Below are 72,089 nucleotides of genomic sequence, written 5' to 3'. Positions count from 1 at the left end.
AGTGAAATGTGTGTGGATGAATACATGTGTGGACTGAGGACTATTTCGTGCATTAACCATTATCTAAATGCCTAAGCAACACTTCATCAAGCCAAATGTGTGGATACATTTTAGGTGTGCGGGTCGATTAAATGTACTCTAACAATACAGTTAATCTGCAATCAACAGCACAGCTGCTCTTACTTAAATGTCTGTTATTTCTGGTTTCAATACACTCAACCCCAAGAAGCGCAAACCAAAACACACCATGCAGTTTCTTACAGCAGATGTGTGTGTGTTTGTGTGTACTCAAAAGAAGGAATGCCATTACAGGAAAGCTCTCATAAACTCGTTATAATATAGTATTAAAGCCAGAGGATTTTTAAAAATTATTTTTATTTAACTAGGCAAGTAGGCAACTAGGCAGTTAAGAATAAATTCTTATTTTTAATGACGGCCTAAGAACAGTGGGTTAACTGCCTTGTTCAGGGGCAGAGGAACAGATTTTTACCTTGTCAGCTCAGGGATTTGATCTTGCAACCTTTCAGTTACTAGTCCAACACTCTAACCACTAGGCTACCTGCCACACCAAGGATGATGCGATTACTTTAGTCTGTGATTAGTCTGTAGTGCGATTGAAATTTAAAGGGATTTTCCAATTGAGCCGACATATGCAGTTTACCGTGAATGCAGTCTCTGCAAATGCGGGACCATGCCCTTAAAAATGTATATCACACAGCACTTCAGCGCTACGGATTGAATTGAGCACTAAATCAATGTAGGAAATATCTTTGTCTCAAATGGCACCCAATGCCCTTTATAGTGCACTACTATAGGCTCTGGTCAAAAGTAGTGCACTATATAGGGAATAGGGTGTCATTTGGGACGCATGTACAGTTTGTGAACCACCATTCTACAGGATTGTATATCAACTGAATATTTTCTACAGATGAAGACACAGCATAATAACACTGATTCAATGTACCATACAGTACAGTGCATTTGTTCACACCGAGAATAATGAATGAATCAATTCATAATCCAATCACTCCACTAGGAAATTAAACAAATCGGGCCTAAGGTGGAAGTGGCAATCTTTAGTCAAACAGCCCCCTTAAAACACACACATACTGGGCAGCTGGGCCAAGTCACAGTGCCAGGGTTGAGCGCTCTTTGCATTTCTCCCATTTCCCAATCTCAGACCTGCATTAACACAACCAGGAAGTCCATCTGTTAATAATGCACTCACCAACCACTCGACATTCAATACGCAGGAAACAGGAACAGCTGCCATTTTTGCTGAACGCTGCTTTCACCACAGAGAAATGCGGGGCTCTTCCCTCAACCATCACATGGAGTCCGCTTAGTCTCTGGCCTGTTGCCTTAGTATGGAGCCAGACACACACAGATATAGGAAAGAGGGGGAAAAACACAGGGTATTTCTTGATTTCATGATATGATTGCAATGGCATTTCTTACTGTACTGCCATCTTGCAACAGTGAAATAGACATAGACAATAGAAATTGAACTACAGTAAGCCTTAACAATAAGCCTACAATTTCTGAAACGTTGAGTATCGTAAGTGCCTTGAAAATGATAGTGTATAAAATAAGCAAGCCTTGTCCGAGCCAGAACGGCTCATAGAGCAGAATCCAGCCAGAATCTCCTGTTTCTGTAGTGTGAGGCAGCTTGTGTACAAGCACATCCCCTGGACAGAACGCTAGTCTGTCACAGGACCTAGTGTATAGTATACTCATGAAGAACCCAGAAAAGGAGTCGGCCACTCCTTATTTCCTAGCCCTACAGAAAGACACTGATAGATGTTGGTTCTGTGGCAACACATCAGCAGGCCCTGTCATCAGAGAGGATGATCAACTAATCTCTTCATCTCCCTCCGTGTTCTCTCTCTAGCCAGGCTGCCCGGGACTGGGAGAGGCATTGGATCTGGCCCAAATGGCACCCTATTCCCTATATAGTGCATTACTTTGAACAGACATCCAGCTAGCTCCAGGTATGTACCAGCAACACCACTGCAGTACTAGGGAGGGCTCGCTGGAAGGCCTGGGATTTTTGTGGTAAACCTCAGGAAGGAAACGTCCGGAGCTCAAGTTGTTGATAGAACACTTGTCTTAATCAGGTGTACTCCTCTGGAGAGCCTGTAGAGTCCTGCCATTCCCAACGCTGTTCCCACTGATCCCCGGGCTTCCGGATAAAAACACCCAGCGGATTCCGCAGAAATCAGGCGGAGATGTTTAAGTGAGGAATCTAAACAGGGGCATGGAGGACGGGATGCCGGAATCAAAATACCAATGGAAGGTCCACAGCCCTGTAGAGGAGCACACAGCCCTGTGGAGGAGCACACAGCCCTGTGGAGGAGCACACAGCCTGTGGAGGAGCACACAGCCCTGTGGAGGAGCACACAGCCCTGTGGAGGAGCACACAGCCCTGTGGAGGAGCACACAGCCCTGTGGAGGAGCACACAGCCCTGTGGAGGAGCACACAGCCCTGTGGAGGAGCACACAGCCCTGTGGAGGAGCACACAGCCCTGTGGAGGAGCACACAGCCTGTGGAGGAGCACACATGAAGGAAGGGGAAAAACCCACTGAGCGAGAACCCAGATAGACCGTCATTCATGACATGGGGCTCTCAATGGGTAGTGTCATGAGGAAAACAGACAGGGAATGGAGGAGTGGAAGTGGATGTACTCTGTTTATTACGCATGAATACATTATTCACAATGATGTATGCTGTACATTGGTCATTTCCTTGTGTGTTTAAATGGCTTGGTCAAGATGCACATGTGTGGGTATGATTTAAGAGGATTAATGTGACCCCATACTTGTGTGGCTTTTAGGAATAGGTCATATAAATGGTTAAAGTAGTCTAACGAATGTTTAATCAAAGGCTGCGTTCACACAGGCAACCCAATTCTGATCTTTCATCCAGTAATTTGTATTTTTATCAATCACATTAGATCTTTTCACATCAGATATTTTTCAGAGCTGAGCTGATTGGTCAAAAGACCAATGAATAAAGAAATATCAGAATTGGCTGCCTGTCTAAACACAGCCAAAGTGAGAAGCATGTTTCAAGAAGTCTGTCTTAGCATGATGGAGTCTCTTCTGGACTGTGACATGCAGTGTCTTGAGGCAGACATTTGTGAGCTAATGGAGTACAGACAAAACATTTCCTATGCTTGATGGCATGTGTTTGCATAACCTAGAGAGTTTAAGATTAGCGTTAAGAGCTGTTAGGGGAGCAGGACATTTTGTAAATGAATGAGAGTAGGTGCCTTAAAAGCCGCCTAAAAGCATCTAATGCAAACTATATGAAGAGTATGATTAAAGTGAAAACTGTTAACTTAACGTATACTTCAATTACATCAGATATGGCATGACTGGCATGTATGAAAAACCAAACATAGATTATTTGGGTTAACTTGAAACAATAGTGCAAGGCTAAAGAATAGAATTTCTGAAAGTGAGGCTCTACCCAGCTAGCAAATGTGGTTCCTTAGAAGTTGTGGGGATGTACAATATGTGTTTGGTTTCACACTGGCTTTGGGAATGAAGCCATACGTTTTCTGACCGGTAAAACTGAATGAGAAGAGAATACAAAATGTAGCCTGTTCTGGAAATGTTTATTTTTAAGTTGCAGGAAGGTTCTGAGAATACTTTACTCTGGTTCCTTGAAAGTTTTCCTGGGACGTTTTATTAACGCTCTGATAACGGAAATTATATGTTATTTTGAGTTTTTTTAATAACTTTCGAAAACTTTCGCTGAATGTTTCAATAAGACTGCTAGCTTATTTGGGGTAAACTTTTTTGAACTCCAAGCACTGATATAAATTAATTTCCTTAGGCATTAATCAAGCAAATATATTTATTTTGACAGAACATTAGTTAGATTTGAACTAATAATCTTCTCTTCTCTATCCATGGAATTAGTCCACCGTACCACCAGGATGGAGCTAGCATGCCATGTTTTTTTTACAAAGCTGTTCATTTGAGTATGTTTAAACAGACCCCATTTCAAAGGAACAATGCACTCATTAAGATGAGGTACGGCCAACTAGTGGGCGCGGCCAACGCCTGAACACACTTAACAAGATAGAGGATAGAGAGTTGTGTTGATGCTGAGAACAAAATGTATGTTTTTAAATTACATTCTTACAACATTCTCTGAACATTACTAAAGTTTTCTTGTGGTTTTTATGGAAAGTTTTCTTAACGTCCTCGGAACAATTTGAGAACATGACTTTAAATAGAACCATGAGGAAACCTGTAAGAAACATTATGCTGAACTACTTACATTTCCACAGAAGAACATTGTTTCTTAAAACATTCTCTGAACTATTTGAGAACATTCCCAATGTAACCATGTTTGAACTTTTAGAAAATTTTCTGTTACAGTAATGAAATACCAAGAAAATAATGTTTTTTTGTCAAGTTCCTTAACCTTTTATAAATAGGGGGCAGTATTTTCACGGCCGGTTAAAAAACGTACCCGATTTAATCTGATTATTACTCCTGCCCAGAAACTAGAATATGCATATAATTATTAGCTTTGGATAGAAAACACTCCAAAGTTTCTAAAACTGTTTGAATGGTGTCTGTGAGTATAACAGAACTCATTTGGCAGGCCAAAACCTGAGAATATTCTGTACAGGAAGTACCCTGTCTGACCATTTCTTGGCCTTCTTGATCATCTCTATCCAAAACAAGGGATCTCTGCTGTTACGTGACACTTCCTACGGCTCCCATAGGCTCTCAGAAGGTGGAAAAAAGCTGAATCGTGGCTTTGCAGGCCCTGGCTGAAAAACTTTAGCGCGTTTGGATAGTGGTCGGTCAGAGTACTATGAGACTGAGGCGCGTGCACGAGGCGACCCCATGTTTTTATTCTTTCGTCTTTGAACGTAAACAACGACTCCCGGTGGGAATATTATCGCTTTTTTACGAGAAAAATAGCATAAAAATTGATTTTAAACAGCGGTTGACATGCTTCGAAGTACGGTAATGGAATATTTAGAATTTTTTTGTCACGAAACGCGTCGGGCGCGTAACCCTTCGTCACCCTTGGATAGTGTCTTGAACGCACGAACAAAACGCTGCTATTTGGATATAACAATGGATTATTTTGAACCAAACCAACATTTGTTATTGAAGTAGAAGTCCTGGGAGTGAATTCTGACGAAGAACAGGAAAGGTAATCAAACTTTTCTAATAGTAAATCGGAGTTTGGTGTGGGTCAAACTTGGTGGGTGTCAAAATAGCTAGCCTGTGATGGCGTGCTATCTACTCAGAATATTGCAAAATGTGCTTTCACCGAAAAGCTATTTTAAAATCGGACATAGCGAGTGCATAAAGGAGTTCTGTATCTATAATTCTTAAAATAATTGTTATGTTTTTTGTGAACGTTTATCGTGAGTAATTTAGTAAATTCACCGGAAGTGTTCGGTGGGAATGCTAGTTCTGAACGTCACATGCTAATGTAAAAAGCTGGTTTTTGATATAAATATGACCTTGATTGAACAAAACATGCATGTATTGTATGACATAATGTCCTAGGCGTGTCATCTGATGAAGATCATCAAAGGTTAGTGCTGCATTTAGTTGTGGTTTTGTTTTTTGTGACATTATATGCTAGCTTGAAAAATGGGTGTCTGATTATTTCTGGCTGGGTACTCTGCTGACATAATCTAATGTTTTGTTTTCGCTGTAAAGCCTTTTTGAAATCGGACAGTGTGGTTATATAAAGGAGAGTCTTGTCTTTAAAATGGTGTAAATTAGTCATATGTTTGAAAAATTGAAGTTTTTGTATTTTTGAGGAATTTGTAATTCGCACCACGCCTATCATTGGATATTGGAGCAGGTGTTCCGCTAGCGGAACGTCTAGATGTAAGAGGTTAAATGAGATGAGAATGTTCCAAAGCCATGCAAATGTCCTGCACCATTCGCACAAAGTTGTGGGAAGGTTGTATGCAAAATAACCATAGGACAACCACACTCTCACCAACTTGGTTCTCAGAACATTATGTGCTAGCTGGGTAACCAACATTGAACTCCTACAGTGAGGGAAAATAGTATTTGATCCCATTTACATTTACATTTACGTCATTTAGCAGAGCGACTTACAAATTGGTGCATTCACCTTATGATATCCCCTGCTGATTTTGTACGTTTGCCCACTGACAAAGAAATGATCAGTCTATAATTTTAATGGTAGGTTTATTTGAACAGTGAGAGACAGAATAACAACAACAACAAATCCAGAAAAACGCATGTCAAAAATGTTATAAATTTATTTGCATTTTAATGAGGGAAATAAGTATTTGACCCCCTCTCAATCAGAAAGATTTCTGGCTCCCAGGTGTCTTTTATACAGGTAACGAGCTGAGATTAGGAGCACACTCTTAAAGCGAGTGCTCCTAATCTCAGCTTGTTACCTGTATAAAAGACACCTGTCCACAGAAGCAATCAATCAGATTCCAAACTCTCCACCATGGCCAAGACCAAAGAGCTCTCCAAGGATGTCAGGGACAAGATTGTAGACCTACACAAGGCTGGAATGGGCTACAAGACCATCGCCAAGCAGCTTGGTGAGAAGGTGACAACAGTTGGTGCGATTATTCGCAAATGGAAGAAACACAAAAGAACTGTCAATCTCCCTCGGCCTGGGGCTCCATGCAAGATCTCACCTCGTGGAGTTGCAATGATCATGAGAACGGTGAGGAATCAGCCCAGAACTACACGGGAGGATCTTGCCAATGATCTCAAGGCAGCTGGGACCATAGTCACCAACAAAACAATTGGTAACACACTACGCCGTGAAGGACTGAAATCCTGCAGTGCCCACAAGGTCCCCCTGCTCAAGAAAGCACATATACATGCCCGTCTGAAGTTTGCCAATGAACATCTGAATGATTCAGAGGACAACTGGGTGAAAGTGTTGTGGTCAGATGAGACCAAAATGGAGCTCTTTGGCATCAACTCAACTCGCCGTGTTTGGAGGAGGAGAAATACTGCCTATGACCCCAAGAACACCATCCCCACCGTCAAACATGGAGGTGGATACATTATGCTTTGGGGGTGTTTTTCTGCTAAGGGGACAGGACAACTTCACCGCATCAAAGGGACGATGGACGGGGCCATGTACCGTCAAATCTTGGGTGAGAACCTCCTTCCTTCAGCCAGGGCATTGAAAATGGGTCGTGGATGGGTATTCCAGCATGACAATGACCCAAAACACACGGCCAAGGCAACAAAGGAGTGGTTCAAGAAGAAGCACATTGAGGTCCTGGAGTGGCCTAGCCAGTCTCCAGACCTTAATCCCATAGAAAATCTGTGGAGGGAGCTGAACGTTCGAGTTGCCAATCGTCAGCCTCGAAACCTTAATGACTTGGAGAAGATCTGCAAAGAGGAGTGGGACAAAATCCCTCCTGAGATGTGTGCAAACCTGGTGGCCAACTACAAGAAACGTCTGACCTCTGTGATTACCAACAAGGGTTTTGCCAAGTACTAAGTCATGTTTTGCAGAGGGGTCAAATACTTATTTCCCTCATTAAAATGAAAATCAATTTATAACATTTTTGACATGTGTTTTTCTGGATTGTTTTGTTGTTATTCTGTCTCTCACTTTTCAAATAAACCTACCATTAAAATTATAGACTGATAATTTCTTTGTCAGTGGGCAAATGTACAAAATCAGCAGGGGATCAAATACTTTTTTCCCTCGCTGTACCTCATGGATCGGCAGGCAGCCTAGTGGTTAAGAGTGTTGGGCCAGTAACCGAAAGGTCGCTGGTTTGAATTCCTGACCTGGCAAGGTGAAAAATCTGTTATTGTGCCCTTGAGCAAGGCACTTAACCCTAATTGCTCCTGTAGATCACTCTGGATAAGAGTGTCTGCTAAATGACTAAAATGTACATTTTGTTTTTAAAATTGTTATTTGAGAAATGATCGCATTAAATATACAAAAAGTATAACTTGCTCAACTATACATTTACCCCTGCTTAATACTGGCTACAACGTGAGATAAAATAGATTTCTGCCTAAACTAAAACACTGGTCGCAATCCAATGCACGTCTTACACGCTGCTTGTAAATGTTCATTGTATCTAAAACATTTAACCAAGCATTTATGTCACAGTAGCACCATCCTCTATCTATCCTACTCAGAGGACAACAATTGCTGCTCACCCCACACCATAACAGGCCAGTCTGAGAACCCGCCTCCTGACCCTTATTGACCCCTATTTGTCAGGTCATACACCATCTGGACGTGAAGCAGTCACCGGACAGGGGGCCCTCTGCTCCATCCACTCCATCTCTGACAGCCAGCCTAGCTGCCCTCTGCTCTGCTCCTCTCTCCCCACCATGGATGCAGCATGGCCCTGCCTGCCGCTCCTCTCCCAGCCTCTCTCCTTCCTGCTGGGGGTCAGCCTGCCCTGACCTGACCTGCATCGCTCCAGAGCTGAGTGAGCTGCAGCCGCTGACCACTGAACTAACCACTGAACTGACCACTGACCATCACTAATCATCAAGTGGTTTAGCTCGGCCAGCGTGCCAAGCACGGAGTTCAAAGATCTAGGTCCCATTGAAGCCCTGTTTGATACAGTACAGTGTTAACACACAGCTAGTGTTACAGTATAGATGCTCGCTCCTCTCCAGGTCTCTCTCTATGCGACAGATGCTGGTGCCCTATAACGGGACCGGCGTTGTCAATGGTGACAGATAATTAGCTGTCTTTGTTCTGAGAGGAACCTGATGTGGTTTCTGATGGCCTGCTTCACTGTGGGAAGACTCAAGCCCCCAGCCTGGCACAGTGCTGCTGGAGACGGCATTGTCCCAGTACCACCCAGGGAGACAGGGATACAGAACCGTGGAAGCAGCCTGCCGAACGCTCCCCACACGCAGACAGGAAGAGTTCATCATAAATAAACAAAGTCTGGAATGATAAAAGATCCTTATCGATATATGGCAGGACCATACACAAGGAAGAGACAAAAGCAAACAAAAAATGCCACACAGTTTAGAGAATGCAGACAGACAGCCGCATGTCATGACCTCACTCACTGGTACCCACAAAGGAAGGGAATAGAAAAAAGAATCAGCCATGGAATCTGCAGTACATATCTCTTCTGCTCTCTCTCTCTTTGCCTGCTGAGATCAGTCAGACCACTATTTTCAATCTCTTTCAATAATCACAACCAATAAGATGTAGTCAACATAAACTGGTCACGAACAGAAAACAAATCAAGATAGGGGAGGTCCACAAGATTCAAGAAAATATTATTTGAAACTATTTGTATTTGACATTAGCTTTTTTTATGGCATTATTTTTCGTAGAAAGCAAACCGAGAAAAAGGCCAGGAAATGTTTGTTTTTTCATGGTGTAACTGTGTCCTTTCACAGTGGATGAGATAATGAGTGGCCAGTCTGTCTTTGTATAACTCTGTAATTTGTTGTAGTGGGCCTCTGGCTATGTTTAACACATAGTCTTTCAGGAGTTTAGTTTATTCCTTGAGGAAGGCTTTCTGCAGCGGTTATACTACAGGCCAGCATACAGTACACCCTGATGAGGCAGATGAACTGACTGGGCTGACAGGAAACCATGAGAGATAAACAACAGACACAAGTACACTACTGTTGGTGCTATTGTCTCTCACATCTATGTCTCATATCATGGGTTGCACATCTCCATTGAATCTTTATGAGATTACACATTGAATTATTGGATGTTTGAATGACGTGATGCCATGTTGTCATTCTCCAGACCTCTGTGAAGGGAACTGTACGTGAGAGCTGTTCTTCTCTTGAAATGAGATGCATTTAATGTAAGAGGTTTGCTTAGCAGCCTATGGGCCCTGGTAGAAAATTGGTGCACTATATAGGGAATAGGGCGCCATTTGGGACATATGCGAAGTCTCCAGCAAACATCTGAGTGGAGTGTGGAACTCTAATTACAGCTGTTAACGGGTTTCCTCCTATCTGCAAGTTCAGAATTAATCTCATAAAGAAACAATTAACAAGCTCCTCTTTGTCCGGACTAAAACAGCTGAAGACAGTAGCTGCATTGGTAAGGTTGACCAGTAGTGCCCTCTCAGCCAGTGTATTACATTAAACAGTTGTTTGGTTGGGATCACTTGCAAACACCATTAGGTGAAGTTGGCTTCCGGAGTTGAAAAATGAATATTGACATCCTGATGGATAGTAGAAGGGAATTATGTTAGAAGTAGCAATGGCAGGTGTCCTCCAGCTTTCCTCTGCTGTCCAGCTGCTGTCCTCTCAAACACATAACATACATATTATGCATGTGAAGTGAAGTAAAACCATACATTCGACTGAACATAGTGATTTTTTGATGATAGTAGTTGAAACAGGGGTTATAGCATGGGTTGTAGCCTAACAAAAGCCCCTATACTGTGGCCCTCCAGGACAGTGAAGAACACTGGTAATGAAGAACACTGGTAATTTTAAGTCCTAGTAATTTTTTCTATCAATCCAGTGACACACTCACAGAGCATTTCCTGGATAACATCATGATCTGATAACATGAAGGCCATACTGATATCAAGAACATACAAACCAGGGACTGCAGTGACACCTCTTGCTCTGAGAGGCAGTGCCTTAGACCGCTGCGCCACTCGGGAACTGTAATCAGAGTATTCTAATGCTGGGCTGAGGTAACGTCCCAAATGGCACCATTTTCCCTATAAAGTGCACAACTTTTGACCAGGGCCCATAGGGCTCTGGCCAAAAGAAGTGCACAAAACAGGGAATAGGATGGAATGCACCCTAACAAATGCTGCCTCCCACAAACTGCTTATTAAGTACAAGTACTAATAGTGAAACTACACTTCCGCCACTACAGTGTGTTTGGAGTGTGTTAGGATGTCATGGAAACATGTTGAAGAACTGTGCAACAGTAGTTTATTCTCAGTGCTCTAAGGAGGCCCTTGTAGTATACTGATATTCATTGAATTAGCGTTTTGAAACGTTAACTACTAACTGTCTTTATAGGTTGAGCCACGGACCACTTTCCCCCAGCTGTTCTTTGGGGCTAATTTGTCCATTCAGCAAACATGGCCATGGAATAGATTTACACATTATACAATTGATTCTTCCTTCTTCCAAAGGGTTACCTACGGTACCACAATCATACATTACCTTCAGAAAGTATTCACACCCCTTGACTTGTTCCACATTTTGTTGTGTTACAGCCTGCATTTTAAATAGATTAAATTGAGATTTTGTTACACTGATCTACACACAATACCCCATAATGTCAAAGTGGAATTATGTTTTTATAAATGTTTATATATTAATTACAAATTAAAAGCTGAAATGTCTTGAGTCAATAAGCATTCAACCCTTTAGTTATGGCAAGTCTAAATAAGTTCAGGTGTAAAAATGTGCTTAACAAGTCACATAAGTTGCATGGACTCAACTTGTCTGCAACAATAGTGTTCGACATGATTTTTAAATGACTACCGCATCTCTGTACCCCACACATACAATTATCTGTAAGGTCCCTCAGTCGAGTAGTGAATTTCAAGCACAGATTCAACCACAAAGACAAGGGAAGTTTTCCTATGGTTCACAAAGAAGAGCACCTATTGGTAGATGGGTAAAAAAAAGTGTCTTGAATATCCCTTAGAGCATGGTGCAGTTATTCATTTTACACTTTGGATAGTGTATCAATAGACCCAGTCACTACAAAGATACAGGCGTCCTTCCTAAATCAGTTGCCGGAGAGTAAGGAAACCGTTCAGGGAATCCGCCATGAGGCCAATGGTGGTTTTAAAACAGTTACAGAGTTTAATGGCTGTGATAGGAGATAACTGAGGATGGCTCAACAACATTGTAGTAACTCCACAATAAATGATATACTGAAAAGAAGGAACCCTGTACAGAAAAAAATATAAAAATAAAAACATGCATCCTGTTTGCAATAATGCAATAAAGTAATACTACCAAAGAATTTGCTAATAAATTAACTTTCTGTCCTGAATACAAAGTGTTATGAATACAAAACCCATCACTGAGTACCACCCTTCATATTTTCAAGAATGCTATGGATATAATTGTCATCTGCAAGGACTAGGGAGTTTTTTAAAATAAAATAAATGGAATAGAGCTAAGCACACGCAAAATCCTAGAGGATAATCTGGATCAGTCTGATTTCCAGCAGACATTGGGAGACAAATTCACCTTTCAGCAGGACAATAACCTAAAATACAAGGCCAAATATACACTGGGTTGGCTAACCAAGATTACATTGAATGTTCCTGAGAGGCTTAGTTACAATCATCTTGAAAATCTATTCAAGACTTGAAAATGGCTGTCTAGCAATGATCATCAATCAACTTGACAGTGCTTGATACATTTTTTTAAAGAATGATGGGCAATATTGTACAATCCACGTTTGCAAAGCTCTTAGAGACTTACCCAGAAAGACTCACAGCTGTAATCGCTGCCAAAGGTGATTCCAACAATTTATTGACTCAGTGGGTTGAACAGTTATCTAATCAAGATATATTTGTGTTTTATTTTCCATTAATAAAAAAATATAAACATGTTCTTCCACTTTGACATTAGAGTATTTTGTGTAGATCATTGACAAAAAAAATCACAATTAAATGAAGAGTAAATTCACAAAATGAATGTCCACTTAAATGGACAATAAAGTCATAGTATCCTATCATGTAACTCATTTTGAGCATGACTTACACAAGATTTTTTTCTCTAAAGTAACTCATCTGACCTCTGCTTCAACTGTCTTGGAGAGCCTGCTGAAACTGTACCTGGTTCGCACATCTATTTAAACATTTTTGCTGAGGAGGTTGAAAGATGGTAGTCTCCTAGGTTAGTGTGGACTCAGGCCAGACCGACCGGAGAAAACATAACACTGATTTACGTCTCTCCTTTGGCTGTAACTAGGATTTTTGTGCAAAAGTAAAAGCAATTAGGAACGACTTGTATTTGTTTTTGCAACAACATTCCAGGTTGACAAGTGCTCCCTTGCTGAAAATGTGATCGCCATGTGTGTTTCTCGGGCTTCCTCTATTTTCACAGTCCCTTGTAACATTTGTATCTTTCTACAGATATATTTCACACGTGTTTGATTTATTTTCTTCACTCAAACATATGGAATAAGGTGATACAGTTCACGGTTGTAACTCCCTAACCTGGAAACGGGTAAACTAGCGAGGTAACGTTCTAATTCAGAATCTTCAACGTGCCCTAAAATGTAACATTCTGTTAAGTCTGCATTAACAGGGCCATAACACATTGTTTGAGACACTTCCATCATAAGCTACAATAAGCGCTTAAACACACACACACACACACACACACACACACACACAGACACACACACACACACACACACACACACACACACACACACACACACACACACACACACACACACACACACACACACACACACACACACACACACACACACACACACACACACACACACACATCAGCGATTCATCAACCTAACAGCTGATTCCAGTTTAGAAATGAAACTATACATCTTACAGTGTCATTTTAGTCAGTGCAAACAGCAGAGAAAATCTGAAGTAATAGTTTGTGTGGGCCAATTAGTCGAGTCATTTGTAATGAACTTGTCAAAACCAAAAGAAAACCCAATCATTTGGATAACTGTGCTGGTTCCCCAATAACCCATTTCCACCCAAACTGAAACAAAAAAATCACATTTCAATGTAAATCTGTAGAGTTTCCCTTTGCAGTATTCCAATCAGTCTGACAGACAGCTCTCTGGCTCTGAGCCTACCCACCCTCAAATATTTATCATACAAGAACAACCCGCACCCCACATCCCACCCCCTTAAACCAACACTTTCAATCCAACAATGATGTCCATTAGCGAAGCCTTCATCAGGAGCCCAAGAGGACCTAAGTATGTCTAGCCTAAGTCCCCCTCACAGTGAGCCTCCATTTTCCTCCAAGACCCAGGTACGCCAGAGCCACTTCACATTGGATTGTTGAGGAGTTTAGAGAGGGGCTCATAGAAGAGTTTTCGCTGCCCTCTCTCGTCCTGCTCTACTGATCCTTTGTGTGGAGTGCTGTTGGTGAGAGGCAGGGAGGGGCACCTCTCAGCCACTTCACCTCAGCAGAGAGTACATTCAACAAAAGGCTTTCACTACAGCTCTCAGGCTCCTACTTAAATTATTATTTTTTAAATACTCAAATAGACAAAAAATAAGATTTAAAATACAAATACTGTACTTAAATACGCATTTATTTGAAGCAAGATCTGACATCTATTGTTTTTTATCAGAGAAAATGTTTTAACTTATAACTGTAACAGTATCATATCAAGGAGGATCATCACAAGGACAAAGAGCTAGACTACAGTATGAACAATAGTAACCAATCATACCCACCGTATCTATTCTTATCCATACAGCTGAAACAAAGACGTTCTTCAAACTGGAGTCCAATTTCCATCTGGAACAAGATTAAATGAGCAAAGCCAGGCCAGCATCCCAAATGGCACCCTATTTACTATATAGTGCACTACTTTTGACAAGAGCCCTATAGGCTAGAACACTAAATAGGGAATAAGGTTCCATTTGGAACACTACCCAGACCTTTCTCCCAGTTCTCCCATTGTTGCTCTGTTCTTAGAAGCCCTACTACTCTGATTTCCTGAAAGGCGTAGAGAAAAGGTTTCAGTTTTCACTGGAGGCCCGGCCTGCCTGCCTGTGTGGTGCAGGTGTCCCTAAGATTCTGTTTCATCCTCTCTTTGCATACTCACCATCTGCTGAGAGACTTTTATGGAAGATCCGATGATTGGAAAGCAATCTTTCTTCCTCTCAACTTTACATTTTAGACTCATGTTTCTGCTCTTTTCTTTGTTTTGTGCAGTAGGTCTACATGGGAGGAAAACAACCTTGAAAATGAACTGTCAAGTGACACGAAACGTACATTTATTTTAAGGTGGATTTTTAAAAACTTATTGCAATATCCTAATGAGCAACCAAAATGTAGACAACAACCAAACTCTGACTTGGTTTGTGTCACGGGCCAAGATATCACCTGTAGCTATGAACACGGATGTTCCTTTGGTGGCAGGTAGCCTAGTGGTTAGAGTGTTGGGCTAGTAACCGAAAGGTTGCAAGATCGAATCCCCGAGCTGACAAGGTAAAAATCTGTCGTTCTGCCCCTGAACAAGGCAGTTAACCCACTGTTCATAGGCTGTCATTGAAAATAAGAATTTGTTCTTAACTGACTTGCCTAGTTAAATAAAAGGTAGAAAAAAAAGCTGAACTCTTAAAACTGTTCTTATAGGTGAGGAATTCAATGTATCCAGTCAGATATCTGTTGAATGTCTAACAAAGAACCCCCAGAGGAGTAGCTGCCAAACAAACTTCTTCCATTGTGTGAATGTTGTACATCCCAAATAGCACCCTATTCCATTTAGGACACAACCATGGATGTTCTGTTCCCTTCAGAATACAAAGCTGCCACAGATATCACATCAATGAACACTGACATTCCTCTGTCCAGTATTATTAAATAAACAGACTGCAAAGCAAAGTAATGCATACAAAGATACTTTACACACACATGCGTATGCTCGCATATATATTATACACACACACACACACACACACACACACACACACACACACACACACACACACACACACACACACGCCATGCTGACTTGCACATGAAGTAGTGACTGCAGGTGTGGCCCTGATTTACTGAATTATAATGCATTCTGAAGGGCAGGCTGGTAACAAGGCCCCATGAGTCAACTGGCTGCATGGATTACCTTCAGCAGCAAAACAACCATTCAGTTCTGAGACATAACCTTGGGTGCATCCCAAATGGCACCCTATTCCAAATACTGTATAGTGCATCACTGCTAGAGAACGATTTGAAAACATATCAACATCACTGAAAAATACGCTTTGTGACATATTACTTGTAGTACTTATATAAAAGCGTGTCTTTATAAGCGTTCACAAAAACATGGCAAACACGCTTCACTCTCAGGAAAGTGATAATCACCAAACCCTGGTGGATCGTTCGGCTGTTGCAATTTTCCCTGTTTACTGCAATATAATGTTCACTAGCCGTGAAGTTTTGCTCTCTCCTTCCTTCCCTCTCTGTTATACTTTAATGTAGTGTAGTATCCCATGCTCTTATATTCTCACATCGAGGCCATGTTTTCAATCTTGGTTTAGCACCAAGTGGCTCATCATTGGCTTGTCTAGGACCTTATGTGTTCAGTTAAATCTATGAAAGGCCTATTCATTCCAATAGGATACCCACAGAGCCAATTCATTTTTTTGTAGTTGCCAATAATAGGGGAAAAAAATTATTTAGAGGAAAAGCCCTTTACTTGCACCACACAGCCACACTCAAACAACCTCACTGTGCAAAAAAATGTAGGTAATGTGCTCATAAAATACCATAGGCTGTTTACATTGGATGTGTAAAGTGCACAGGAATTGTGTGCTATAAATTAGCCAGGGCTGTTTTTAATGTAACAGGCTGCAACTGTTCTCGTCTGCAGTTCATTCCATGGGTCTAGTGTAGCATTGACATTTATTGGAGCAGAGGAAAAACAGACATTGAGTTTTCTCCGTACCCTTGAAACAACCTTGGGCTGTCTGACTACAGTAGGTCCAGCTAATTACTGTTGCCATGTCTTAGGCTACAACTGTCATTTGTGTTGCTGACTGCACCAACTGACTGACAACATGCCTCCAGTGCAGCCCTGTTTAGTAATGCCCTGAGGTGCTTTACTTAGTAACATTGCAGTTTGTTTTGGTGCAAGACACAATGCTTCGTTTATTATATGTAGTGGCAGTCAATGTACCTTTGGTTTACTGACCTTTTACTTTACACTAGTAAGTGCTAGTTATAGGATCTATTGAGGATTTTCTCTCCAATTACCAGATATGAGCTTGATAACTGTTCAAGCTATCAACCCAACGCTCTGAGGTTTTTTACCCCATGTTGTTTCCTCAAGTTGTGTAAGAAATATGGCTTTCCATTTCTCATTGAGCCTGTGGGAAGGATAAGGACCGGTGAATAGGACACATAGACTAGAGCCAGGCGGGTTCAAGAAGAAGGTGAAAAAAGCTCCACCATTTTGAATTGGTTATTCACACATGGGGACATCCATCCTCTTCACTGAAGCATTGCATCAATGTATACTATTATGATATAGAGCAGAACTGTGAATTATTCTATACATTTCACCTCCCCTTTCCATTTTACTGAGATTGGTGCAAAGTTCAGCTATTCCCCTGTGCTCTGTGATTGCCCTTGACAGAATGAATGAGTCCAGATGTAAATTCATGGAGACAGACAGGCCGATTCCCTGGAGACCAATAAACACTGAACCACGAGCACCATTGATCTGCAACATCAGACAGGATCTCCGAGTATGAGAACGTAGCTAGCTCACTCAATCAATATCATCAACCAGCAAATAATGCTTTAAATGCTGTAATTGAATGCAGAAAAGTTTTAGAAGTTTTAGGACACCTACTCATTCAAGGGTTTTCTTTATTTTTACTATTTTCTACATTGTAGAATATTAGTAAAGACATCAAAACTATGAAATAACACATATGGAATCATGTAGTAACCAAAAAAGAGTTAAACAAATCAAAATATATTTTATATTCTCTCAGCCAGCTTCACCTGAAATGCTTTTCCAATAGTCTTGAAGGAGTTCCCACAAATGCTGAGCACTTGTTGGCTGCTTTTCCTTCACTCTGCGGTCCGACTCATCCCAAACAATCTCAATTTGGTTGAGGCTGGGGGATTGTGGAGGCCAGGTCATCTGATGCAGCACTCCATCACTCTCCTTCTTGGTAAAACAGCCCTTACACAGCCTGGAGGTGTGTTGGGTCATTGTCCTGTTGAAAAACAAATGATAGTCCCACTAAGCGCAAACCAGATGGGAAGGCGTATTGTTGCAGAATGCTGTGGTAGCCATGCTGGTTAAGTGTGTCTACAAGCATTTTGCTACACTCGCATTAACATCTGCTAACCATGTGTATGTGACAAATAAAATTTGATTTGAAATCCTAAATAAATCACAGACAGATTCACAAGCAAAGCACCCCCACACCATAACACCTCCTCCTCCATATTTTACGGTGGGAAATACACATGCGCAAATCATCCATTCACCCACAGCGCACCTCACAAAAACATGGCGGTTGAAATCAAAAATCTCCCATTTGGACTCCAAATTTCCACCGGTCTAATGGCCATTGCTCGTGTTTCTTGGCCCAAGCAAGTCTCTTCTTATTATTGGTGTCCTTTAGTAGTGGTTTCTTTGCAGCAATTCGATCATGAAGGCCTGATTCACAAGGTCTCCTCTGAACAGTTGATGTTGAGATGTATCTGTTACTTGAACTCTGTGAAGCATCTATTTGGGCTGCAATTTCTGAGGCTGGTAACTCTAATGAACGTATCCTATGCAGCAGAGGTAACTCTGGGTCTGGATTGACTGACCTTCATGTCTTAAAGTAAGACCCAGTAACTCTGGGTCTTCCATTCCTGTGACGGTCCTCATGAGAGCCAGTTTCATCATAGTGCTTGATGGTTTTTGCAACTGCACTTGAAGAAACATTCAAAGTTCTTGAAATGTTCCGTATTGACTGACCTTCATGTCAGTAATGATGTACTGTAATTTCTCTTTGCTTATTTGAGCTGTTCTTGCCATAATATGGACTTGGTCATTTAACAAATAGGGCTATCTTCTGTTTACCCCCCTACCTTGTCACAATGCAACTGATTGGCTCAAGCGCATTAAGAAGGAAATAAATTCCACAAATTAACTTTTAAGAAGGCACACCTGTTAATTGAAATGCATTCCAGGTGACTACCTCATGAAGCTGGTTGAGAGAATGGCAAGAGTGTCACGGCGAGAGGTCGAGTCATGCGTCCTCCGAAACATGACCCGCCAAGCTGCGCTTCTTAACACCCACTCACTTAACCCGGAAACCAGCTGCACCAATGTGTCGGAGGAAACACCGTTCAACTGACCACAAAAGTCAGCCTGCAGGCGCCCAGCCCTCCACAAGGAGTCACTAGAGTGCGATGAGCCAAGTAAAGACCCCCCGGTCAAACCCTCCCCTAACCTGGGCGACACTGGGCCAATTGTGCGCCGCTCTATGGGACTCCCGGCTATGTCCTGTAATGACACAGCCTGAGATTGAACCCCAGGCTTTAGTGATGCTGCAACACTGCGATGCAGTGCCTTAGACTGCTACGTCCATCAGGAGACCTGGGAATATAATTTTTATCCTAGCAATGGGCTGTTTCCCTAATGGCACCCTATTCGCTATTTATATAGTATGTTTTGGCACTATGTGCCCTGGACAAAAGTAGTACACTAAATACTGAATAGGGTGCCATTTGGGACATAACCATAGCCCGTGTGTTGGCAATATGGCAGTCTTGTTCCATGTGCACAGAGAGTCAGCAAGAAGGGCAGAAAGTCTCCAGGCATTAGAAGCCTGCTGTCTGGTCAGTGATTGATGGTGACTAGTGATGAGAGCTCCTACCACAGGATGCTAAGTGGCCTTGGAGCGCCTCAGCCTAATACCTACACTACATTCAATTACACCACCCACTCCCTGTATACTGTGTCCCAAATAGCACTCTATTCCCTATGTAGAGCACTACTTCTGACCAGAGACATAGGGAATAGGGTGCAATTTAAGATGCAGACTTGGTCATTGCCCTGTCAATTAAACCAGGAATCATTAGAGGAATTAGGGGGACTATTTCTCAGGGCAGGATTGTTAGTGCACAGAAAAAACGGGACAAGGTGGGCTGTCAGATTTACAAAAACATATTATGTGTGATTTACTCAAACATGTTTTGTTTCTCCTCTCAACGCGATTTCATTGCTTGCAATCAATGCAACATGAAGCAAAATCAGATCTACTAGTTTGAATCATGTAGGGGGAGTGTGAACCAATAAAGTTAATTCATGATGAGTAATGAGGAACGATTCAAACCGCGCGAGAGAAGAATCTTCCAGAAAGAATGCTGGGGCATTAGCGGAGAAGACAGTACCTAGAATCTTGGTCAAGGTAAGCATGGTGATTTTATTCAACGTTTGTCTGTGTGGTTGTAATCAGAATTGTAAGCAGTAACGTTATTTGTGATTGCGCCATATCCTCCTTTTGTGCTCGAGTCTGAAACATATTTGTATGTCAGCTAAAGGTAAAAGATGATGTATGACCAGTAAAACAGGACTAGGTCAAGATTTACATTTTGCAAGGAGGTAAAGTTAGTTGGTGAAACACCATGATATTTACCTATTGTTCAAGAACTTCGAATTTACCAAGCCAAGAACTAATTAAGGTTTAAAGGGGAGTGCACACTGCTTGAGCTAGCTAACATGCTAGCTAACTTGCTAGCTAACTAATGCTTTGGTGCTTGTGCACAACATCGTCTGCAATCACTTTGCAGCAGCATTTAGTGCGCCATTTTTTTTTCTTGTGAGGTAAAAGTAAAAAAGTGTAAAAGTTAATGTATTTGCATCAAACAGAGATTTAAAAAAAATCTTTACATATTTGAGGTCTATTAATTATACACCTAATCCTATGAGATTGGTACTTTCATGCAGTTTAACTGTCACGGGTGTGCGTACTGGTAGCGAAGACAGGTGCAGGAGAGCAGAGAGTTGTGAACAGGCGCACACTTTATTGAGGCAGGGGCAAACAGCAGACGGATGCAACTGCGTCAAAACCCCCAGCAACAATGGCAAAAGTGCAAAGCGCGAAAACAGTCACAAAAGCTATAGTTTACCAAATAAACGTACTTCGTGAAATAAACAATGATCATGGAAAACCAGCCTGGCGCGTCACATAAAACACGTAACACAAAACAATTCCACACAAATACATGGGGGGGGGGGGGGGGAACAGAGGAATATATAGCAGTGTAATTAGGGAATGTAAACCAGGTGTGCAGGGAACAAGACAAAACAAATGGAACAATGAAAAATGGAGCGGCGATGGCTAGAAGGCCGGTGACGTCAAACGCCGAACGTCATCCAAACAAGGAGAGGAGCCGACTTTGGCGGAAGTTGTGACATTAACAGTTTGCCCATGGCTGCCTCCATGTTGTAAAATGTGGTGCAAAGGTGACATAGACTTATTGAAATTGGATGTCTTTATATTATGGGTGTCCATTTATCAATACATTTAAAATGATTTGACAAAAATAAAAACAATTCAATGTATGTGCATATGAGTGGATGCATGCATAAATCAATAGATCATTGAATCAAACATTTCATAATGAAAAAAATAATAATTTTATGAACAAAATGTATCCATGGTCCATGGTGTTTGCCTACTACATTTGTGCTGCTTTGTCTACCCATTCAAATGCTATATAGTGTTGGTGAGTATTGTTATCAGAGGTTGTTTTAATACCCCCCAAAAAAATTGCTACGAATGTCAGTCTTTAGGTCTTATGGTACTTCTGTTCTCTTTTTCCAGTGTTGTGTGAATGTGGAAATGTAAGGGGTGTTCAGAATTGGTGTCAAGTAGGTCCCAACTTTTGCATCATTACAAGTTAAAGCACCCACATTACGGCCATACTGTCCATTACCCATGTACATACATTGACTGTTGTCGTGTCTTTGGGGTACCATTAAACTGAAGACATGTTTATCAATTAACTGCCTGTAATTATTATCACGCGATTAAACTGATTAATCGTTTAATTGTAATTAACTAGGAGATCGGGGCACCAAGGAGAATATTCAGATTACAAAGCTATAATTTTCCTAATATAACTTTCCTGTATTATAATATTATATTCTATTATAGTATAGGCCGATTATCTTCTGGTTTAAATGGTGTATTTTACCTCGAGTCCAGTCTCATTCCAAACGTCGTAAATTGTTGTATCTGCACGAACCCAGTCTTTACTAAAATCATCCATACATCAATTGTCTTAAAATCATTTATTTACTACACTAAGTAATTAACAGAAAACATACAAACAGTAATTATCGTCACAAAGGATTGGTATAGTAATGTGCCCTAATGGCTAACAGGCATGGCTGGTCTGTTAGACAATGGGTCATAAACGGTCAGCTGAGAAGGGACACAGAGTTCATTAATTGACAATTGAAGGCTCGCTCATTCGGGAACAATTGCAATCAATATATATTTACGCTCATGTGTCGTCGGGTTCCTTGTTCGAGCGTCGTTCTGTGGAGAGTTTTGTCTCTCTCTCTCTCTCTCTCGGTTAGAATGGATCTTTCAAAGCGACATTCATTAATGTCGTCATAGAATGGATGTTTCGTTGGTCTTCGCGTTCAATGATATAATTTACTTAGCTGCAGACTAATAATTAATATCAAAGACTTGTTCTTATTCTGTCAGTATCAATAGTCTAAAAGTTAACCACGTGGTATAGTTCACTTTCTGTAGAGGAATTGGATGGTAAAACCTATTGGCCATGGAGTGGAGGCCTGGTCTAAAGAAATGTAAATCAGGGTGGGTTTTATAGTGACCCTTGAACAGGCTTGTCAAATGACGCCTGGTCCTGTATGTGTCCCTGGGGGCGTGCCTATGACTGAGTTAGACTTGGTTACATCTAAATGCCATGGCTTCCTCCTCCAGTGCTCTTTCTATTTTGAGAATGAGAGGTCCAAGGTTGCCACAGTTATTTCTCTGCTGACTGGGCGGGCTTGGGGTGGGCTGCGGACGTCTGGTAGAGAAGAGAGGAGGAGCTGGCTTCGTATGAGTGGTTCTTGGCTCTGTTCAGAGGTATCTTCGATCATCCACCGGAGGGCAGAAAGGGGGGTGAGCACCTACTCCAACTACATCAGGATGACCAGACCGCTGCTGAGTATGTGCTCACCTTCCGGGCAGTAGCAGAATCCAGAGGATGGAATGAGCCGGCACTCCTTACGCTATTCAGAAGAGGACTGCGCGAGGAGGTCCAGACGGAACTGGCATGTCGAGATGACAACCTCTCCTTGGACGCATCATCACGACGGCCATCCGTCTGGATAACCTACTTTGGGAGCGTCGGTACCCTCATCGCTTCTCTCCCTCCCTCAGTGAACACTCTGTATCAGAGCCTGAACCCACGGAGGTAGGGGTCACCCACCTCCCTGCGGTGGAGCGACGCAGACATAAACAGCTGGGATCTGTCCCTATTGTGGCCAAGGGGGGCACTAGCACAAACTCGGGATCCACGAGAGCAGAGGGACGGTCACATGATCTTCCACCTCCTGGGTTAGGTGTGAGTATCCCATCTTCATCACCCTTTTTAGTGTCGATCACACTAGCTGACTGTTCCTCATGTATTGTTACAGCGCTACTGGATTCCAGTGCCGCGGGGAACTTTCCCATGGCTCCAACGCCATAACCCCACCATCTCATGGTCGAGGATGAAAATCACGATCTAGGCAGCCGAATGCCAGAGGACCTGCTTTCCCGTCCCCTGTGATTCCATGTCGGTTGAGAGTCCTGTGGTTGACCTTCAGCCCAACATCCCGGAGGTATACCAGGACCTGCTGGAGTATTTTTCCAAAACCCGCACCACCTGTCTCCCTTCTCATTGCTCCTGGGACTATCCCATAGACCTGCTTGAAGGCTCTGCGCCCCCGCGCAGACGCATCTACCCTCTGTCGGTGGCTGAAACCAAGGCCATGGAGGAGTACACCCATGAGGCACTCCAACAAGGTTTCATCCGCACGTCCACATCTCCTGCGTCTGCAGGCTTCTTCTTCGTGGCGAAGAAGGATGGAGGATTACACCCGTGTATTGATTACCGAGGACTGAATGAGATCACCCCCAAGTATCGTTGCCCTCTCCCATTGGTGCCGGCAGCCATCGAACAACTCCGCGGGGCTCGGTTCTTTACCAAATTGGACCTGTGGAGTGCATACAATCTCATCCGCATCGACAAGGGGGATGAATGGAAGACAGCTTTCAGCACGATGTCTGGTCACTACGAGTACTTGGTGATTCATTTTGGCTTATTTTTAAAATCTATTTAACCTTGATTTAACCTGGAAAAGCCCATTCAGACCCAGAGTCTCCTGTTCAAGGGAGACCTGGGCAAGAAGGCAGAAACAATCGATACATTATATAATTAAAACATACAACAATACAATACAACAACATGATCCAGCCTAAAAAAAGCATTTACACTCCTCTGTAACAGAGTCTCCCATCAAAATTTTAAATTAATTCAGTGGCACTAACATATCTAGATGAAGCATGGATTGTAGATTATTCCATGCGTCTGGTGCACAAGAAGAGAAGGCAGTCTTGCCTAATACTGTGAATGTCCTGGGGACTTTAAGTAGCAACCACCTAGCAGACAGGGTATGGTAACTGCTGGTGGTGAAGGAGACCAGACTACAGAGGTAAAGAGGGAGTTTACCCAAAAGGGCTTAGTAGATGAACACATACAAATGTATCTTTCTGCGCATATAAAGTGAGGCCCAACCTACCATTTGGTACAATGTGCAATGGGGGGTGAGTGACTAGGAATTTGTAATAAAGCGCAAGGATGCATGATAAACAGAGTCCAGTCTCTGTAAGACGAAGGAGGTTGCATGCATATAGAACAAGTCACCATAATCAATTACAGAGAGAAAAGTGGTCTTAACAAGCTTCTTTCTAGCCATAAGCGGGAAGCAAGCCTTATTAGGAAAATAAAAAAACAATTTCAATGTAAGCTTTGTCACAAGATTAACCACATTAACCTTTTGTAGGATAACACTTTTTCAATGGATAAGCTACCAGATGTGACAATGCTAACGTTCTCTGGCAGAGTTCTAGCTCTGGTAAACGTCATGAATTTAGTTTTTTGTACATTCAAGACCAGTTTGAGACCATAAAGGAAGGCCTGCAGTGACTGAAAAGCAGTCTGGCGCTCTTCAACAGCCTAAACCAGAGAAAGAACACATGAATATATGACTGTATCATCTGGATATAGATGTAACTTTGCTGGTTGCATCCCATTTCCCAAATCATTAATAAAAATTGAGAACAACACAGGAGCTAAAATGGAACCCTGTGGCACACCTCTATTAATCTCAAGAAAGCTAGACTTGTGATTGTCACTATATACACATTGTGTTCTGTTTACCAATTTACTGCCCCTTCACTGAGACTAATGTTTCTGAGTCTAGCTAGCATCAATTCATGGTCAACTGAATCAAAGGCCTTTGATAAATCCACAAACAGAGCAGCACAATGTGGCTTTTTATCAAGTGCATTAATTATGTAATTTGCCACTGCCATAGCTGCAGTTGTGGTGCTGTGCCCCGATCTAAAGCCAGACTGAACCCCGCTCAGTATGTTCTTTTCAATTAAGATTTTTAGTTCACTAGGGATTCATAGACTTTGACCAGGATAGGGAGATAGGAGATAGGACCATAGTTATTAGCATCTGAGGGATCTCCACCCTTTAGCAGCGGGAGGACATAAGCTGATTTCCAAATGCTGGGAATGGAATTGGTCAAGAGACTCAAGTTGAAAATGTGAGCCACAGGTTCAGTAATAATACCAACTGCTAGCTTTAAGATGTATTGTAGGGGTCCAGGTTTTCTGGATTTGCAGTCTTTCTAGTGTCTATAGCCTTTAGTGGTTTATAGACCTTAGTATAAGAAACAGGCTCAAAGTTAAAATGGTTCACATGAGGGCTGTAACGGTCTTCGTCGTCCTCGGATGAAGGGTAAGAGAAATCAGACCAAAATGCAGCGTGGTAAGTGTTCGTCATTTTAATGTCAAACTTAACACTAATGCGACAAGAAAACAAAAGAACAACCGAACAGTTCCGTCAGGTGCAAAACATTAAACAGAAATTAACCACCCACAAAACCCAAAGGAGAACAGGCTGCCTAAGTATGGCTCCCAATCAGCAACAACGATATACAGCTGTCCCTGATTGAGAGCCATACTCGGCTGAAACAAAGAAATACCAAACATAGAAAAAGGGTCATAGAATGCCCACCCCAACTCACACCCTGACCAACCAAAATAGAGACATAAAAGGATCTCTACGGTCAGGGCGTGACAAGGGCATATTTTATAGTCGACTGTAACAGAGTTTACATTAGAGGCCTGGGCCCCACCAACTGAACCAGCAGATATGAAGTGCTTGTTAAAAACCCCTACAATATCGGCTTTATCCTTCACTTCATTAGAATCAATCATTAAATGGTCAGGAAGGCCAGAGGATACATTAGAACCTGACACTGATTTGATTAGCTTCCAGAACTTGGTAGGGTTGTTTAGGTTCTCTGTGACTGAATTTAAATAGTAATCTGATTTGGACTTCCTGATCAATCCTGTGCATTTGTTTCTTAGCGCTCTGACAGAGGCCCAGTCAACAAGGGGCATTTGTATGTCTAGCTTGAGCCCAAGAGATATTTCTCTTTCTAATTAATTCTGCCAAGTTATCTGAAAACCAGGGATTGTCCCTTCCACTGATTCAAATTTCTTCACAGGGGCATGCTTATCACAAATCGAGACAAATTTCATATAAAAATGGTCCCAGGCAGTGTCAACATGGAGAATCAGACTTACTCTGTCAGTATTATGGTACAGATCATGTAAGAACGCTTGCTCATCAAACTGTCTAAAATGTCTTTGGCTTTGGTCATTTTTGTATTTCTAACACAAGCAATTGCACAGTGATCACTGGCATCATTACAGAATATCCCAGTCGATGTGTATTTGTGAGGGGTATTCGTTAGAATAACGTCCTATAGCGTTGATTTGTTAGGTGCTCTGGGATTCGGTCTTGTAGGCGCATTAATTAATTGAGCGAGATTCAGAGAGTCACACAGTTCTTTAAAAGAGTCTGATACAGATGTAAGCATGTAACAGTTCAAATCTCCTAAAATAATGAATTCAGAGTCATTTAGCTCATGCAGGACAACCGAAAGAGAATTAAGTGCGTCTCCCGAAGCCAAGGGCAGTCTGTAGCAGCCAACTACAGTGATGTGGGAGTCCTTATATTGTAACACTTTGGGCTTCGTGGGTGTGGAGTCAGGCGCAGGAAGCAGGAAAATGTTTGGTACAATATGTAATTTAATAAGTACTGAAAACCGAGGAAATATGTGGAAAACACAACAGGGCGAAACAATAGCCCCGAAGTCCAAAATACATGTACCACAAAACATACAAAGTGACGACACGTAACAAGCCCGCACACAGAACAGGTGGAGAGGCGGGCTTAAATAATAAAACTAATTACTAATGGGAAACAGGTGTAACTCATAAAGACATAACTAACAGAAAAACGAAAAAGGGATCGATGGCAGCTAGTAGGCCGGTGACGACGACCGCCGAGCGCCACCCGAACAGGGAGAGGAACCGCCCTCGGCAGTAATCGTGACATATATACGTTCACTTTAACCGCAAGCAATTCAAAATGTTTGGCTTTGGTAATCGAGAGAATTTCAGAGGTGATAAACTCGGATTTCACATAAATTGCAACCCCTCCTCCTTTACTCATCCGATGCGTTCTAAAAACCGTGTATCCATCAATAGAAATCCAGTTATTTGACACAGATTTCTTTAGCCAAGTTTCTGATAAATACATCCACAGGTACACCTCCAATTGACTCAAATTATGTAAATTATCCTATCAGAAGTTTCTAAAGCCATTACATTATTTTCTGGAATATTCCAAGCTGTTTAAAGGCACAGTCAACTTAGTGTATGTGAACTTCTGACCCACTGGAATTGTGATACAGTGAATGATAAGTGAAATAATCTGTCTGTAAACAATTGTTGGAAAAATTACCTGTGTCATGCACAAAGTAGATTTCCTAACCAACTTGTCAAAACTATACTTTGTGGCCTCCAACTGCTCTTAAATACTAGTAAAACTAAATGCATGCTCTTCAACCGATCGCTGGCCGTACCTGCCCGCCCATCCAGCATCACTACTCTGGACGGTTCTTACTTAGAATATGTGGACAACTACAAATACCTAGGTGTCTGGTTAGACTGTAAGCTCTCCTTCCAGACTCACATCAAACATCTCCAATCCAAAGTTACATCTAGAATTGGCTTCCTATTTCGCAACAAAGCATCCTTCACTCATGCTGCCAAACATACCCTCGTAAAACTGACCATCCTACCAATCCTCGACTTCGGCGAGGTAATTTACAAAATAGCCTCCAATACCCTACTCAATAAACTGGATGCAGTCTATCACAGTGCCATCCGTTTTGTCACTTTCTTCCACTACAAATCTACCATTTCAGTGTTTTACTTGCTATATTGTATTTACTTTGCCACCATGGCCTTTTTTGCCTTTACCTTCCTTATCTCACCTCACTTGCTCACATTGTATATGGACTTATTTTTCTACTGTATTATTGACTGTACGTTTCTTTTACTCCATGTGTAACTCTGTGTTGTTGTATGTCTCAAACTGCGTTGCTTTACCTTGGCCAGGTCGCAAATGAAAATGAGAACTTGTTCTCAACTTGCCTACCTGGTTAAATAAATAAAATAAAAAAATAAATGAAATAAAAAACAAGACATTTGTGGAGGGGTTGAAAATTGAGTTTTAATGACTCCAACCTAAGTGTATGTAAACTTCTGACTTCAACTGTAACAATATATCTCAGCTGCCCACAGAAAAAAAGTAATTCAATAGTTTGAGATTTTGGAAGTATGACATCAAGTCTAGGTCCAGTTGCGTTTGAGAGTGGTACAAATGCAATTGCAGAGAGAGACCAAGTTCCTGGTGATATTGACACGATGGTCTCGTCGGAGTGTTTGCAAATTGTAGGGCATAAGGCGAAGATAATTCACTCACCCATTGATCATTCAGCCAATTTAATCAAGGATGGCATTGAGTAAAGAGCAGGCACAGTAACAGATACATAATGTCATTTTTTAGAGGTATTTCAGCACAGGTGTGCAACGACCAGTAGACGTTGTGTAGAACAACATAGATTTTCCCACAGCCCATGGTGTTTCAGGTTTTCCAATCCGATAACTGCTTCTCTGCTCCTAGCCTTCAGTGTGCACATGCGCTCGCGTAGCTGGCCTTGCACGCAGACAGATGCCTTCTCAATCTGAAATCTTTGTACAAGTAAATTGCATAAAATAGAATACAAATAATAGTTGTTATATACAGCATCCACCTTCACATAAAAATTAGTTCCTTCTTTAAACAGGATCAGGGTCATTAAAACATAAAAACTCTGATCTCAATGATCACACATACAAACGGACAGACTGATTGGCTACCATCTTGGATTTTGTGTGTGTTTGCAAATGCTCCATCAGTGTTCCAGGCATTCATCAACGAGGTGTTCCGGGACATGCTCGGATGCCAGGTGGTCGTGTAAATTGACGACATCCTGGTCTACTCGGCTACCTTGGAGGATCACAACGCTCATGTCCGAGTAGTCCTGGAACACCTCCTGGCCAACCAACTATATGTCAAGGCAGAGAAGTGCCAATTTCATCAGGAAGCTATTTCCTTTCTAGGCTACAAGATCAGCCCGCAAGGAGTGATGATGGATTTTAAGAAGGTAGATGCGGTCAGGTCATGGCCAGACCTCGTAGGTTGGTGTGGAGTCCAGCAGCTGACGAGGCCTCCCGCCTACTGAAGGGACGTTTCACCTCCGCCTCATTGCTCAAACACCCAGATCCTATGCTACCTCTTGTGGTGGAGGTGGACGGTTCAGAGGTGGGCGTGGGCTGTCCTTTCTCAACAACAAGGTAATCCACAAAAATGGTATTGTTGTGCGTATTATTCTAAGAAACTGTCTTCTGCAGAGAGGAATTATGGCGTAGGCAATCGAGAGCTCCTGGTGGTGAAGTAGGCATTAGAGGAGTGGAGACACTGGCTGGAGGGTGCTAAGGATCCATTCATAATTCTCACCGACCATCGAAACCTGGAGTCCATACGGACAGCGATGCGGCTGAACCCGCGCCGAACAAGGTGGGTCCTTTTCTTCACTAGATTTGACTTCATGCTGACCTATCATCCAGGTCATCCTATCATCCACCTATCATCCAAAGGACACCAAAGCCGATGCCCTGTCCCATCTCTACTATTCGGGAGAGGGTCCTGTCCCGAATGCATCAATAATTCCTCCCTCTCAAGTCGTAGCCCCTGTGGTCTGGGACGTAGATGTGGACATTCGCCAGGCTCTGGAGAGGGAACCCACACCCACTACTTGTCCTCTTGAGCGCATTTACATTCCCAAGGGGATAAGGGATCGGCTGCTGACCTGGGCATACACAGCTGTCATCACTGGACATCCAGGTATTACTCGTACTACTCAATCTACAGTGAGGGAAAAAAGTATTTGATCCCCTGCTGATTTTGTACATTTGCCCACTGACAAAGAAATTATCAGTCTATAATTTTAATGGTAGGTTTATTTGAACAGTGAGAGACCGTGTGTTTTGGGTCATTGTCATGCTGGAATACCCATCCACGACCAATTTTTAATGCCCTGGCTGAGGGAAGGAGGTTCTCTCCAAAGATTTGACGGTACATGGCCCCGTCCATCGTCCCTTTGATGCGGTGAAGTTCTCCTGTCCCCAGAAAAACACCCCCAAAGCATAATGTTTCCACCTTCATGTTTGATGGTGGGGATGGTGTTCTTGGGGTCATAGGCAGCATTCCTCCTCCTCCAAACACGGCGGGTTGAGTTGATGCCAAAGAGCTCCATTTTGGTCTCATCTGACCACAACACTTTCACCCAGTTGTCCTCTGAATCATTCAGATGTTCATTGGCAAACTTCAGACGGGCATGTAAATGTGCTTTCTTGAGCAGGGGGACCTTGCGGGCGCTGCAGGATTTCAGTCCTTCACGGCGTAGTGTGTTACCAATTGTTTTCTTGGTGACTATGGTCCCAGTTGCCTTGAGATCATTGACAAGATCCTCCCGTGTAGTTCTGGGCTGATTGCTCACTGTTCTCATGATCATTGCAACTCCACGAGGTGAGATTTTGCATGGAGCCCCAGGCCGAGGGAGATTGACAGTTCTTTTGTGTTTCTTCCATCTGCGAATAATCGCACCAACTGTTGTCACCTTCACACCAAGCTGCTTGGCGATGGTCTTGTAGCCCATGCCAGCCTTGTGTAGGTCTACAATCTTGTCCCTGACATCCTTGGAGAGCTCTTTGGTCTTGGCCATGGTGGAGAGTTTGGAATCTGATTGATTGATTGCTTCTGTGGACAGGTGTCTTTTATACAGGTAACAAACTGAGATTAGGAGCACTCCTTTTAAGAGTGTGCTCCTAATCTCAGCTCGTTACCTGTATAAAAGACACCTGTGAGCCAGAAATCTTTCTGATTGAGAGGGGGTCAAATACTTATTTCCCTCATTAAAATGCAAATCAATTTATAACATTTTTGACATGCGTTTTTCTGGATATTTTTGTTGTTATTCTGTCTCTCACTGTTCAAATAAACCTACCATTAAAATTATAGACTGATCATTTCTTTGTCAGTGGGCAAACATACAATATCAGCAGGGGATCAAATACTTTTTTCCCTCACTGTATCTCCGAAAAGTATTGGTGGCCCACCTTGAGTTGCAAAGAAAAAGCCATATCTCAGACTGGCCAATAAAAATAATAGATTAAGATGGGCAAAAGAACACAGACACTGGACAGAGGAACTATGCCTAGAAGGACAGCATCCCGGAGTCGCCTCTTCACTGTTGACGTTGCGACTGGTGTTTTATGGGTACTATTTAATGAAGCTGCCAGTTGAGGACTTGTGAGGTGTCTGTTTCTCAAACTAGACACTATAATGTACTTGTCCTCTTGCTCAGTTGTGCAACGGGGCCTCCCACCCCTCTTTCTATTCTGGTTAGTACTAGTTTGCGCTGTTCTGTGAAGGGAGTCGTACCCAGCGTTGTACGAGATCTTCAGTTTATTGGCAATTTCTCACATGGAATAGCCTTCATTTCTCAAAACAATAATAGACTGACAAGTTTCAGAAGAAAGGTCGTTGTTTCTGGCCATTTTAAGCCTGTAATCGAACACACAAATGCTGATGCTCCAGATACTCAACTTGTCTAAAGAAGGTCAGTTTTATTTCTTCTTTAATCAGGACAACAGTTTTCAGCTGTGCTAACATAATTGCAAAAGGGTTTTCTAATGATCAATTAGCCTTTCAAAATTATAAACTTGGATTAGCTAACACAACGTGCCATTGGAACACAGGAGTGATGGTTGCTGATAATGGGCCTCTGTACACCTATGTAGATATTCCATAAAAAAATCTGCCGTTTCCAGCTACAATAGCCATTTACAACATTAACAATGTCTACACCGTCCTGATCAATTTTAAGTTATTTTAATGGACAAAAAAGTATATTTTCTTTCAAAAACAAGGACATTTCTAAGTGACCCCAAACTTTTGAACGGTAGTGTATATCTTAACCTGTTGGGTCTAGGGGGCAGCATTTGCACGTCTGGATAAAAAAAATGTACCCGATTTAATCTGGTTACTAATCCTACCCAGTAACTAGAATATGCATATACTTATTATATATGGATAGAAAACACTCTAAAGTTTCCAAAACTGTTTGAATGGTGTCTGTGAGTATAACAGAACTCATTTGGCAGGCAAAACCCTGAGACATTTTCTGACAGGAAGTGGATACCTGATGTGTTGTATTGACTTTAAACCTATCCCATTGAAAAACACAGGGGTTTAGGAATATTTTGGCACTTCCTATTGCTTCCACTAGATGTCACCAGCCTTTACAAAGTGTTTTGAGTCTTCTGGAGGGAGATCTGACCGAACAAGAGCCATGGAACGGTGATGTCCCATTAGACACCTGGCGCGCTACTTCATGTTGGGTACCCTCGTTCCAATACGTTATAAAAGGCTATGCATTCGTCCACCTTGAATATTATTCATGTTCTGGTTAAAAAAGGCCCTAATGATTTATGCTATACAACGTTTGACATGTTTGAACGAACGGAAATATATTTTTTCCCCTCGTTCATGACGAGAAGTCCGGCTGGCTTACATCATGTGCTAACGAGACGGAGATTTTTGGACATAAATGATGAGCTTTTTTGAACAAAACTACATTCGTTATGGACCTGTGATACCTGGAAGTGACATCTGATGAAGAGAATCAAAGGTAATGGATTATTTACATAGTATTTTCGATTTTAGATCTCCCCAACATGACGTCTAGTCTGTATCGCAACGCGTATTTTTCTGGGCACAGTGCTCAGATTATTGCAAAGTGTGATTTCCCAGTAAGGTTATTTTTAAATCTGGCAAGTTGATTGCGTTCAAAAGATGTAAATCTATAATTCTTTAAATGACAATATAATATTTTACCAATGTTTTCTAATTTTAATTATTTAATTTGTGACGCTGACTTGACTGCCGGTTATTGGAGGGAAACGATTTCCTCAACATCAATGCCATAGTAAAACGCTGTTTTTGTATATAAATATGAACTTGATAGAACTAAAAATGCATGCATTGTCTAACATAATGTCCTAGGAGTGTCATCTGATGGAGATTGTAAAAGGTTAGTGTATCATTTTAGCTGGTTTTATGGTTTTGGTGACCCTGTCTTTGACTTGACAAAACATTACACACAACTCTTGTAAATGTACTGTCCTAACATACTCTAAATTTATGCTTTCGCCGTAAAACCTTTTTGAAATCGTAAAACGTGGTTAGATTAAGGAGATGTTTATCTTTCAAATGGTGTAACATAGTTGTATTTTTGAAAAATTTGAATTTTGACATTTATTTGGATTCAAATTTGCCGCTCTTGAAATGCACCTGCTGTTGATGGAGTGCACCACAGGTGGCACGCTAGCGTCCCACCTAGCCCCAAGAGGTTAAGGGGGTTAGTCATCAGTGTCATGATGTTGCCCTCTCTCTGGGTACAGAGAACACAGTTGAACCCCCTCCCTTCGCCCTCTGGGTTTTCTATGCACCATCCCCCTACCTACCTCCCCCCACCCAGGCTGTGGTGAGAGGGGTCGTAAAATTCCAAAGAAGAATGTCCGGCCTCATGGCCCAGTTTTGAGACAGAGAGGGGTTTCATAGAGAGACAAAGGAATTCTTCCAACTCACAGAATTGGGGAACCGAATGACATTTATGTTCTGGAGAAGGTATAAAAGATCGGTGAAGAATCCAGCTATGAACTGGTCCGCTTGGTACAATTTTGTGATACTCATTAGAGACAATATTTCCATATTACCATACTAAGGTTTATATAATAGCCTCAGCTATGGGACTTGCATCTAAATGGTTGTATACAAGGATTTAATAAGATTAAAGCTATTTGGAATATGTTCAGAGGCTATGTACTGATGTTAATGTGATAGAATTGTATTTCTGTTCAAAGCTTAACTCAGTCATCGGCACGCCCCCAGGGACACAGAAAAGACCTGGCGTCATGAGACAGCCTTTTTCTGTCATTTCGAATAAAACCCCCACCCAGGGTTTCTTTCACCAGACCAGCTTACCTCAGAAGAGAGAGCCAAGGTTTGACCATGTCTTCCTCTACTGAAGTTTAACCATACCACGTGGTTAACCTCTATGGGCTAGGTGGGACGCTAGCGTCCCCCCCGTGGTGCACTCCATCAACAGCAGGTGCATTTCAAGAGCGGCAAATTTGAAACCAAATAAATGTCAAAATTCAAATTTTTCAAACATACAACTATCTTACACCATTTGAAAGATAAACATCTCCTTAATCTAACCACGTTGTCCGATTTCAAAAAGGTTTTACGGCGAAAGCATAAAGTTAGATTATGTTAGGAGAGTACATTGACAATAGCTGTGTGTAATGTTTTGTCAATTCAAAGACAGGGTCACCAAAACCATAAAACCAGCTAAAATGATGCACTAACCTTTTACAATCTCCATCAGATGACACTCCTAGGACATTATGTTAGACAATGCATGCATTTTTAGTTCTATCAAGTTCATATTTATATCCAAAAACTGCATTTTACTATGGCATTGATGTTGAGGAAATCGTTTCCCTCCAATAACCGGCAGTCAAGTCAGCACCACAAATTAAATAATTAAAATTAGAAAACATTGGTAAAATATTATATTGTCATTTAAAGAATTATAGATTTACATCTCTTGAACGCAATCAACTTGCCAGATTTAAAAATAACCTTACTGGGAAATCACACTTTGCAATAATCTGAGCACTGCGCCCAGAAAAATACGCGTTGCGATACAGACTAGCCGCCATGTTGGGAAGATCTAAAATCGAAAATACTATGTAAATAATCCATTACCTTTGATTCTCTTCATCAGATGTCACTTCCAGGTATCACAGGTCCATAACGAATGTAGTTTTGTTCAAAAAAGCTCATCATTTATGTCCAAAAATCTCCGTCTTGTTAGCACATGATCTAAGCCCGCCGGACTTCACTTCATGAACGAGGGGAAAAAATATATTTACGTTCGTTCAAACATGTCAAACGTTGTATAGCATAAATCATTAGGGCCTTTTTTAACCAGAACATGAATAATATTCAAGGTGGACGAATGCATTCTCTTTTATAACGTATTGGAACGAGGGTACCCAACATGAACTCGCGCGCCAGAGTCTAATCGGCCATCACCGTTCCATGGCTCTTGTTCGGTCAGATCTCACAGTAAAAGACTCAAAACACTTTGTAAAGGCTGGTGACATCTAGTGGAAGCAATAGGAAGTGCCAAAACATTAATCAACCCCTGTGTGTTTCAATGGCATAGGCTTAAATGTAATTCAACACATCAGGTATCCACTTCCTGTCAGAAAATGTCTCAGGGTTTTGCCTGCCAAATGAGTTCTGTTATACTCACAGACACCATTCAAACAGTTTTAGAAACTTTAGGGTGTTTTCTATCCATATATAATAAGTATATGCATATTCTAGTTACTGGGTAGGATTAGTAACCAGATTTAAATCGGGTACGTTTTTTTATCCAGCCGTGAAAATACTGCCCCCTAGCCCCAACAGGTTAAACTTTTAGACTATCGATACCGACAGAATAATAACAAGTCTTTGATATTAATTAATAGTCTGCAGCTAGAAATTTGACATCATCGAACGCGAAGACCGACGAAACATCCATTCTATAACAACATTAATGAATGTCGCTTTCAAAGATCCATTCTAACCGAGAGAGAGAGAACGCGGACAAAAACTCTCCAACAGGACAAAAACTCTCCAACAAGGATCCCGACGACACACTGAGCGTAAATATATATTGATTGCAATTGTCCCGAATGAGTGAGCGTTCATGTGCAAAGGGTTAGCATATCAATTGTTAATATTTATCAACTCTGTAGGGTCTTCTCAGCTGACCCCCCTTGTTGGTTTAACAAGCCGCCATGACGGTTTAGCCCACTAGGGACCATTACTCTACCAATTCTTTGTGACAATAATTACTGTTTGTATGCTCTCTGTGAATTACTTTGTTTAGTAAATAAATGATTTTAAGACAGTTGATGTATGGATGACTTAGTGAAGACTGGGTTCATGCAGATACAACAATTTACGACGTTTGGAATTTAAACCAGAAGATAATCGGCCTATAGTATAATATAATATAATATATAATGTTATAATATAGGAAAGTTATATTAGGAAAATTATAACTTTGTAATCTGAATATTTTCCTTGGTGCCCCGATCTCCTAGTTAATTACAGTTAAACGATTAATCAGTTTAACCGCGTGATAATAATTACAGGGAGTTATTTTGATAAACGTCTTCAGTTTAATGGTGCCCAAAGACACAACATCAGTGACGGAGTTGACAAGTCATTGACGGAGTTGACAACAGATAATCAAAACAGACATATTTTTACCTTTAAAAATACAAGTTTGATACAAACATTTGTAAAACATGGAAAATTCTTCATTTGGAAATCCCCAATAAAAACACTCTCAGATCTTTTAGCACTCTGAGTTTCACGTTAGACAAAAAAGAGTGCATGTGTTACGGAATTGACAAACATTTGGTATACATTCAAATGGTATATGCAGTAGCAATTTTGTTTATCCTTGGTTGCTTTATGACTATAAAACCAAATTAAATGTAACATATTTGAACCAAATATTCTATCGTAATCTATCATGCAGATGGAGTTGACGGTTTATGGTTATGACCATGGAGATTCTAATATTGTTTGTTTAAATCTAGCAACATTTGAGAACTATACAGACCATCAGTGGTATTATTACACCACATGTAATGAGGACATGAATAAAGAGTCCTTAAGGTATAGCTGACCCTGCTCATTCCTCAACTGTTCTGCCTGCGGCTATGGAACTCTGACCTGTTCACCGGACATGCTATCTTTTCCCGGACCGGCTGTTTTTGACTCTCTCTCTCTCTACTGCACCTGCTGTCTCGACCTCTGAATGACCCTGCTGGTCATCTATGAATGTTTGAACATCTTGAAGAACAATCTTGCCTTAATGGTCATGTACTTTCTCCACCCGGCACAGCCAGAGGACTAGGCACCCCTCAAAGCCTGGTTTCTTCCTAGGTTCCTGCCTTTCTAGGGAGTTTTTCCTAACCATCGTACTTTTATTTTATTTATTTCACCTTTATTTAACCAGGTAGGCAAGTTGAGAACAAGTTCTCATTTACAATTGCGACCTGGCCAAGATAAAGCAAAGCAGTTCGACACATACAACAACACAGAGTTACACATGGAGTAAAACAAAACATACAGTCAATAATACAGTAGAAAAACAAGTCTATATACAATGTGAGCAAATGAGGTGAGACAAGGGAGGTAAAGGCAAAAAGGTCATGGTGGCAAAGTAAATACAATATAGCAAGTAAAACACTGGAATGGTAGATTTGCAGTGGAAGAAAGTGCAAAGTAGAAAAAAAATAATGGGGTGCAAAGGAGCAAAATAAACAAAAAAATAAATACAGTAGGGGAAGGGGTAGTTGTTAGGGCTAAATTATAGATGGGCTATGTACAGGTGCAGTGATCTGTGAGCTGCTCTGACAGCTGGTGCTTAAAGCTAGTGAGGGAGATAAGTGTTTCCAGTTTCAGAGATTTTTGTAGTTCGTTCTAGTCATTGGCAGCAGAGAACTGGAAGGAGAGACAGCCAAAGGAGGAATTGGCCTTGGGGGTGACCAGAGAGATATACCTGCTGGAGCGCGTGCTACAGGTGGGTGCTGCTATGGTGACCAGTGAGCTGAGATAAGGGGGGTCTTTACCTAGCAGGGTCTTGTAGATGACCTGGAGCCAGTGGGTTTGGCAACGAGTATAAAGCGAGGGCCAGCCAACGAGAGCGTACAGGTCGCAGTGGTGGGTAGTATATGGGGCTTTGGTGACAAAATGGATGGCACTGTGATAGACTGCATCCAGTTTATTGAGTAGGGTATTGGAGGCTATTTTGTAAATGACATCGCCGAAGTCGAGGATTGGTAGGATGGTCAGTTTTACAAGGGTATGTTTGGCAGCATGAGTGAAGGATGCTTTGTTGCGAAATAGGAAGCCAATTCTAGATGTAACTTTGGATTGGAGATGTTTGATGTGAGTCTGGAAGGAGAGCTTACAGTCTAACCAGACACCTAGGTATTTGTAGTTGTACACATATTCTAAGTCAGAACCGTCCAAAGTAGTGATGCTGGACGGGCGGGCCGGTGCAGGCAGCGATCGGATGAAGAGCATGCGTTTAGTTTTACTTGTATTTACGAGCAGTTGGAGGCCACGGAAGGAGAGTTGTATGACATTGAAGCTCGTCTGGAAGGGTTGTTAACACAGTGTCCAAAGAAGGGCCAGAAGTATACAGAATGGTGTCGTCTGCGTAGAGGTGGATCAGAGACTCACCAGCAGCAAGAGCGACATCATTGATGTATACAGACAAAAGAGTTGGCCCAAGAATTGAACCCTGTGGCACCCCCATAGAGACTACCAGAGGCCTGGACAACAGGCCATCCGATTTGACACATTGAACTCTATCAGAGAAGTAGTTGGTGAACCAGGCGAGGCAATCATTTGAGAAACCAAGGCTATTGAGTCTGCCGATGAGGATGTGGTGATTGACAGAGTCGAAAGCCTTAGCCAGGTCAATGAATACGGCAGCACAGTATTGTTTCTTATCGATGGCGGTTACGATATCATTTAGGACCTTGAGCGTGGCTGAGGTGCACCCATGACCAGCTCTGAAACAAGATTGCATAGCGGAGAAGGTGCGGTGGGATTCAAAATGGTCGGTAATCTGTTTGTTGGCTTGGCTTTCGAAGACCTTAGAAAGGCAGGGTAGGATACATTTACATTTTACATTTAAGTCATTTAACAGACGCTCTTATCCAGAGCGACTTACAAAATGGTGCATTCACCTTATGATATCCAGTGGAACAACCACTTTACAATAGTGCATCTAAATCTTTTAGGGGGGGGGGGGGGGGTTAGAAGGATTACTTTATCCTATCCTAGGTATTCCTTAAAGAGGTGGGGTTTCAGGTGTCTCCGGAAGGTGGTGATTGACTCCGCTGTCGTGGCGTCGTGAGGGAGCTTGTTCCACCATTGGGGTGCCAGAGCAGCGAACAGTTTTGACTGGGCTGAGCGGGAACTGTGCTTCCTCAGAGGTAGGGGGGCCAGCAGGCCAGTGGTGGATGAACGCAGTGCCCTTGTTTGGGTGTAGGGCCTGATCAGAGCCTGAAGGTATGGAGGTGCCGTTCCCTTCACAGCTCCGTAGGCAATCACCATGGTCTTGTAGCGGATGCGAGCTTAGATAGGATAGATATAGGTCTGTAGCAGTTTGGGTCAAGCGTGTCCCCTTCTTTGAAGAGGGTGATGACAGCAGCTGCTTTCCAATCTTTGGGAATCTCAGATGACACGAAAGAGCGGTTGAACAGGCTAGTAATAGGGGTTCCAACAATTTCGGCAGATCATTTTAGAAAGAAAGGGTCCAGATTGTCTAGCCCGGCTGATTTGTAGGGGTCCAGATTTTGCAGCTCTTTCAGAACATCAGCTGACTGGATTTGGGAGAAGGAGAAATGGGGAAGGCTTGGGCGAGTAGCTGTGGGGGGTGCAGTGCTGTTGACCGCGGTAGGGGTAGCCAGGTGGAAAGCATGGCCAGCCGTAGAAGAATGCTTATTGAAATTCTCAATTATGGTGGATTTATCGGAGGTGACAGAGTTTCCTATCCTCATTGCAGTGGGCAGCTGGGAGGAGGTGTTCTTATTCTCCATGGACTTTACAGTGTCCCAGAACTTTTTTGAGATTGTGTTGCAGGAAGAAAATGTCTGCATGAAAAAGCTGGCCTTGGCTTTTCTAACTGCCTGTGTATATTGGTTTCTAACTTCCCTGAAAAGTTGCATATCACGGGGGCTGTTCGATGCTAATGCAGAACGCCACAGGATGTTTTTGTGTTGGTTAAGAGCAGTCAGGTCTGGAGAAAACCAAGGGCTATATCTGTTCCTGGTTCTAAATTTCTTTAATGGGGCATGCTTATTTAAGATGGTGAGGAAGGCATTTAAAAAAAATAACCAGGCATCCTCTACTGACGGGATGAGGGTGACTATGCCAGTGTTTGTGCCCTAAAACCATCTGAAGAAAATTCCAGTAGAGATTTATTAATTGGCTTCACTTCTGTTCTTCCTATTTAGTTAGCATAAACTGACCCATAACATTTTGAGGTGACATTCTACAAGGACACAAATAAGTTATTATAGCACACATTTCTCACCTCTGGTGAAATGCACACCATATTCAAATATCTTTATTTCACCCACACATCAATGGATGTCACCCAAACCTGACAGACATAGAAAGTACGGACATGAAACACTACAAACTCCCAACAAACTTACCCCCACTCTCTGTACGCAATCATAGACATAGAACCAATAGAAGCTGGAATGTGTAACCTAGCCACACAGTTATTGAAGAGTGAGAGGCGAGTTATTCATTTTCATCGAGCTATTATTCTTTTTACTGTGATATTTCCCCCTTTGTGTTCCAGGCTTCCAGTGAGCCTCTGCCCCAGTGCTGTGGTGTCATGAATATCCAGCTGTCAACCGATTGTTATGTTAAATCCTGGGTTGGTCAGAATAGGCTGACAAGGCTGGGGTCCCAGACCACCTCAGCCTGATTCATGACAGGGGAGGGAGGCAGGGAGAGCAGAGCGGCCAAGGAGACTTGGTTGGCTGGGGCTGGAGAAGAGAGACTGGGCTGAGGAGAGAGGCTGGGGGAAGGTCTAAGGGCTGGCTGCTGCCTGCAATTCAAACACTGAGCAAATTGGGCTCCCGAGTGGCGCAGTGGTCTGAGACACTGCACATCAGTGCAAGAGGCGTCACTGCAGTACTTGGTTCGTATCCAGGCTGCATCACATCCGGCCGTGATTGGGAGTTCCATATAGAGGCGCACAATTGGCAGGCTGTCAATGCAAATAAGAATTTGTTCTTAACTGACTTGCCTAGGTTAAAGGTTAAATAAAAAAATAAAATGGAACAGAGGAATCCATGCAGAAACCCAGAGAGAGAAGCTTTGACTATGTACAGACTCAGTGAGCATAGCCTTGCTATTGAGAAAGGCTGCCGTAGGCAGACCTGGCTCTCAAGAGAAGACAGGCTATGTGCACACTACCCACAAAATGAGGTGGAAACTGAGCTGCACTTCCTAGCCTCCTGCCAAATGTATGACCATATTAGAGACACATATTTCCCTCAGATTACACAGATCCAAAAAGAATTTGAAAACAAACCTGATTTTGATGAAATACCACAGTGTGCCATCACAGCAGCAATATTTGTGACCTGTTGCCACTAGAAAAGGGCACCCAGTGAAGAACAATCACCATTGTAAATACAACCCATATTTATGTTTATTTATTTTCCCTTTTGTACTTTAACCATTTGAACATCGTTACAACACTGTATACATACATAATACGACATTTATAATGTCTTTATTCATTTGGAACTTCTGTGAGTGTAATGTTTACTGTTCATTTTTTATTGTTTATTTCACTTTTGTTTATTATCTATTTAACTTGCTTTGGCAATGTAAACATATGTTTCCCATGACAATAAAGCCCTGAAATTGAATTGAAAGAGAGTGTGTGAGGAAGAGAAAGAGATACAGCAGGAAGAGAGAGAACCCCCCCCACCCCAGATCTTAAAACCTGAGAGTTACCTCTATTTTACCTCTACGCTGATGTTGACGTCTTTATAGGATGAATTACACACCAAAAATTGGCCCCAGCTGAAAACCTCCCATCCCACGGTCACTCTCTGTGGACCCAAGTTTATACATCATATTTCTGCCCCCAAGTAACCCATAATGGGGGCACTGTATTCTGGCTTCAATGTGTCATTATTTTATTCATCTACAATTCCTCATTAAATATAGCCGGGATACAGTACTCCATGTTTCAGGTTTCAGGAAGCAGAAACCTAGTTACCACATCTAGTTACCACATTTCCTCCATTGCCCAGCTGATGAAAATGTGTAAGTGAAAAACAGAAAGTAATTGAATCTCTGTGCCCTTGTTAAAACTGCAGCTGTTGACGGCGAGGAAGTGTGTGAATTCTTGTGTCATGGTGCAAGTGGGGAGCTTGTCACATATGCCAGCTATCAGCACTCTACTGTATGTGTGGTCTCAAATAGCACCATATACCCCTATATAGTGGCCCTATGCACAAGCAGCGCACTATAAAGCAAATAGGGTGTCATTTGGGATGCAGACTTGGCCTGCAGAGTATGGCTTTATGTATGTATGAACTAACAGCTCAGCAGCAAACCTGCCGGGCCGAAAGACAAACAGACAGACAGAGAGGGGCTTGTGCATTACATCACCATTTTATTAGGAACAGTCATAGGTCTCTGGTGTCACCAACATGCAGCATTTGTTAAAGGGGCAATCTACATGCATAGAATATAACAAATGCTGTCAGTCCTTGCATCCATAGCTTGTTCTATGAAATTGAGAATAGTTACATTTCTCCAGGCCCATCCCTCAGCTGTTTACTAAAACAGTGACTTTGTGGCTTTGTTGTTGTCTGAATCCCAGATTGCCCCTTAAATACTAATTCTGAAAGGAGAGAAAAACTCATACCTGGGTCTTCGACTCCAGCAGGGTCTTGATCTTTTATATTCATATTTTATATTTATTTAATTAAAGACAGATCCAAATCCATTTGTCGTAAACACACAGGGGGAATAGAAACATTAAATGTTCACAGCTCTTGCCAAGACTAACGTCCTAGGCTCAATCATCCACAGTGCCAGTTGGTCTGTTCTGTGGTTAAACTACCCAGGAGCCTGACCGGGACTCTGTCTGCGTCCAAAATGGCACCCTATTCCCTACATAGTGCACTATAGTGAATAAGGTGCCATGTGAGATGCAATCTCTGATATCATTCAGTCAAAGTGTATAGAGCCGTCAAAGTCAGCCTCCTCACAGCAGACGGGCTGCTCCCATGAGGAGCACCAGCAGTGCAGCAGATAAATCACTCCCTCAGAATCAACAGCTACTACAAAGCTTAGACCTTACAGTTCGCGTACACACACACACACACACACACACACACCACACACACACACTACAAAGCTTCTACGTTAAAGATCAGTGTCTCCAGGAGGAGCCAGGGGGCACTGTAAGTGCATAGACTTCATAATTGTTATCATTATTATAACTATGTACGACTGGGTGTGCGTCCCAAATGGCACCCTATTCCCTACTGTATGTAGTGCACTACTTGTGACCAGGACCCATCAAAAGTAGTGCACTGTGTAGGGAATAGACGCAATGTTTGTCTGCATCTGGCGGACACCTTGGACAAGCATTTCAGTGAATGAAAAAGCCTAGCACAATGTAGAGAGAGAGAGGATAGGAATTGCTATGACTGCCAAGGGACAAATGTCAGTGAATAAGCTGAACAGGAAATACCCAATACAGGAAACGTCATGTCCCTGTTGTAGCCAGTCAGCAGAAGAGTTGATTATTAATCCTGGCATATAGAAATATTTAATTGGGTTGATGAAATATAATTCAGTTATGTCTCTAGAGTCTCATGTTGAGTACATGTCATACCATGTCTCATACCATCATATGAATCATAGGGTGCCGAACAAAAAAAAGACCCAAAACAAGTGCAGTGCAGTGTATGGTTAACAACACACACACAGAAGCACACCAATACCTTTCTGCATTGAATGATTTCCTTTTATTTCTCTACTTAAACTTTGTGGAATTAGCAGCAGCATCAAGCTAAGGATCACCATGACAACTCTCCGCCAAAAATAATGGCTTTAGCAAAGAGCTGCGGAGAAACCAAAACATCCTGCACATGCCTGCAGTGCATATTACATACACAAACAGCTGGAGCCAGGTTCACTGGGAGAGTTTACCCATTCAGTCAGTAGGGGATCTGAACAAGACAAGGATAGATAGCTCTCTTTTATAATCACTCTGTGTTTGTGATTTTACAAACATTCACTGCTATGTTGATGTTGGACTGGACCTGCACACCGTGGAGACCTCAGAGTCAGCACGGAGTCAGCATGGTCTCCCAGTAGCTGGAGTTGTGGCTTCCTCTCAATCTGTTGTGTTACAGAAGGTAGACCTGATCCCAAGGAACTTCCTGACCTCATCCTCTCAACAATCATCCATCATGGTTATCTTACAATGCCTCCAGAACCATCATCCACTGCTACTTCTCAACCTATGCATTTAAACTGTCACAGTGCTGGAAACTCTGTATTCTGCCTCATGACACAGCACATCCTCCTCCCTAGGAAGACTCCCAGTGCTTTAAGTGAGATTTACAGTCGCTGTCCGATGACATCTTTATGCTGTGCAGAGACTCGACTGATAGCCACAGCCGTGTGTGTTTCCTTCATGGAGGATGTCAGGGGAAACAAGCAAAGTGATCCAGGGACAGCTGTGTCTGTATGTGTGTGCGCGCAGTGTTTGGGTGTTTGCGTGTGTGCGTGCGTGCGTCCGTGTGAGTATGCCGCCAGGGACCTCTTCATCGTGTGTATGTGTGGCTTATAGGAGAGTGGTGTGACCTTTGTGCCCACAGTTTGTGTTGTCAGGGGGAGGGAAGGCAGGGAAAGGGGAGGGGGGGGGGGGGGGGGGGGGGGGCGACCCCGGGTGGAAGGCGAGGAAGTCAGGGAGGTCCACTTGGCCATGAAATTAAAAAGCAAATGAAATTGGATCCAAGGTAAATAAACCCAGAGAAATGCCTTGACTCCATAGGAACGGACAGTCCTAGCTGGTGATTATTGAATTGTGTTGATTGTTTCCTGGCTCCCTGACTTCAGGCTGAGACGAGCCCCCGTCTAGTGTCCCGAAACAGTGCATAGAATTAGAGCTTGCACAGGAGATGTTTTTTCTACATCTACATTAAAACTCCATAATACACACACACTTTGCCACACATCAAAAAAATGTATACCTCCTCTTGCTTTTGTGTCCACAAACAAATGTCTAAGGCAGATGAGTAGAGCAAAGTAGCACTCTATCGGACACATACAGTATGTGGTGCTTTGTTGGACTGCAGTGAAACACCCAAACTCCTGATCCTTAAAGCCTCTCCATTTCCAGCCAACCATGGCAGTGCAATCGCTGTTGCATCCAACCCAATCCCTACATCCCTACACAAACACCAGGAAGTCCCATGCTCTCAGGAGATATCCTCCATCCTTCAACACAAGGAAAGACAAACAGATACCCTATTTAGAGCACTACTTTTGATCAGGTACCCATAGGGCTCTGGTCCAAAGTAGTACACTAGAAGGAATAGGGTGCAATTAGGGATGAACTCTGAGGTTTTGGGTTGTCTTTTTAGTCTAATCTGGTAGCCTAGGTTTAGCTAAATGTTTAAACACTAATATCATGAGTTCATTGACATCAGTACTACAGCCTACAATTCTGCCATCTTTATGTGTACTATACTGACTTTTTTAGAGAATATATTGTATAGGCAACAAATTAGTCTATTCCCCCTCTAGGTGGTCTAGGTGTGTCAAAAACAACAAATCTCACCATGACCCTCACACAAGGTCAAATAAAAGCTGTCATTCCCTACCGCTCACAAATCTCAGCTACTGGTTGGTTCATATTGGTGAATCAATTCCCAATGGCTTTTATCCTTTAAAGGTTGTTGTCTGTTGACTAAGTATGTTGGGTATGTTGACTGGGTACTGTCTGACAGATAAATAGATAGTCAGGGCTGAGAGAGGTCAACTGAACAACAGCAGACCAGAAGATTCAGACAAGGTGTGCGTACTTTTACTAGTGCACTATATAGTGAATAGTGCCATTTGGGATGCACCATTTGGGATGCAACCAAGAACTGCACAAATGCAACAGATACTTCTGTTTCTGACTCCCTCGAAAGTCCCTCAAACAGCCAGCCAGTATTTCACTCCTGCTCATCTCTTCTTCTCCATCTCTCCCTCCCTGGGTCTCCAGTGAGTCTGCGAGCCAACTGGTATGAAAAAGGTTACGTTTGCCTGCTGCAGCCTGGCCTTAAATGGTAAGCGGGGCCAATGTAAGCAACAGGCCTTTCCTCTAAGAGAGCATCGGAGCAAATTGGTCCTCAGGAGGAGGTGGTTGACTTTCTTTTTCGTTCTGAGACCACACTATCCCTCCCGCCTGCTCTGTGACGTGTTTCCATACCAACAGAGGCCATGGCCAATCAGCGCACTATAAAAAAAAAATATACCTTCATGCGATGGTTTCCCCCCCATAGCTACAAAATAGCTATAGCATAGTGAGTGCCTGTGGATTGGAATACAGACTTCATATGCTTCCAGCTGTGTTTGAGGTTACGATGCCTTTTATTAAAGCAGCCTCAGAATGAATGGTGACATTCAACTACTTCAGAACAGCTACCACATTGATTTGAATTAAAAGTGACAAACCAATTATCAAAATAGGGATAAATCAACACAAAATGGATGAGCAGTGCACACAGTACACTTACATAGTCCTGTTTGCACTGTAACTAACCTTTGATATAATATGAGGACATTGAAGAGTAAATGTGTGAAAATGAGTGAACACTTAAGCCTGTAATCTATGCACAGAGGGATATGCACAGAGGGATATCTAACAGGAAATGTCAACAATACTGTGAAAGGCTCTTTGGCGAACAACGATGGCTGTCTTATCTCCTTCGTCAAAGCTACTTAATCCTACCTCAAAGCTACTCAAGAGGATGATGCAGAGAAGTTAGAAATTTACATTAAAGCTGTATTAAACCATGTATGACCCTTCAAGGCAAGGCGTTGATGTTTTAAAGCGGCCTATACCATATATGTTGTGATGAACTTGACTAGATGATTTTTCAACATAATGATCAAAGCATTGTAAAACAGTCATGGAATATGACAGTTACAACTCAACTGAAAAGCTAATCAATGACAGCCAGAGTCAATGGAAATCAGCCTGAATCCTTCCAGTCCACATCTTTTGCTCGTTACAGCAGTGATCTGATACTTCCATTTGCACTCCGTTCGGACGCAGCCTCATTGCACATGCCACAGGAATATTTATTCACAAATTCCCAGTCCAAACATAAGTAGTCAGTGAGCTGCCCCCCCCCCCCCTCTCTCTCTCTCTCTCTCTCTGGTTAGCCAGACTTCAGGTTGGTTTTCCCTGCAGTCCAACAGATAGCTTCAAAGAACAGGGTCTCATCCCGAATGGCACCATATCCCCTAAATAGTGCACTACTGTTTGACAAGAACCCAATGGGCTATAGCACTAAATAGGGAATAAGGTGACATTTGGGACACTACCCAGTTCTCCCATTGTTGCTCTGTTCTAGAAGTCCTGCAACTCTGATTTCCTGAACAGCGGAGAGCCCACAGGCCTCTGGTCAATAGTAGTGCACTTTGTAGGGAACAGGGTGCCATTTGGGACACACCACAGGTATCCCTGCAGGCCTCAGGGGGTCCATACTGAGAGGCTGGGAGGGATGGAAAGAATGTATCAGAAGATACATACATTACTCCGATTCCAGCTTAATGTGTAGAGTGGCTGTAGCTGTGCTCCACTCCAACAAGATGGGAAAAATTAAAGAAGAGTAAAACGAGTCTTAGGATTATCACAGATCTCATTGCTTTTGGAAGATAAGCGAGAAATTACCAGCCAGCTTCACATGAGAGAAAATTGCATGGGAAACATATCACCTTTGTATGGAAGATGTGGATCAGAGGGAGCCTAAAGCAGCAATCAGCAGTTGAAACAATTACAAAGTGTACTCCCCGCCCCTGTTACGTTAAAAAGCTGAGGGATAGGGCTGGAGAAATATAACCACTCTCAAATTCATAGACAGAGCTATGGATGCAAGGACTGACCATCCATGATATACAAATTATAGTTTTAACCATGTTTTGAGACTATATTGTGTTTGTTTACATTTACTTTGTTTACAAACATTGGAGTAAAACAGGCGTATATTTTGGGTTCTGATGGGGTACGACAGTTGAACTAAGCTCATGAGGCATTTATATTCTTCAAGAATCAATGTGTACCTATCATTCATTTATAAGTCCAAAAATATATGTAGCAACTGCAGATTGCTCCTTTAAGAGGAGTGGAAGGCAGGCGAGGCTGTCCCCACAATGAGGAGAGGAGCGGAAGGCAGGCGAGGCTGTCCCCACAATGAGGAGAGGAGCGGAAGGCAGGCGAGGCTGTCCCCACAATGAGGAGAGGAGCGGAAGGCAGGCGAGGCTGTCCCCACAATGAGGAGAGGAGTGGAAGGCAGGCGAGGCTATCCCCACAATGAGGAGAGGAGTGCTCTTGATCTGTGCGTTGTGTAACCTACTTCTGGAGCTGTATTGCATTCAATTGAACATTGATTTATATTTACTTCCAGCATTAGTATCACCATTCTAGCGAGACAAACAGGCTGGTGTTTTCTTAGGCCTTTCTGGGTTTTAACCAACGGCCTCAATACAGACACAAAATTAAACCGACGTTATCAACAATAATGATGATAAAATGAGACACAATTAACAACCTTTGCAATTAGTTACCATTGTTTTTTAAACTAAGATACAGAACAGAAACATCTACTCTTACTAGGCTCATTGAAAAACTGTTCAGGGTGAAAATGGCGCCTGCTCTATAGTTTAGTCAACCACAGCAACACTAATATATTTGTCTATGCAAGACGAGTTAACATGTTCATTTTCAATGCTTTCAGTGCTTATAAGGCTTTTCATTATAACACAGCTGCACAGAATGAATTTACCATCAGGTTTAATGGTCGTGACAGGCCATCCTGCAGTCTGCCGGGGTCCTTGAAGTAGGAAAAATCTTTCCTGCTGCTCTGCTCTGCTTTGCTCACGCATGCACACACACAGCTATTAATGAGAGTAGATTTCACAGCCCTCTAGGTGCTAACACAGCCAGTCCGTACTTAAGTCTGAAGGTAAAAAAGTCCCACACTGCTCTTCCTTTGAGTGCTGACAGAAGTTTTTGACAGTGGCAGTAAATTTTGTTCCCAGACGTTCTGGGATGCGGAGGAGCGGTATGTGTGTGTGCAAAGCAGAGCAGCAGGAAAGCCTTTCTGTGTGCATGTGTGTGTCTCAGTGTGTGTGTGTGTGTGTGTGTGTGTGTGTGTGTGTGTGTGTGTGTGTGTGTGGGGGGGGGGGAGGAGGTGTGTGTGCGAAGCAAAGCAGCAGAAAAGCCTTTCTGTTTGTGTGTGTGTGTGTGTGTGTGTGTGTGTGTGTGGCCCATGGAGTATATCTCAGCATGACAATTCACCGAGCCCTGATTCAGGCACAAAGACCCAATAGACACATTTCATCAACTATTCAAATTCTAATTTTCACTTACTTAGACCCAACTGTGAATGTTTTCCTCGTTTAGTGAAAGGCAAGGGAAAGACAGGTTAGTTATGAGATCATGGATGAGCTAATCTGTGTGTGCATACTCTCACGTCCTGCTCAGAGGCACCCAAACAGAAAGTTGACAGGAGACAGAGCGACGACACTGGTTGCAGGCCCACAAAGGTCTGAACAGGCAGCCTCCATTCACATGGACCTATTTAAACCACCATGTGGTTTCCACTAGTGGCCCTGGCCTGAGTTGGAACATGACAAACCATTCACATGGGACAACGCTCAGAGAACGCCAACGCCACTCACAATGTCAAGGCATATAGGCAATAAAACGCTTAATATGAAAAGCCTTAACAAAAGGCTTTAAGGGTCTATAATTTATGGCCTGCTCAAAAGGCATCTCTCATGTATTGTTACTCACATAGAGACGATGCTTTAATCCACAAGTCTTTAGAGAACTTGTAATCTGTTCACAGTTACACTTTGTGTCCTTTACAATGATAGATAAAGGCAAGCAAGCGTATAGAGATAAAGACAAGCAAGCGTCTTCTGCACATCTGTCACTCCAGTGTTTAATTGCTAAATTGTAATTATTTCACCACTATGACCTATTTATTGCCTTACCTCCCTAATCTTACTACATTTGCACACACTGAATATAGACTTTTCTATTGTGTTATTGACTGTACGTTTGTTCATCCCATGTGTAACTCTGTGTTGTTTGTGTCGCACTGCTTTGCTCTATCTTGGCCAGGTCACAGTTGTAAATGAGAACTTGTTCTCAACTGGCCTACCTGGTTAAATAAAGGTGAAATAAAAAATAATTAAAAAGAGAAAAAGAACATCACATTTGTCATGGTGTTAGGAAAAAAAGTGAAAATAAAACAAAAGCACAGTAATCTATGTAACTAACATTTCACAATACTCTAAGACCTTCAAACTCAACTCTGGACCTCAGTCAGTTCCACTGCATTTTTGCATTGTTCCCCTCTAATCAGGGACTGATTTAGACCTGGGACACCAGGTGGGTGCAATTAATTATCAGGTAAAACAGAAAACCAGCAGGCTCCGGGCGTCTTAGGGTAAGAGTTGAATACCCCTGGTCTAAGATTAGCTAAATTGCATAAATTAAATTAGTTCATGTTCAATTGAATAATATCTTCTGAAAAGAGTGTCTCTCCAACCCTGTTCCTGGAGAGATACCCTCCTGTAGGTTTTAACTCCAACCCTGTTCCTGGAGAGATACTCTCCTGTAGGTTTTCACTCCAACCCTGTTCCTGGAGAGCTACCATCCTGTAGGTTTTCACTCCAACCCTGTTCCTGGAGAGCTACCATCCTGTAGGTTTTAACTCCAACCCTGTTCCTGGAGAGCTACCATCCTGTAGGTTTTCACTTCAACCCTGTTCCTGGAGAGCTACCATCCTGTAGTTTTTCACTTCAACCCTGTTCCTGGAGAGCTACCCTCCTGTAGGTTTTCACTTCAACCCTGTTCCTGGAGAGCTACCATCCTGTAGGTTTCTGCTCCAAACACAGTTGCAACGTACCCGATTCAGCTTTTCAACCAGCTAATTATTAGAATCGAGTGTGCTAGATTAGGGTTGAAGTGAAAACCTACAGGACTGTATCTCTCCAGGAACAGGGTTGGAGTTAAAACCTACAGGACGGTAGCTCTCCAGGAACAGGGTTGAAGTGAAAACCTACAGGAGGGTAGGAGGGTAGCTACCATCCTGTAGCTCTCCAGGAACAGGGTTGGAGAGCCCTGATCTATTTCCAATGTTGTTTCTCAGTTTAGTTTAGACAGTGATTAAGGAGTTGGCCAGCCAGGGCAGAAACAGAATGGCACCTAGACTGGCTACACAAATGTTTGTCTGTGTCAAAAAGTTAAAGTGTGGCATCTGCTCTTGTCTGCCTGCCTTCTCCAAACATTTTTAATACAACATTTCTCCAGTGTCTACTAAATTGCTGTTTTTGGCTCAACCTCTCCTTCCTGCTCCGAGCAGCTTCAGTTCAGTCCAACATCTGCTATTGGAATTAAAGAGAGAGAGAAATAAGTAATGTCATGGAACATTTATCTGTCATCCTAACCCTGCATCATGGCTGCTTCTGAAATGACACCCTATTCCCTAATGAAGTGCACTACTTTTGACCAGGGCCCAGAGAGCTCTAGTCAAATGTAGTGCACTATGTATGGAATACGGTGCCATTTGGGACACACCCCACGACTTTAGATATTTCAAATATGTATGGTTGTGTGGATGTTAATTGTAGCATAATGAATTTTTTAAAAGCTCATAAATGCACTCACATTAAATGGCAACGCTTATCTGCACCGGGTTGTAGAAAGAAAAATAAAGAAATAAACATATAGCCAAGTGTCAGCTTGGGTCAGAACACACCTTTATTTAAACCCTGTCAACGCTGTCCCCTCCAGCCCTCCCTCTGACCCTAGCCCCTCTTCAGTGTGTTATGGAACAATGGCCCGCTGTGTGTCTCTGTTATGAGGAGCGAGCCTGGGAGAGTGCTGCACAGCCTCCACCACTGCTGCTAGCATCCAGGCCATGGAGCGAGGGGGCGAAGGGTGCTGAGTCCCAAATCGCACCCTCTTTTGACCAGCCCTATAGGAGAGCCCTATGGGACCAGGTCAAAAATAGTGCACTATATAGGGAATAGGTTGCCATTTATGACAGAACCGGGGTGTGTGGGAACGCAGCCTCAGCTTGCCTGTCGACTTGTGAAAGGCCACTGCTTTGCCCAATTTGCAATTCAGATTCAGTTTTGGCTTTGGGAGGGAATCAATGGCAGCGAATCAGGGCTGCTGATGGCAAATGTCATTCCCATTTTGATTCTTGACCCCCTTTTGAACTCTGCCGTCCCCCTGAAAACTCCCCTGCTATTGTCTACCAAGGCGCTACCGGCTCTCTGTTTCACTTCTTCTTTTGGTAAATGTCCCACATTAACAAAGAAAATATACAATGAGTCTCAAATGGCACACTATTCCCTAGATAGTGCACTCCTTTTGACCAGCGCACTATGGGGCTATGTAGGGAATAGGGTGCCATTTGGGACACAGCTCAACAGTTCAGGGGCCTTTTCAGTTCAGGAGCAGTAATTGTCATTCACATTCAGCAGGTTGAAATATGTCACCATAAGAAAGAGAGAAAAGGACCATTGGAAATTCCCAACCTGTTAAGAAAAGTGGGCTATGTTAACTATCGCGGTCATTATCATTACCAGTCTAATTTGTCAGTAAGCCATTTAGTGAGCCCTGCTAAATAAATAGATAGGTAACCAAGCAGGAGCAGGGCTGATATTGCTGGTAGAGAAAGAAGGGGCCTTTCACACAACATTTCTCCTGAAACGCAAATAGAAGGTGAAAATGGAAAGGAGCAAAACACCACTATTCCTCCTCTACACTACACCAGCATGTTCTCTCTTTCTCTCTCTGAGATATACACACAAATAATTCAACTCAGCTTTGAGTAATATAAAAATGTGTGATATAAGCTACTTCCCAACAAACATCAATGAAAAGCTAAAAACAATGCATCTAGCTAACATAGTGATTTCTGAAAAAGGCGCTGTTTCTAAGACCTACAGCTTTCTCACAACGTGCCAGTTATATTCAGAAATATACTGCAGTCTAGTTTGTGCATAAGATAAAGTATCAGTTAGATACTCACTACCTGTCTGGAGCTCCTACTGTAGGTCTGTAGAGACACAAACCAGTAAGCTTGTATAAGAGTGTGGGCTCCAAGCCCCGAAAGTAACAGTATAGTGACCTGGGAAGAGAGTGTGGGATAGAGAGGGGCTTCACAGAAAGCTGCAGACATGAGTCCAGGCCACCCCTGAGAACATTGTGAACACTGGTTGCCACATTATCCATTCCCTTTTTCAGAATGAAGCAAAGCAAGCCTCTGAAACTCTGGACATCCTCAACACCACTGGCTGGGGGCGCATCCCAAATAGCATCCTATTCCCTTTAAAATGCACTTCTTTTGACCAAGGCCCATAGGCCATTTGGGACGCAGGCTAAAGGGAGGTTTGTTCATGGTCTAATGACATGTCTGTAGACATTTAGAATGCGACAAGTGTCGCTGGTCAAAACTACATTTAATTTATATACCGGTGGAATGTCTGTAGACCGTATCTGTGACTGTCGGTTTCTTTGTTGCACAGACATGAAAAAAGTTCATGTCGCTGCGACTGTCGCAATGTCCTTTGTCATGGTTACTGGCCTGCTACAGCAACAAGACCAAATCCATCTGTGACAAGACTGTACAGGAGGTCTAAAATTCTCAGATAGAATGACCTACTTTTATTTGGTCACACTCACAACCTTAAGCTATTTTAAATAATTATGTGGTTGTGGTGGGTTTAGTTTCCGGTAATAATGAATACAAAGTAGCTAAAGTTAAGACGTCAGCTATACTCTGGTCATTATTTGAGCTGGCTAGCTAGCTAGCTAGCTAAGAAGCTAGCAATGAACCAAAACATTGTTTAGAAAATTGCTTTTAGTTGCCTGGCTTGCTAGGTTGACATTTACTAAATTCATTTTTAAACAGATGGGTTTATTGGTGTTAAAATAAAGCAAGTATGTTATTTGTAGCACAGAGCTGCTGATGTGTTTATACTTCTTCGTAACGACAAGTTTAATGTCGGATGACAATAGAATGTTCATGATGTCACTGCGACAACTGTCTACAGACATGTCGATAGACCAACTGTAAACCAGCCTTAAGCCTTTCCCTAGTGCTGGGTGTCCAACAAGTTACACCATTGCAAGGTGGGCGTGTGAAAAATGTGTAGACTAAGAGATTAGTAGCTTAAGTTATACTGTATATGATTAGATAACATTAGTTATTTTTTTCCTGAGTTTCTTTGAATTCTAAACACAAACACGGTATATTTGATTTTTCAGTGGTATAAAATTACTGGGCTGTACAGACACTGAGGGAAGATTTATTTGCTTAGCTAGGAGTTTATATATATGAAAGGCTATATCAACAGGTTCTGTCATTGTTATTTCAGCACAGTTTAATTTGAATGTCCTTTCTCACCATGGAAACCAAGCTTTCCCAAGGATCCATTACAGTACATAGCCTACGCTCCTTTATTTTCATTTCAAACAGTTTAGATTCATTCCTTCTAAATCCCCAGAATTAGGTCTCTGGGACAGAATCTAATCAATAAAAACATGGTCTGGGACCTGGGCTTCTCAGTATATTAATATATTATAATATTCACACTAATGATTTTAATGGATGCCTGGCGAGGATCATAATTTAACTAACATGAGTAATGAGCATAACTTACATGTATAGGGTTCATCACAGAGTAAAGATACTGTGCTGAGTTAAATCATTATAGAAAATATGATTAGTTTAAACTTTAAATTCCCACATAGTAATCACAAGTAAATGTTCCCGTTTACTCAAAGAATAAAGCATATCTAAGCACTGTCGGGCCGCAAAGGCCTCTTTTAGTCCCCTCTTAGATGTGCCATCTCATAGAGGGTGATGGTGGTACACATAAGCTGCGTCTCAAATGGCACAATATTCCCTATATAGTGCAATACTTTTGATCATGGCCCGTAGGCCACAGAGTATATAGGGAATAAGGTGCCATTTTGGACACAACAAGCAGCACCCTGGTGAGAGTTGTGCTGTGGCTTGAAAAGCTGTTACCACCAGGAAGGAACTTTCTATGCTAAAAACATTTCATCATTCCACTGCTTCATTATCATATTATTTTCCAGTGTTTGAGTCATTTCATGTTTTCCTTTGTTTACTTAAGTTACTCTCACAGCAGTGCCTATAAAGCAGCAGAGAATTGGTATGGTATTTTTAAATACCCTTTAGCATCTATAACAGCCGGTTAGATTTAATTATACTGAACAAAAATATAAAACGAAACATGCAACAATTTAAAAGTTTTTACTGAGTTACAGGTTCATATAAGGAAATAAGGAAATTGAAATAAATTCATTAGGCCCTAATCTATGGATTTCACATGACTAGTCAGAGGTGCAGCCAAGGGTGGGCGTTGGAGGGCAAAGGCCCACCCACTTGGCAGCCAGGCCCAGCCAATCAGAATAATTTTTTCCCTCACAAAATAGCTTTATTAGAGACAGAAATACTCCTCAGCACAAAACTGTACATTTTTAAGGGGCTTTTTATTGTCCACAGCACAAGGCACACCTGTGTAATGATCATGCTGTTTAATCAGCTTCTTAATATGCCAAACCTGTCAGTTGGATGGATTATCTTGGCAAATGACAAATTCTCACTAACAGGGATGTACTGTAAACAAATTTGTGCTCAACATTTTTGAGAAATAAGCTTGGAGTGTATGGAACATTTCTGTGATTTTTTATTTCAGCTCATGAGCCATGGGACAAACACTTCACACGTTGCGTTTATATTTTTGTTCAGTGTATATGTCTATATCAATCAGCAGACAGACCTGTAGCTGAGTCCAGGCTATCGTCGAAAATGTATAAATATGAAATAAAAATCATCCTAAAATCTATACCTGCCTTGTCAGTTCTCCCTCTTTCTCCATACTGGTTCCTGGTTCTGAGTAAGGTACAGTAACTCATTATACAGTCAACTTGTCATACCCATAAAGTTTGAGTTAGAGTTAAGTGATAAGAGAGATTGGGACTTTACAGAGTAGCAGAGTCAAAATGCTTCGGCAGTAAATAGCTCACATACTTTACTTGTCTAACTCTTAATGCTACTGTGCTGCTGGTGTAACTCAATTAAGACAACATCTTTCTCCAATTCTACGCTTCAAATTGAGCATTTCCCCAGATATTCCAGGAAGGGGGAATAGTATGGACTATTCAGTGACATCCATGTAATTTAGGCCTTGTGCATTGGGATCATGTGAGTGTTTGAATATGGGGTGGAACAAATCCAAATTGAAGCAAGGGGGGGGGGGGGGGGGTGTCATATCTCGGATGAGAGCACTAAAACCTGAAGCATTTGTCAAGCACACTGACATAATGGCCCTTTGTGACCTCTCTAACAGGCGAATCACACTGGAGCCAGCAAGACAGCAGTTAAAGCATCAGTCTAGTAGGACAGACAAGGATAAGTCAAGAATAGCATTGGAGAACTACAACCCTGCTAGAAGACAGGACACAGTCTTCTTCCCAAATGGCCCCCTATTCCCTAAATAGTGTACCATTTTTTTCCAGAACCCTATGTGCCCTAGTGGACTAAATAGGGAATAGGATGCCATTTGGGAAGCAACACTACTACCACAAAGAGAAAGCCACTGTCCTCATCCATGATGACCAATGCAACAAATTAGCAAATTCCATAAATTGTGTAGCAGCCAAAATATACTAGTATTGTTGTATCGCTATTCATGCCATCAAATGAGAGTAAAATAGTCACACATTTTCACTCCAGACCCCAAAGTGTAAAATTTGTGTTTGTTTAAGGTTTTAAAATGGTGCCTTGTGTTCGATGGCGCGGATAACAAAAATAGCCCCGTTGGTAAGTGACAGCGATTTGTGTGTGGCTCATAGTGACTATGTCTGCAAACCCAAGTGGCACCCTATTGCCTAGATAGTGCATTACATTTGAACCAGGGCCTATAGGGCTCTGATCAAGTAGTGCACAATGTAGTGAATAGGGTGCCATTTGGGATGTAGCTTGAGGCTGGCTTGTTCACAGGAAACTGGGAGTTCTCCCGGGCTTTCTCTGGTCCAGAATGAGGGAATACTGCAAGTCTGGAAAAACAACCCCCTGACTTGATCCAAACAGCCAAAAATAATAATGGTCACTGGGAACCTTGGCTGGCCTCCAATGCTAACATATAAATTGAGCAATGTGTTAAAAAGCATACAGCAGGAGAGGTGGCAAAGGCCCATCGATTTACAGTGACGTGAGCTCAGTTTTAAGGGAATATAATATATAGCACAGGAGGTTGGTGGCACCTTAATTGGGGAGGACGGGCTCGTGGCTGAAGGCTGGATTGGAATTAGTGGAATCCGCTCCGTTCCAGATGTTATTATGAGCCATCCTCCCCTCAGCAGCCTCCACTGATACACAGTCCCAGTCAATATTTTGGACACACCAACTCCCAAGGATTTTTCTTTATTTTTACTATTTTCTACATTGTAGAATAATAGTGAAGACATCAAAACTATGGAAAAACACATATGGAATCATGTAGTAACCAAAAAAAGTGTTAAACAAATCAAAATATATTCTAGATTTTAGATTCTTCAAAGTAGTCACCTTTTGTCTTGATGACAGTTTTGCACACTCTTGGCATTCTCTCAACCAGCATCACCTGGAATGCTTTTCCAACAGTCTTGAAGGAGTTCCCACATATGTTGAGCACCTGTTGGCTGCTTTTCCTTCACTCTGCGGTCCAACTCATCCCAAACCATCTCAATTGGGTTGAGGTCAGGTGATTGTGGAGGCCAGGTCATCTGATGCAGCACTCCATCACTATCCTTCTTGGTCAAATAGCCCTTGCACATCCTGGAGGTGTGCTGGGTCATTGTCCTGTTGAAAAACAAATGATAGGCCCACTAAGCGCAACCCAGATGGGATGGCGTATAGTTGCAGAATGCTGTAGTAGCCATGCTGGTTAAATGTGCCTTGAATTCTAAATAAATCACAGACAGTGTCACCAGCAAAGGATTATGACACCATTACACCTCCTCCTCCATTCTTCACAGTGGAAACCACACATGAGGAGATCATCCGTTCACCTACTCTGCGTCTCACAAAGACACAGCGGTTGGAACCAAAAATGTCAAATTTGGACTCATCAGACGAAAGGACAGACTTCCACCAGTCTAATGTCCATTGCTCGTGTTTCTTGGCCCAAGCAAGTCTCTTCTTATTATTGGTATCCTTTAGTAGTAGTTTATTTGCAGCAATTCGATCATGAAGGCCTGATTCACAAGGTCCCCTCTGAACAGTTTATGTTGAGATGTGTCTGTTACTTGAGCTCTGCAATTTCTGAGGCTGGTAACTCTAATGAACTTATCCTATGCAGCAGAGGTAACTCTGGGTCCGGATTGACTGACCTTCATGTCTTAAAGTAATGATGGACTGTCATTTCTCTGCTTATTTGAGCTGTTCTTGCCATAATATGGACTTGGTCTTTTACCAAATAGGGCTATTTTCTGTATACCACCCTACCTTGTCACAACACCCTACCTTTTCACAACACAACTGATTGGCTCAAACGCATTAAGAAGGAAAGAAATTTCACAAACTTAACGGCCCCTGTATGAAGCACAGGGCACACACTGTCTAGCAGCGCTCTCCGAGCGACACGTGGGCATCTTCAGCGGTCGGCCCCCCGGGGACCCCCCCCTGGCGGCACCCTGCCACCCTGAGCCACGGGGCCCTGCCCCGGCTGGTGAGAGAATGCCAAGAGTGTGCAAAGCTATCATCAAGGCAAAGGGTGGCTACTTTGAAGAAACTGAAATATAAAACATATTTGGATTTGTTTAAGACTTTTTTGGTTACTACATGATTCCATATGTGTTATTTCGTAGTTTTGATGTCTTCACTATTATTCTGCAATGTAGAAAATAGTAAAAATAAAGAAAAACCCTTGAATGAGTAGGTGTGTTCCGACTGGTACTGTATATGTTTAGGGATATTGGGTATAGGTTTCGGTAACGAAATGCAATATGGCCCCCTGAATCGAATTAATGAGACACATACAGCTGACACAAATATCCCAATTAATGGAAAATGTCATGCACGTTTGCTTTATTGCTTGCATGTGATATGTTTTGAATATTGAATATCAGTATCACCTTCAAAAAATATTGTAGACCTGAAAATAAAACTCTGAAAGCTTAAAATAAACTGTTAAGATGTTACTTGACAGTCTCACCATGATATGTATATTGATTGGCTAGAATCGTGTGCGGTCAGAGAGACTTAGCTTTGAGGAACAGTGGTAAACAAATTGATTCAAACTAAAAATGATGCAATATCCATGCATGTTACATGAGAAGTAAGAGGATGCCTTGTTACGAGCTCTTAAGTATGGGAAAATGTATTTTCAAAACAGATATCTAGAGCATTCAAAAATAAAAAATACAATAATCTCTTCTCAGTTTAGTGAAGAACCTTCACATATCTCAATGCTGCACGAAGAAAAACAATACCACAAATAGACTATAGTGGATAGAAATGGTGCAACGTCAGCAGAATATGGGCCCTTTGACATTAGAGAGTCTTTTTGGTAGATCATTGACAATAAATGACGATGAAATCCATTTTAATCCCACTGTGTAACACAATACAATGTGAAGAAATCTAAGGGGGGTGAATACATTGACATTACTCAATGTTAGAGGCTGTGCCAGTGCCAGATGGGTCTGTAGACTGGTGTTGGTGAGATACAGTATACAGGATCCTCTCTCCAGGTGTCTCTGTGTGCGTCTCAAAATGCACCCTATTCCCTATGTAGTGCACTACTTTTGACCATGACCCTGGTCAAAAATAGGCCACTATATAGGGAATAGGGTGCCATTTGGGACTGACTGAGTACAGACATCTGTCTGGCTCCCAAGGCAACCAGCAGAACATGGAGACATGCCCAATGAAATATGCATGAAACACAAGCATGATACAGTGTCTTCGGAAAGTATTCAGACCATGACTTTTTCTACATTTTGTTACATTACAGCCTTATTCTAAAATTGATTAAATTATCACCCCCCCCCCCCCCCCCCCCCATCAATCTACACACAATACCCCAGGTTTAGAAATGTTTGCAAATGTAAAAAAAAAAAAATGGATCACATTTACATAATTATTCAGACCCTTCACTCAGTACTTTGTTGAGCGTTGCTGCACAGCTATTTTCAGGTCTCCAGAGAAGTTAGATCGGGTTCAAGTCCGGGCTCTGGCTGGGCCACTCAAGAACATTCAGAGATTTGTCCAGAAGCCACTCCTGCGTTGTCTTGGCTGTGTGATTAGGGTCGTTGTCCTGTTGGAAGGTGAACGTTGGCCCCAGTCTGAGGACCTGAGGGATCTGGAGCAGGTTTTCATCAAGGATCTCTGTACTTTGCTCCGTTTATCTTTGCCTCGATCCCTACTAGTCTCCCAGTCCCTGCTGCTGAAAAACATCCCCACAGCATGGTGCTGCCATCATCATGCTTCACCGTAGGTATGGTGCCACGTGTCCTCCAGACGTGACGCTTGGGATTCAGACCAAAGAGTTCAATATTGGTTTCATCAGACCAGAGACTCTTGTTTCTCATGGTCTGAGAGTCTTTAGGTGCCTTTTGGCAAACTCCAAACGGCTGTCATGTGCCTTTTAGTGAGGAGTGGCTTCCGTCTGGCCACTCTACCATAAAGGCCTGATTGTTGGAATGCTGCAGATATGGTTGTCCTTCTGGAAGATTCTCCCATCTCCACAGAGGAACTTTAGAGCTCTGTCAGGTTGACCTTCGGGTTCTTGGTCACCTCCTTGACCAAGGCCCTTCTCCCCCGATTGCTTAGTTTGGACGGGCAGCCAGCTCTAGGAAGAGTCTTGGTGGTTCCAAACTTCTTCCATTTAAGAATGATGGAGGCCACTCTCTTCTTGGGGACCATCAATGCTGCAGACATTTTTTGGTACCCTTCCCCTGATCTGTGCCTCGACACAATCCTGTTTTGGTGCTCTAAGGACAATTCCTTCAACCTCATGGCTTGGTTTTTCCTCTGACATGACCTGACAACTGTGGGACCTTATATAGACAGGTGTGTGCCTTTCCAAATCATGCCCATTCAACTGAATGTACCACAGGTGGACTCCAAGTTGTAGGAACATCTCAAGGATGATCAATGGAAACAGGATGTACCTGAGCTCAATTTGAGTCTCATAGGAAAGGGTCTGAATAGTTAAGTAAATAAGCTATTCGTTTTTCTTTTTAATAAATTTGCAAAAAATTATAGAAATCTGTTTTTGCATTGTCATTATGGAGTATTGTGTGTAGATTGCTGAGTAAAATGTTTTATTTAATCCATTTTAGAATAAGGCTGTAACATAACAAAATGTGGAAAAAGTCAAGGGGTCGAAATTCTTTCCAAAGGCACTGTATGTCAAAATTGAGGGAGGAACAGTCTACTGCCTAGCGCCTTACTGCCTTCCCTTCTTGCCAGCCACCTCAGCTGTTCATTCATTATGCATGTTGTTGCACTGTGCACCGCCAGTTCATGCATATATATTGATACTTACTGGTTTTCCACAGTGCAAAAAAATCAAGGGTGCATTCTAAATGGCACCATATAGGCAATAGTCAAAAATAGTGCACTTTGTATGGAATAACCCAAGAAACTCAAATGTCCAGAAAATGGAGTCTGTTTACATGGAAGACTATCCTCAAGCGTGTTTGTGTCTCTCCCCCACTAACCTTCTCTCTCGCTCCACCTCTCTCCCCCTCTCTCTCTCCATCTACATCCAATGCAATTCATAGAGAGAGGTTATACAAGATGCTATCTTGCAACCCCAAGCAAGGACTATTTTACTGCAACTTTCTTTCAATTAGCTTTTTAATTTGTCCATTAGGGTAAATAGGAATGCAACCAGTCATAGTTCCAGCAAAATGAATAAGACAAGCTCTTAACAGTCCAGTAAAACATGAATCACTATTCTGACCGCTCAGGATGACTGTCAAATGTTGAGAGGGAAATTAGCCAGTTCACGCACTTAGGCACCCCTTCATTTGATAACCCTGTTGTTGCAGGACATTTCCTGCATGTAATTCAAGGTTTAAAAAGGCTTCTAAAGTTTGTAATTTCCACTTTAACATTTTAGATTTGATTTGCACTAACAGAAAATGTATCAACCCCTACAAAAATGCCCATTAATTATAATCCACACAATAATTTACATTTCCTGTTGCTGCAGGATCATTTTCCTGTTGTGAGGCACTGGTCAAATTAAAATCCTACACCTGTAGGTAAAGGGTACCATTTGGGATGCAGCCCTTGGGTGCATTCCTCTGCCCATTACTTTTGACCAGGGCCCATTGTCTTACGTCACACGGCATCACTCCTACGCGACGCACGTCCCTGAACCGATCTGTCTAACCAAACGTGGAATTTATCTTTAAAAAAATCTAGATTTTGCTCATCTGCCTTACACTAGTTCCTTATTCTGAAAATCACTCCTCTCTCCGTAGTTACAGTATGATGCACTGGCTAGTGGCTATTACTGTGAGCTTATTTGAATTGCCATTATGGTAGCTAGTTTTTCAGCTTGTTGATTAAGTTGTACGTCAACAAAGTTATGGGACTGTTCTCAGAAATCAACATGCACCTGACTCTGACAGCTGCCACTCTGCCTCACTAATTTGTAACATTTGGCCAACGCGATAAGAGCAGATAGCTAGCTGTGTGATGCAGAACTCGGCACACTAATCATGACAGAACATTTTCATTTTATTGTTTTATTTAACTAGGCAAGCCAGTTAAGAACAAATTCTTATTTACAATGACGGCCTACCCCGGCCAAACCCAGACACTGCCTTATCATGAAAAATAATTTGTGCTATTAGCTAGAATTTCACTACACTAGCTAGCTAGAGGGAGTATTCAGCATTGAGTGTGTGAACTGACATTTTTAGCATCCCTTTCGTTTCATTATGGATTGATTTGAGACTGGTTATAACTTCCTTCATAGTGGACACAGTCACATAACAATGGTATCCACAAGTTCAACTGACTCTGGGGAAGCCACGATTGCCAAAATCCTGAAATATCCCTTTAAATCTTCCTTTTACTTATGAACCTGAAGAAGTCAATGGAAAAGTGTGTCTTCAGAATTTTGGGCAGCCCCCCCCCCCCCCCCATCTGTCATGTCATCATGTGTGATAGGGAATACGGAGCTTAAGCAAAGCTCTTCCTGTCATCGCTGTTGCCACGGTGAGATAACTGCTGCGTGGCCAGCTGTTGCCAGTACTCAGGGCCAGTACAATGGAGTCCTGTGTTGGGTGGTTGGAGAGCATGCGCGCGCACACACACACACACACACACACACATCATGGACACAGCTGTGCTGCACAGCAGAGCTAACACCATTTCATAACAGAAGGAGGGGATGTGGGGGGGCAGTTAGCTACTAACAGAGATATAAAATGCTACATTAACAGATTTCTTCAATTGCAACGGCCAAAGCAAAGTGAGGGTTGTTATTGCATGTCTAGTTCACTTATGCATGCCTATTTTCTATTCCTAATCGAATGGCAATAACAGGAGAATGTTTTAGACCACAGCATTAAGATCGTATGGACAGATAGTTATGAATGGATGACAAATCGCTGCCAATTCTGATCACACCTAGCAGAACATAAAAAGCGTGGACTGTGACATTTGAATGAAAGGTTAATTCGCTTTTAAAAGCACCACTTAAAACATGTGTTTCCGTTAGAGTACTGGACATTAAGTTCACATGCACACATTTGAAAGGGTTATGAGAGGCCATAGGATCCACTCTAAATGTAAATAAGTGGTGTTTTAAATGGTCATTTACCCATGGTTGGTAGAGAATGAGAGATACCCTGTTGGTAATGGGGTCAAGTCCTTCATTAACCCAACTGCTACAGTGATTACTGAATTTGCATCCCAAATGACACTCTATTCTATATATAGAGCACTACTTTTGACCAGGGCCCATAGGGAATAGGGTTCCATTTGGGATGCAGCCAGCCTCATCTCCTCACTCCATTATGTAGAGACAGACAAGTAGGTCTATTTCTGAATGACTTCTTAATAGTTGTGAGTGACTACCAGAGTTGGGGTCAATTCCATTTGAATTCCAGTCAATTCAGGAAGTTTACTGAAATTCCAATTCTCTTCCAATGTTTTTCAATGAGGAAAATTTGGAATTTGGTTTACTTTCTGAATTGACTGGAATTAAAACGGCATTGACCCCAGCCCTGGTGACTACAAGAGACAACACTTTGCTTTATCTGTTATTCATTCCTCTTATTTTCCTCTCAGCAAAGTACAAAATAAGGCGAATAACATTATTTTAATGGCCAAGGCTGCGGGTCCGTAGGTAACCGCCCTGTCCCTCCCCCATGGATCCCTTTTCCGAGAGCTGAAGTTTTCAAATCACGTTCTGCGCATGTGTTTCTTTACCTCTTTTTTACACCCAAATGTTTGTGGTCACCCTCCCTTCACATTTCTCACTGTGGATTGTGAATTCTTCAAGTTTTACCGGTGAAATGTCCACATAGCATCTGTATACCAACCATTTGATCTCAATCAGTTTCATAGGGATATGCATTAGATCTTGAGTTATACTGTAACAGAGACGCAGGGAGTCAGGAAGCAGGTGAGTTGAATAGGAACGAACATGGCATGAACACAAAACAGGAGTAGCATCTAAACATGAAAACAGGAAACAATACTACCTAATGTGTGATACAACAGAGTGATAGATAAAAGCAGGGACGGATTTGGAGTAAAAAACGGCCCTGGACATTGATCCAGACAGGCCCACCAGAACTGGCCCCCGTATAGTCCACCATGGCTGCCCTGCTAATGCATGTACGTACACACACGACCAGCCCCTAATATAACCACATCACAACCATTGATCACCATTACAGTACTACTTTAAAAAGGCTGCAGATCACACACACAAACGCTGAACATTGTTATAAAACTTCTACAGATCACACTGAATTTTCCATGATTGAACTACCTCACATCACATGAAGCCTAGAGTGAAAAAGAGATTCTAAAATATCCACAACACTCACTGAGACACAGAACTGTCTAACTGCTGCTCAGGGTCAGCTGGCTAGCTTTAAGTCATGGGAGTACACCTTCTAAAAAACAATGGTTGAACACCTCTCCAAACATAGAACGTAACCTTGTAGGAGAGCAGCACAAGCCATCATGAGTCATGATTCATCTACATGAAGCCCGGAGTAAAAAAGAGATAACTATAATATCCACAATACAATATCCACAATACTCACTATAATATCCACAACACTCACTGAAACATAGAACTGTCTAACTGCTGCTCAGGGTCAACTGGCTGGCATCACTCTGTCAAAGTACTGGACAGCAATATTACAGACAGGAAAAATAAACATTAGAAATGTAGGAGTAAAATAATGGTAAGTAAGCAAGTTATAGGAAATATGTCGCAACTACCTTACTGGAGGAGCAATTTTCTCAACAGCTCGCTTTTCTCTGCAACTCTATGGATCACCATGTCAGTATCCAGGGCCATCAGGATGTCCTTCTCAGTAACCATGTCAGTATCCAGGTTCATTAGGATGTCCTTCTCAGTAACCATGTCAGTATCCAGGTTCATTAGGATGTCCTTCTCAGTAACCATGTCAGTATCCAGGACCATCAGGATGTCCTTCTCAGTAACCATGTCAGTATCCAGGACCATCAGGATGTCCTTCTCAGTAACCATGTCAGTATCCAGGACCATCAGGATGTCCTTCTCAGTAACCATGTCAGTATCCAGGGCCATCAGGATGTCCTTCTCAGTGGCCATCAGCATGAAGGCCTCTAGGTGTTCTTGTGAGAGAGTGCTCCTGAGTCTACTCTTGATATACTTGATATACTTTAAGGAGAAACTTCGCTCACAAGCTACCTGGGTAACTAAGAGGGTTAGTAGGAACTTGTATCCAAGGCCAAGAATATGGTATGCATCAGTCAGCAGGCTGTACCGTCTCAGCATCTGGTAACAACAGTGGACATTCTTTGCAGGATGAGCAGCATTTATTCTTCATTTCCATCAGGGCCATCCTCCACTGTCCTGGTCATGTATTCTTCATTTCCATCAGGGCCATCCTCCACTGTCCTGGTCATGTATTCTTAATTTCATCAGGGCCATCCTCCACTGTCCTGGTCATGTATTCTTCATTTCATCAGGGCCATCCTCCACTGTCCTGGTCATGTACTCCTCCAATCCTGAACTTTTCAGTCTTTTCCACTGTACAGCGAGGCTCCTCAGCTCACACTGCAAATTTTCAACAGCTGTTTGGCTATTAAATCGAAGCAAACATTTGCTGAGCTCTTGAGGGGTTGTCTCTGGAAGACCATTGGATGTTATTTGGGAGAAGTTTCTAGGGTCCAGAGGGGCTAGGTCAGCATATAGAGTGCCATGAGACAGAAATCCCCTGTGGATACCATCTGTGACTGTAACCATCATTTGATTATGGACTTGAACTTTATAGGCACTCTCTGCCTCTGTCAAGGCTTCATCTTGAGCCATCTCTCCAGACATGATTTTCTTCTTTCTTGCCCTTTTCTGTGGCATTGTGGCTTCCACCTCCTCCAGCTCTGTGTTCTCATCCTGTTCTTTGATCTTCTTATTTGCAAACTGAACAAATGTGTCTGTAGCTGTCTTAATGGTCAAAGTCTACTGACATGCCTTTCAGGGTTTCCTGTGTAGCCACAACCATTCGATGGGCAGACAGGATGTCCATCCCACTTGTCTGCAGGTATTTGGACAGTGGTGACGTGTTCTCAAATATCAGAAGAAATATTTGAACTGTCAGTATCGTCTCATACTGGAGAAGAGCCTCAGTAAATCCTCTTGCCTTCACCCGAACAGTTTTCTTCATGTTGGTCTGTCCTTGTAATGGCTGATAGTGTGAGTAGTACTTCAACATAGAGACCCTGGCCTGGTTTTCCAAAGGATCCAAAGACCTTCTTCAAAGCACTATCCTTAGCCCACCAGCCTGTTTCTCTGATTGGAGATAGGTGTTGTGTGTCCTGCCTCTTCTTCTCCCACACATCCATCCATTGGTAGGATTCACGGAGTAACACAGCAATGTCGTTAAGGAGAGCAAACAGTGACCCACTTGTTAAGACAATTTCAGTTGTGTCAGACAAAACCAGATTAAGGACATGTGCATAGCACCATACATGCACTTGATTGGGGGACTTTGAGGATAACAGAGTAGAGAAGACCTTATATTTGCCCTGCATATTCGATGCTCCATCCGTAGCATTGCCAATGCACTTGCACTTGCTCATGTCTAATTTTAGTTTATCCACGACATCTGTCAACAACTGGACAAAGTACTGTTCAGTGGATGCCTCACACTTCACAACAGCCACAAGCCTCTCTTGTACAACGTCTGCACATATCTCACAATGACAGAGCACTGGTCTTGAGTTATGTCCTGAGTTGTGTCGATCTGGACAGAGAACATTCCAGCTTGCTCAATTTCACTTGACATGGTCTCTTGGATAATGTTCTGAATTGTGTGAATGACGATGTTGACAGTATTTTTTGAGAGAAGTGTGATTAGAGAACCTCTGCCTCTTGTCCCAGACTGATGTAGGTTCTTGCTTTTCTCAATGCATTCGGTGAGATGTTCTTTCAAGCAGACGTCATACTTTCCCAGCAGTATTATCATCGCCAAGAAATTACCATGAACACATTTCCAATCCGTCATTCCACTCATAAAAATACTGCTGTCAATAGGCTTCGCAAATGCCATACAAATTGAACAGTATAACACATGGCTTTCTTCATTGGATGACAGCCATTTCCGACTGGTGCCGTCTTTAAAACAGAAAACCCTTAAAACAGAAATGTTTTAAGGTCATCTGACTTGGGTGTCTTGAAATAATCAAAAGTTGGTCTGGCATCCTGGCCTACCCTGACTCTCTCTTCCACTGAAACTGGACTGGTGTCACGTCCTGACCAGTAGAAGGGGTCATTTGTCATTGTAGTATGGTCAGGGCGTGGCAGGGGGTGTTGTTTTTGTGTGTTTTGGGGTTGGTTTGTTTAGAGGGGATTTGTTCTAGTTTGCATTTTCTATTTTCATTTTCTATGTGTGGCTGAGTATGGTTTCCAATCAGAGGCAGGTGTCTTTCGATGTCTCTGATTGGAAGCCATACTTAGGCAGCCTGTTTTTTACTTTGGGTTTGTGGGTGGTTGTTTTCTGTATAGCCTGTGTGCCTTACGGAACTGTTTAGTCGTTTGTTTATTTTGTTTGAGTGTCCTCTCTAAATAAAGAAAGAAGATGAGCACTATACCCGCTGCGCCTTGGTCTGTCCCTTACGACGTATATGACAACTGGGCCTGTCATCAACATCCATGCTCACTTCCACTGAAACTGGACTGGACCTATTATCAACCTGGTTATGAATAAAATAATATATAAATTAACTAATAAAGGCCCAATTTTGAAAACCTACAAAAACACAGCTGCAGCCCCACTATTTCAATTCAAGTAAATGAATGACAACACAACACATTTTCTTGTGTGGCTTTACTTGCCGTTCACACCGGACTGTTGGCGTGATGATGAGTTTCAATGCATTGTCTAGTAAGAGGTGAAGTGGTAGGAACCCTAACGATGAAGATCATAGCTAACAAATCACTGTAGCCATATTCTCCCGCACAAAATATGAATTTGAGAGGGAAAGAACTTGATTGGTTTTACAATATGTATACTATTTGCAACCACTGGCTGTATAGACATGAAATAGAATTTGCTAATTAACGTTTGTATATGTCTAATGCAATTTAGCGTTTAGAACGACAAGGGAAAAGCAATAAGAATCAAATGAAAATGCTTATTTTAGCTAAGTAAAATTATACGACAGTAAGTCACTGATCCTCATGTGATTGCCATTTCCCACAAAATCCCCACAGGACTCTGAAATCTAGGCATTCAGAGCTTTGCTAGGCGTCAAATTTGAGTTTTTCCGCTAGCCGGTTTGAACACCCAGTAATTGTACATCTTTCCCTCAATTCTTTCTGTATGGTACATTTACACAGCAGTAGCTGACCAATAGTATTTGCATTTCACTCAGAAATTCTGATATAACATGTTGTATTTGTAACACATTTAGGCACATATCTACCTCTTCGGATGCACTATCTTTGGCTTCGCTGTTCTCTCCGTCTACTCATTTATCCCGCAAACCGGGTTGTGGCATCTTCCTCTTGCAGGTCTAGCACTTTGATGTTAGTGTCGGTGCCACCGGTACTAGTACTACTACCGAATAAGTCGGTTAGTTTTTTACATTCACTTGCATTTTAGTGAAGACTTTTGACTCTTTTGTCTCTTAACTTTTCATCCCCACCCTTATGTTTTTTACTAAATGTATAAGGCAGGCAGCCCACCAGCCCAGAGGTTGACCAGCCCACCAGAAATTCTCCCGATACTCCCGGTGGACAGTCCGCTACTGGATAAAGGGGAAGTAATCAGGGAGTGATGAAGTCCAGGAGTGCCTCATGATAGGGAGCAGGTGTGCGTAATGATGGGTTGCCAGGACCCGTGGTTAGTAGACCGGTGAGGTTGAATGCCGGAGTGGGGGAGTGGGAGTAGACGTGACATTTACAGTGTTGTTTCAAAGCAGCATCCAATGTTGTTTTGAATTATGCACACTGAGCGATTTATAGAGCAGATGGTGTAAGCAAACTGTAGCATAGTCTACCTGTGTTTAGTTTCAATCAAAGCACATACAGTATTTGGCCACATGAGAGAAAAATGCGACCATTAGCACAATCATTTTAAAATCTCATAAAAAATGAGGTTGTATTTTTTTGTCTTAAAGTAATTTTATACTATGCTATTAAATTTGGCTCTGTTATGTAGAATACTATCATTATGTGATCTTGTAGACAGTGATTCAACTTTGATCTAACTTTATGAATCGAGCACCATTTGCCAGAGTAGCCTGTTCTCTATGAGTAGAGCAGAGACGTAAAGTAGAGATTCCTGCACATGCGCAGAAGCTTTGGGACCTTTAGCTATTGGGAAGAGGGGTCCAGAAAGTCAAATCCGCAACCACTCGATGTTTTAATAAATGTAGCCTACTGTTCAAACTGAGTAAAAAAAACAGAGAGATCTTGATTAAATCATTCTGACCTGGAACTTCACATTTCATTCTCGTCTAGGATGTAGACTAATAGCATCAGGCCTTCAAGATGGAAATCATGATGGCCATCGCTGATAAGGGCATCCTCTAGTCTACAGTAGATAAATAGTGCAGAAAATAGTGATTTAATATAGTGTTCCTATTCTGAAAAACTAGATAAGTTGTATAGGTTCAGCCTTCATCCACATTGGGTCACATGGCCCTCCCACAGTGGAAGTGTATCAGGGAGGTGAGAGGAAAAGCAAGGAGAGGAGAAGAGAGGTGAAAATAGGGGAGGGGAGAGGAGATGGGAAGACAGAAAAAGAGGAGAAAAGGGAGGACTCAGAGAGAGGTGAGGAGAGGAGAAGAGGGAGAGGAAAGGAGAAGGAATGGTAGGCAGCAAAGAGGAGAGGAGATGGCCTGCAGTGTTCTGCTACCTTACTGCTCTCTGCTGTTCCTCTCCCCATCCCCATGTAGTGTTAATTCTGCAAGCGCAGTCAGGGGGGAGATGAGCTGCTACGAGACACAGTGGCCCCCAGTTGCAACGACAAGTTCTGTGAGCCTCCCTCTCAGTAGGGGTCTCTGCACCATGCAGCTACCAACAGGCTCAGCATGGCCTGGAGCTAACACACACACACTACAGCGGTAGCCTGACAGGAACAAGCTGATGTCTGTGTTAAGGCCTTGTCTTCCTCTCTTCCCTCTCTTCCTCCCCCTGCTCATCAGTATGACTAATGGAGTCCTTGCAGGAGAAAGAGAGTGATAGAGTGAGAGAAAAAATACCACAGTGTGCAATCACAGAAGCAAGATGTGTGGTCTGTTGCCATGAGAAAAGGGCAACCAGTGGAGCACAAACAACATTGTGTAAAAAGCACCAATATTTATCTGTTTATTTATCTTCCCTACTATTCGTACTAAAACTATTTGCACATTGCTTAAACACAGTACATACACTGAGTGCAGAAAACATTAGGAACACCTTCCTAATATTGAATTGCACCCTCTTTTTCCCTCAGAACAGCCTCAATTCGTCGGGGCATGGACTCTACAAGGTGCCAAAAGCGTTCCACAGGGATGCTGGCCGATGTTGACTCCAATGCTTCCCACAGTTGTGTCAAGTTGGCTGGATGTCCTTTGGGTGGTGGACATAAAAGCTGTTTTTTTTCAACAGGCCCCTCCGTCACGACGTCCCCTGAATTCCCATCTGCTAGCCTCCTAGCTGCGGCCCACTAGCTGTCTAGAGCATATCGGACTATTAGCTGAAGAGATCCATCTGCCAATTTCTTGGGCCACTATACCTATTTTGCCAATTGGACTGGACCCCTTTACTACACGGAACCCTACTAATCAATCACGACTGGTCTGCCTACGTAACCGCACGAGGAGGCTCCGCACGAGGAGGTTATAACAGATTTCTTCTGTCACGACGTCCCTCTA

Source organism: Salmo salar, chromosome 03, assembly GCF_965601325.2.
Source record: "Salmo salar chromosome 03, fSalSal1, whole genome shotgun sequence".
In the NCBI taxonomy this organism is placed as follows: domain Eukaryota; kingdom Metazoa; phylum Chordata; class Actinopteri; order Salmoniformes; family Salmonidae; genus Salmo; species Salmo salar.
This window is presented reverse-complemented; position numbering follows the sequence as displayed.